Consider the following 72,089-nt stretch of genomic DNA (forward strand, 5'->3'; position numbering starts at 1 on the left):
AATACTTGTTGTTTCTTATCTTTTGGATATTAGCCATTCTGACAGGTTTGAGGTAATATCTCATTGTAGTTTTGAATTGCATTTCCTTCATGATTAGTGATAATGATCATCTTTTCATTTGTCTATTTGCCATTAATTTTCTTTGACAAAATGTCTATTCAGATACTCTGCACATTTTAATTGGATTATCTAGCATTGTATTTAATGGTCAAACACTGGAAGTGTTTCTAAAACAATTAGGGAAAAGACCATCATCTTGGAACTAACTAGTATTGTCTGAACCACTAAAATAAGTTTATTCTTTTACATGGGGGAAAATTACCATTATTTTCAGGTGATTGTTATGTAGAACATCCAAGAGAGGCTGAAAAAATTAATATATGCAGTATGAAAATTCAGTAAAATATTTGTTTAGTGGTTTGGAGTATGAATTATAACTACCAAAAAAGAATATTGCAAAGGCTTAAACCCCTAATGTGACTGTATTTTGATTTAGGATTTAAAGATGTAATTAGTGTTATATAAGGTCATAATAGTAGGGCTCTGATGATAGGATTAATGTCCTTATTAGTAGAGACACTAAAGAGCTTGGATATGCTCTATTTCTATTTCTCTCATGTGTACCAATAAGTGGTTATGGCAACACACAGTGGTATGATGACATCCAGGAAGCCACGAGTGGAGGTCTTAAAATGAGCCCTACTTTACTACCATCTTCATCTTGGACTTCCTAGTCTCCAGAACTTGTGAGAAATTAATTTCTGTCATTTTAGCCACCCATGCTATAGTACTGAATATGACATTCTAAGCTAATATATAGCCACCGGTTTTAGTATTAGTAGGATTCTCATATTGTAAGTACATGTTTGTGTGTTGTATGTTTCCTCACCCTTTATGTATGTTACATATATGACTTTATATCTCTGAAATAATTTATTACATATTTCCTAAATGCATAATGTGTATTGGAGTAATACTGATGAAACTATTGAATAAAATCAGATTTTAAATTATTGCAATTTGTAATTATAATTATATAAGTATTATGTTCAATTAAAATCTAAAAGGATAGAGTTCCCCATTTACATACACACATAATCGGATCTCATTCACAATAGCATCAAAAACATTAACAATACAGGAAGTACATAAAAATGAACAGAACCTGTAGGAATAATCTGTAACATTTACCTAAATATATGTCTGTTTCTCAGATTTGAAATAGAAAACTGCTTGGAAGTTAACTACTACATAAATATAATCTCAATCAATAGTGAAATAGTGTGTTTTTGTATCATGGAAAATGTTTGCATTAATGAATAAATATATTCTAATACCCAGAGAACTTCAGAAAGGAGGAAGCAATGAAGGTCATTGCCTTATCAGATTTTGAAAGTTTCTGTAATGCTAAGGAGAAATTAAAACATTATGGTGTTATCTTAGAAATGGAGCAGAAACTTCATAGACGTTGTTAGGTGTATAAAAAAAATTAGGTATCCAATGAAATTTATCATTGCAGCTCGACCATTTGTAATAATGATTACACCCTTTGAGGACCATTAAGAGAGAAGAATTCAGAGTCCTGTTCTTATTGAAATTAGGTTATCCTGCAGATGTGGACATTTGGAAATAATGCAGATTTCAGTTATTATAAAGGTTAATCATAAGGGGAAAAGAGGAGTAGTTAAACTGGAGCCCCAATTATGAGAGTATCTCAGAAAGATGACTTAATATTGAATCCACTGAATAAATTAGGGCTCCTTAAAGAAATAAGACATAAAATGAATATTTTCTGAGAGCTTAGAGAAAACTTAACCTTTGTATTAAAACACCACTAATTATGGGAATTGTCAGATGCAGCGGAAAGGAGTAAGTTCAATAATTAAACCATATCTCTCAAAAACCACCACAGAAATAAATTATTTGGTTTTTGTTAGGCTTTGGAATTTTTACTTTGTTGATTATTCATTGAGTATACTCTATATCTCCAGTCTTGGTTTGAAAAAATATTTTTCTGCAAGTTTATATTATCAGTGAGTGGCCCTGTACTTTTAGAAGTCTTGAAGTGTAGCTCACACAATTCAAACATGGGTCTTGTTTGCTGGATGACATTTTTCTAGTTACAGAGGAAGTGTGTTATGTCTGTGTTTGTCTAATGTCTTCATTAATGACTTTGAAAAGAATATAAATTTATGTTAATTAATTTTGAAATGACAGTAAAGGAGAAAATGTTGTGAACATTATGAGATTCCAAACAATAAGCTCTCCAGGAGAGGTTCGGGATGTATGCAGATAAGAAAGCCAGATTTAACCTATCATGTAGATGCAATCATGTAGGGAAAATGATCAAAAATAAGATATTTTAGTCTAGGGAGTGTACTAACTGGAAATCAGCCATGCTGTGAGCATTTGGCAGTAACCAGAATAGAATTAGGCTAAATAAAATTCTCAAGGAGGGAATGGAAAGAGTCACACTGAATTTCCAACTTTTCACTAAAAAAATTTTTTTTAATCTTTGAAGCGTTTTTGTAAGAATTGATGTAGGCCATGGTCAAAAGGTCACAGATTGTAGACATAGATCTGGGTGATGAGATAGCATTCCATATCTGTTACTGAAGTGGAGAAAAATCACTATAGCATGAATGAAATTTATTCATTAAGGAAAATCTGACCAGTACTTCCACATTTTAGAGAGTCCTTTGGAAAAGGGTAAATGATGAGCATAATTTGTGTTTTAGTGGGGGTTTCTAAAATAACTTTTGTTTTAGAACTGTAAGAAATGCTTTTTGAAGTTCAGAATTCTGGGATCTACCCCTGACCTAATCAGAGTGCTTCCATATGGATATCAGGAATATGCATTTTAAACGTGGTGGGTTCCCCCACCCCCCCACATGTAATAACTTTTGGGAGCCACGGTTTTACCAGCACTAAAATGTGACGAATAGATAGTACAAAATAGATGTACAAAATAGTAACTGTATTTTAATATGGAATGCCTTTTCTGATGACTTGGAATATAAAGGCCCAGAGTATCAGGGGCAGTCATCTCATGCATAGAAAGAGAGGCATAGCAATACTTGAGTTAATGTGGACAGCCTCACGAATTAGTTACTACACAATTCCATTGGGTATCATTCACATGAATTACAATGTAAATGGAACCCACAATTATTTGTACAGTAAAGACATTGAATAATTATATACAGATTTTCCCACTTACTTCTCTAGCTTGTTTGGATTCTGGAGAAGAGAATTTCATTCATTTATATCTTACTCTAAATTAAAACACTTATATTTACTTTGATCTACATTCACTAGAATTTACAAGTCTGATATTAAAATCCCTTGATCCTGGAATAGGGATGTCATTACAAGTATATACCCTATTAAAACATTATACAGTTACACCTTCATTCATATATCGTTCTCCTCAATTTTGGCGAATCAGTTTTATAACCTGTAGAGTTGAGGGCCATACCCTGGGGCAAGAAAGATGCAACTAAAGATATGTTGATCTCATGATGGCCACCCTGAAACTATCAGCCAGCTTTGTCCTTGTCATGAGTACAACTACGATCCTGTCACATTACGCGTATTTTAGTTTGTAAAGAAAAAAAAAAAAAAATCAGTGTTTTAGGATATAAGAAAAGTTGCAGACAGCTTGATGAGCCATAGATTACATTTAGAATATTTTCACTCAAATGCAATTTTTTTTGCACCTGCAAGCAGATTGTAACCTTGAGAAGAATCTTATGCACAAAATTAGAGGCCACAGTGGAAAATTTACTTCTGAGAGTAGGTCATCAAAAAAAGCATGCTGAGTCCAGATGCAGAGGAAATTAGAACCTTTGTTTGTTCTCTCTTTGAGGACAATTGTGCCCTCTGTGAAAATTACATAGCCCCTCCTTACAGTGTTTGAGGGGGAGAGAAACCCATTAACAAAACAAGTATGGGAGATATTGGAACACAAAATCAGGAGGAGAAGTTAGGAAAATAATTGAGTTTGAAAACTGCTGAGTCATTATGACTGATTGTATAACCCCAGGAAATAGAAGGAGAGACAAAATAAGTTACCTGAGTTAAGGGGGTCCATGGAACTGGGTGAAGTAGTTACTATCAGGTCATGGCATCTTCCACAGGTTTTCCTTCTCCTGGAAATCATCTTTACTTCACCCTACTGCCCCTTCTAGATTCCTCCTTATTTCCTTCCTTCCTTTCTTAACTAAACTTATCTTTATAATTTGACTTTCTATCCTCTCCATGCATCCCTCCTTAGCCCCAAACTTAAATATACTTAATATGAAGTTTCTTCTCACCATGGTAGTAAATCTATAAGCCTAACACTTATCAGTGCCATGTCAAAGCTGTATTTCCAGGTCCCAAATTCTTTCTTAGTCTATTTCTACTTTTCTGAATATCTGCTGGATTCTCCATCTAAAAGTAATAGCCACGACAAAAGCAAAAAGAGCAAAGGCATCACTTATAACAGGATAGATTATTTATTGAGCTCTCTGAGGCCCTGTTTCAAGTGCTTTACATGTACTAACTCATTTGATTCTCTGGAGACTATGAGGTAGGTGCTTCTATTAACCTCATTATAAAGATAATGCAACAAGTTTGAAGAGGATTCATAACTTCCTCCAAGGTCACATAACTGTGGACTAGGAGAAGATATTTGCAAATGACTTATCTGATAAAAGTTTCGTATCCAAATATATGAAGAACTTATCAAACCCAATATCTTAAAAAGTAATTCAGTTGAAAAATGGACAGATGGCATTAACAGACACTTGTTCAAGGAAGACCTATAGATGACCAACAGACACATGAAAAATTGTTCAACATCACTGGTTATCAGGGAAATGTAAATCAAATCTATAAGGAGATACCACCTGACATCTGTCAGAATGGCTAAAATCAACAACTTGAGATACAACAGGTGTTGATGAGGATGTGAAGAAAAGGGAACCCTCTTGTATCGTTGGTGGGAATGCAAAATGGTACAGCCACTCTGGATATCAGTATGGAATTTCCTCAAAAAGTTAAAAATAGTATACCCCATGATCCAGCAGTTGTACTACTAAGTATTTACACAAGGATTATAAAAATACTAATTTATAGGAAGAAATCTACTGCACTGTTTATAGCAGCATGATCTACAATAGCCAAATTATGGAAACCACACAAGTGTTTATTGACCAATGAACACATAAAGAAGACTTACTCACACATATGCATCACACACAGGAATATTACTCAGCCATAACAAAGAATGAAATCTTGCTATTTGCAAAGATGTGGATAGAGCTATAGGGTATTACGGCAAGTGAAATAAGTCAGAGTAAGACAAATACCATATGATTTTAGCCATATGTGGAATTTAAGAAACAAAAGAACAAAGGAAGCGGAAAAAAAGAGAGAGAGAGGCAAACCAAGAAACAGATGCTTGGGGCACCTGGGTGGCTCAGTGGGTTAAGCCTCTGCCTTCGGCTCAGGTCATGATCTCAGGGTCCTGGGATCGAGCCCCGCATGGGGCTCTCTGCTCAGCAGGGAGCCTGTTTCCTCCTCTCTCTCTGCCTGCCTCTCTGCCTACTTGTGATCTCTGTCAAATAAATAAATAAAATCTTAAAAAAAAAAAAAAAGAAAGAAACAGACTCTTACCTACAGAGAACAAACTGATGGTTACCAGATGGGTGTTGTGTGAGGGGGTTAGGTAATCATGATGGAGATTTAAAAAAACAAAACAAAACACACCTTTTTATGCTGAATGTGGATAGTTTGATATAGTAAATTATACATACATATTTCATAGTTTTTGAAGAGTAAAGATTTATTTTTTTAGTAGCATTTATTTATATTAATGCTTTCCTCCAGATAAATATGAATTCCATCTATTTATTTTTTTAAAAATGTTGGAGAGTTTATTTTTTTAAATGGGTTACTAGTGCTTGCTTTGACAGCACATATACTAAAATTGGAATGATACAGAGAAGATTAACATGGTCCCTGCACAAGGGTGACATGCAAATTTCTTAAGTGTTCTCTGTTAAAAAAATAATAAAAATAAATAAGTGTAACTAAATAGTAGAATTATCTTGAGTTTCACTTATTAGCTAGATATGTGTTATTTGGCAAATATGTCTTCACCTATGCTGTCCTTTAGTGACTTCCTCCCTCTTCATCGGATATGTAAACACTGTATTAACATGTATGAAGAAAAAGGCCCAAGCAGCTTTTTACAGATAAAAATTTATGTGATTGGATAGTGCTTCCGGTTTTAATATCTCAAGGCTGAACTAGATATAGATAGCTGGTTGAATGTTGGGATGGGGAGTAGATATGGATAAGCAAATGATAATATTAGTAATTTATGTGGGAAATATTATTTTAATCATCTATTTATTTTCTTTTCACCATGCTTGGAAACACATGTGTCTTTGGCATGGGGTGGATCAACCATCTTTGTAGCGGGATGACGTTTTTCATTTTTGTGCAGACTGGTGTTAGACTTCGACAACTTCTATTTTTTAATCTTCTGTACAGAACAAGGCATCATACAGTGGGGTGTACAGGGCTGCTATATTAAAAGATTGACTGAGTTTTACCCCCAAATACATCTGAATTCCAAATTAGGGGTAATTTACAGAATATCAGTAGTTTGAAAATTACCACAAATTCTGGCAGTAGTCCTTTTCTCTGGTAAAGGGAATTTATGTAATTTTGGTCAGTAGCTCAACACTATGTATTTTTGCTGAGCCAGGCTTTCTAACTTTGTATAATAATTGAGCCCTTTTTTGCCTTCCTTTTTTTTTTTTTTAAAGATTTTATTTATTTATTTGATTGAGATCACAGGTAGGCAGAGAGGCAGGCAGAGAGAGAAAGGGAAGCAGGCTCCCTGCTGAGCAGAGAGCCCCATGCGGGGCTCGATCCCAGGACCCTGAGATCATGACCTGAGCCGAAGGCAGAGGCCTCAACCCACTGGCCACCTGGGCACCCCTCTTGTCAAAAACTGACCTAGGTGCTTCAGAGCCAAGAGAATACGAAGACTGAGTTTGAGATAAAGAGGAACAATAGCTTTATTGCTTTTCTCAGCAAAGGAGTCTGTGGGAATCTATGTCTTTCAAGAACTGCAAGCCCAACTGAAGGGGTTGGGGAGTTTTCTGGAGAAATAGAGGATGCAGTTGGTTTTGATAGGAAACCTGTGCATATACTACTAGTTTCCTTTGTCTTGTGTTTTGTGTGGTACAGGTTTCCTGACACAAAAGGCTAACAATGGAGGAGCTGAAGTTTGAAGGAGAAGAAAAAGGTTATTTTAAAATCTAGCCTCACTGAAGCATTAGTGCAGCCATTTTGATTTTTGTTTGACTTAATTCTTGGAATTTTTTTCTCCTTTTTTCCTTTGCTAAGATCAGGGACGCAGGTCCCTGCCTCCTACAATCACCAGAACTAGGCTTCTGATTTGTCCTGCACTTGATTCTTTGCCCAGTATTTGAGTTCCTTTATAATTATGTTCTTAAATTTTCTTTATCATTATATATTCCCAGAGATTAGAATCCAGACTCGGAATTTAATTTCCCATGTCTTGACCCTTGAAAAGTGCTACCTGATTTCCCTGGCATTTCCTGTTTATGTGCCCAGACGCCATAGCTTTCACATATGACCATGAAGCTCAACAGCTTGCAGCTGCTGGGGATACCATTGTGAAGGTAGCCCTAATATACAGCGAGGCAGCCCTAAGTACATCTTTACTTATTTTGTGCTGATAGACTTATTTCCTTTTGTAACGGCCTTTTGTAACACTTTGTTCCGCCTGTGTCAAGGATATTTGCCCTGTATTTCTTACCAGGCCGTCTTGACCTCATATTTCTGCCTTCTTGGAACACTTATAAATGCCTGCTCTTTAAATACTACTGTCGTTGATTACAAATACAATTTTTTAAAAAACATCAAAACTGCACAGAAAGAATTTGTTAGAATGGCAAAATTCAAGGGTATGTGAATTAGCTAGTTGTCATAGTTCTGTTTTTTTCACTCTCCTCATTTGAGTGTATTTAGTTTATATATATAGCATTGGTTGCTTAAAAAGTTGTTTCCTTAAAACATTGGTGGCATAAAACTATTTTGCATTTATACTATCATACCAGTGAAACAAATCTACACTTATTCTTTGATAATTCAAATACGTATACATTATTGGGATTGTTTCTATAGAGGGTCCGAGAATATAGCCTGAGAAGTAACTAGACTCTTTGTACAATTTCACTTAGACTTTTTGACATAAGGGGGTGGACCACATCAATAGTTTATATTCTATTTGGACCGTGAATACGTTTTTCAGGCTTTGTATGGTCATTTTGAAAAATTATTTCAAAAGGATAACATGAAGAGGAATACTAAAAGTTGCCATGATAAAGCACATTATTTATGCATTATATACGTCAAATACTGTTGTATTGCAATTAACTGTTTTGTGAGAAATCTAGACATTTCCTAAAAGTGAGTAAATAACCTTTTGTTCACTTTCACAAAATAAAATTTCCAAAGTATAGAGGTTATTTGAAAAAAAAAAAAAAATTGGTTAGTTTGGTGATACAGGCACCCTGTGCTTCTGTGAATTCTAGGATGTTTATAGCAGTGTATTGTGAACTTCTTACAGTACCTTTTCATTTCATTATCAACTGTAAGTTCAAAATATACTTCAGGGTTCTAAACCCAAATCCCTTTTCCTCTCCATTAGTTTGAAAACTAGTTTTGTTTTCATTTTCATCAAATGTGGATATCAAGGGTTCCTGGGTGGCTCAGTTGTTAAGCATCTGCCTTTGGCTCAGGTCATGGTGCTGGTGTCCTGGGATCTGCCCTGCATCAGGCTTCCTGCTCCATGGGAAGCCTGTTCTCCCTCTCCCACACTGCTTGCTTGTGTTCCTTCTCTTGTTGTGTCTTTCTCTATCAACAAAATTTTAAAAATTTAAAAAATGAAAAGGAATATAGACATCATACAGGAGGGAAATAGGAGATGGTATTATTTTCCCACCTCATGCAAACTGCCTCGTTGTTGGAGCGTTTTTGGTTGTCTTGTGTTTTTACAAGCACTGCTGATCAATACTGGCTAAGAGCACAGATTCACAGCAATCACTGTGCTCCAAGGCATATAATTTGAACGTGTAATTCCCTAGCCTGCTTAATATAAATGATAACCAATACCATCATATCTTCATTTAAAGTTTATTAACTGCAGTGGAAATCTCAAATATCTAAGATCTCTCCAGCCTCTTTCCATCATTCCCTTAAGGTAGCTTTATTTATTAGCACATTCTAGTTAGCTTCCTTCATTGGAGTTTATGATGTTAAGCTATTGCAACCTAAAGCAAATTTGATAGTATTGAAAAGTTTAGCATGAAGCTCTTTTCTTTATTCCTTGGTAACATAACAAGCTAGATTTACCATTTTTCCACTTGAAGTAATTTTATTCAGGGTATACCCTTTTCATTTTAGTGATTGAAATTACCAAATAATGGAATATTTAGTGCCGAAAGCTAGGATTATCTATATTTTATCAAAAAGCCTTCAAAGGGGAGCACCTAAACCGGTGTCATATGCCCTAATGGAAATTTTCCTAGGTAGTTGGGTTAAGAAGTCTAGATTTCAATCTAGAATAGATTGTTCAAATTAGAGATTACAAATTTAAATGCCTTTAGGAACTGAGCAGGTAACCTAAATTTGTAATTAGTCTGAATGTGGCATTTTTTAAAGAAGATTTTATTTATTTATTTGACAGAGAGAGATCACAAGTAGGCAGAGAGGCAGGCAGAGAGAGAGGAAGGGAAGCAGGCTCCCTACTGAGCAGAGAGCCCGATGTGGGGCTCAATCCCAGCACCCTGGGATCATGACCTGAGCCAAAGGCAGAGGCTTTAACCCACTGAGCCACCCAGGCACCCCTGAATGTGCAATTTTTACTAATGTTAGATACGAACTGTGTGAACAGTATGAACTAGAGATTATATTCTACTTTTAGATAAATTCAAGTGAGCTTGTGACAGTGTTTTAAAGGAGTTTACATTATATCTGTACTCAAATGGTAGTTTGTTACACTATGGTAGTAAAAAACCAAACGAGTAGGATATTAAAGCGTCTTAAAGCCTTTGAGAAGTATTTCAGTCAATAAACTTGTTTAACTAAGATTTTTTCAAATGTGACAATGCAACCCTCCTTTCTCAGTATCACTGTTCCACCTCCTTTATATCCTCCTTTATGTATGTGCTTCTTAATGGTTTTATTTATTTATTTATTTGGGAGAGAGTGAATGCATGGGCACATATCAGTGAGGGGGAGAGGGGGAGAGGGAGAAGCAGACTCCCTGCTGGGCAGGTAGCCAGACACAGGACTTGATCCCAGGACTCTGGGATAATGACCAGAGCCCAAGGCAGCTCATTCAAACAAACAAACCCATGTACTCCCACACTGGTTTGTTGTTGTTGTTTTTTTTTTTTTTTTTGAAGATTGTATTAATTTATTTGAGAGGAAGTAAGTGATAGAGTATGACCTGGGAGTGGGGGACCTTGGGAGAGGGAGAAGCAGATTCTTCACTGAGCAGGGAGCCCGATGTGGGCTTTGATCCCAGGACTTTGGGATCCTGACCTTAGCCCAAGGCAGGCAGTTAACCTACTGAGGCTCCCAGGCATTCTGGAGGAAGAAAATTTTTTGTTTTCTTAAGAAAACTTTTTTGTATTTGAGACAAAGAAAGATTTTGAGGAGAAATTCTATGTTTGTATTTCTTTTGTACACCAATTATTTAAATTCTTTTAGAGCAGAACTGTGTCTGCTCTCACCAATTTTATGAGCTTAAGAAAAATACTGAGCTATTTACAGAGTGTCAGGATACCCTGAAATCAAAGATTAGAATTCAATTTAAAGTTCAGAATCTGCAAAGTTTCAATCTTTGTTAATAAATAAATTTCCATGATCATTTTCAGTATCATCTTCACTTAAATTTTATTCATTTGTTCTGGTTTTCTTCCATAGTTTTCCCTGTTAGCTAAATGAAAGTCTTGTTGCTTTGACATATACAAACATTAATAGACTGAAGGGATCAGGGTTGTTTCTTGTCCTTTTCAGAGTCATTGTTTTGTAAACTGTTGACGAAACTATAAGACCTCCAAGTCTAGTTACTTTCCTGGAGAGGAAAAACTAATTCGCCAATGAACTCCATATATGGAAGTGAGAGTTTATTTTTGAACTTCAGTGTTTTGTTTCCTTTTGCTTATGATTTTCCTAACAGGGATCTTGTTTCATTTGTGGAGATTTATCATAGGATGTGAAGATTGAGATGGGGCTTCTAGGCAAACTTTTCCAAAATGGGATTATTTGCATTCTATGAAATGTCAGACAAATTGATCTCTAATAACACACAGTGCAAGGTTTTCTTGAGTAGAATTAGATTCTATAGGGAAGAATAGAAAGCAGAAAGGGATTGATTCCTTCCTGCCTCTTTCTGCTTTTCATTACTTGGCTTTTTTCCCCCCTTGTAGCATCGACTTTGCAAGCAAGCTGATTAGAGCGTGCATTCTGAGTCAGCTACTTCCTCAGTATGACTGGGCAAAGTTATGCAACCTCAGTAGGCCTCAGTTTCCTCACAGTCATGTTGGGACAATAAAAGTGCTTATCTTGTAGGATTCTAATAACAATGCAATGGCATAATTCGTGTTAAAAGCTGGATGCAATGTTTGCAATCTTTCAAGATGAGGGGCTAACATTATTACTAAATATTACTGCCATTCCCTGGACTGATGAATATAAAATTAGATTTCAAACCCTACCCTAAATTTAGTTCACAATTACCTATGGGATTTTTCAGTTCTCTTTTTAAAGTTTCTACCTGGCATTTCTCTTCCTCACTTCACTTTTTAGCCGTCTTCCCTCATTGAGGCTCTTAAATCTTCCCTTCTGCCTGAGTAATTCAGTTCTTTCCAAAAGTACTTTTCCAATTAGCAAAATAAAGACATGATAGTCTCCTAATCTGCCTTTCTTAGAAAACAGTTTAGCCCATATTCAGCAATACTTCAATCATGTCCCTTGTGGGGATTTGTGTTTTTTATTTTTTATTTTTTTTAAAGATTTTTTATTAATTTACTTGACAGAGAGAGAGAGATCACAAATAGGCAGAGAGGGAGGGGGAAGCAGGCTTCCCGCTGAGCGGAGAGCCAGATGGGGACCTCGATTCCAGGACCCCGAGATCATTACCTGAGCCAAAGGCAGAAGCTTAACCCACTGAGCCACCCAGGGGCCCGGATTTATGTTTTTTAAATGAGCCTTCCATTCCCACCCCTGCCCACTCTCCTTCCTTCCAACCCTCCCTTACTAAAGAAGGAATTCTGCTGGTATGATAAATAGGATTACTCTAGTGGTAGAATTATTATTTACAACACGGAGATTTAGCTTTAGCATATGTATTCTTAAAATTTTTTTTTATTCGGGCACTTGGGTCGCTCAGTGGGTTAAGCCTCTGCCTTTGGCTCAGGTCATGATCTCAGGGTCCTGGGATCGAGTCCTGCATGGGGCTCTCTGCTCGGCGGGGAGCCTGCTTCCTCCTCTCTCTCTCTGCCTGCCTCTCTGCCTACTTGTTATCTCTCTCTGTCAAATAAACAAATAAATTCTTTAGAAAAAATTTTAAAAAAAAGATATTTTTTTTATTCATTTGAGAGAGAGACAGAGAGAGCACAAGCCGGGTAGAGAGGCTGAAGAAAACTCCCCTCTGAATTGGGAGCCTGACTCTGGGCTCTGGGCTTAATCCCAGGAGCTGAAGGCAGATGCTTAACCATCTGAGCCACCCAGGCACCCCTAACTTTAGCATATGTATTCCATATAATTGCATTGTTTGGTGGTGCCTTTAAGGTCTCAGATCACACACCAGAAGACCTATTACTTTTGGAGGAATGTGATGACCCAGGGTAGTTCATGGTCATAGAAGATGGTGACTTTTCACCACTTATGTATCTATTCTCTGAAGCTAAAGTCTAAGCAACAAAAGTTGCTCTACCAGTTATATTGGACTAGTATGATTTAATCTTTATGGCTTATTAGAAAAAGCCAGGCCTCGATTCACATCCTGGCTCAGACACTTACTGTCTGTGTGAACTTGGTCAGGTATCTCAACTTCGCTAACCTTCATTATCATTTTGAGGAATAAATATAATACAAATTTATCATCCCTGGCATATAATTAATAATAAATGTTTCTATAATTGCTTATATGTATGTGTGTATGTTAAAATATTCTTGGTTGAAGGAAATACCTAGAACCATGGTCCATAATAATATACAAATCACATCTGAGTATACGTGCCAGTAGAAATTATAAACTCTTAAGTGTTTAGATGGCTGCCATTACTAGCTATTAGTAAATTAAGTCAATGTGAACACGTTTAGAAATGCTTTCTTGACCAGTCTTTTTGTGTGGAATCACCATTGGCACTGAGACCACCTGGTATTGCTGTTGTGAAACTGCAGTGTTGTGGAGACTGCTTTGTAACAAGATCTTTTTAGTATTTCAACTTCTAAGTAATTTCTCTAATTCCTAAATTGTCCATAGATAATCCTGGATTCTTCTTTGTAACAAGCAAAATTGTTATCTTTACCAGAGAAAAATAAATCTCTTCGCTGCTTAAGAAGGAGATGGAAGGTAAAAAAAGAGTCACACCAAATAAGAGTTTCTTTTGTCATGAAAATGTAGCCACTGCACACTTTCCAAAACAATCATTTGACAGATTCAGAATGCTTGACAATTAAATGTTGATCCCCTCTTTTAGTGTTAGATCTTCAATAAAAAACATTCTGTCAAGATGATAAATGAATCTAATAAGAGCTATAAAAAACACACCCACACGCGCGCACACACACACACACACAAACACACACACCCCAAGACCTATCTACTGACTTTTCTCATGTGAAGAACACGTTGTATTTTGGATTAGCTGGTGTAGAATCATATCTTTTAATAGTCACTGAAAAGAAGGAAACTTCTCCTTTCAAGGCCATTGAAATGAACTATCTGTCAATTCTGGAGTTTGTTATTTTATTTTATTTATTTATTTATTTTTGTTTTTGTTTGTATTGTGTGTTGTTATTGTTTGTTTGTTTGTTTTTGAGTCCTCTTGTTTCCAGTATTACTTGCTGCTTTAAACTGTGTGTAGGTATTACATTTTTTTTTTTTTTTAAGATTTTCTTTGTTATTTGCCAAAGAGAGAACACAAGTAGGCAGTGGGAGAAGGAGACACAGGCTGTCTTCTGAGCAGGGAGTTCAATGCGGGGTTTGACTCCAGGACTCTGGATCATGACCCAATCCCAAGGCAGCCGCTTAGCCGACTGAGCCACCCAGGCACCCCTACACCTTGTTTTGAATGAATCAAGGTTCTCATTGCTCTTGTTCTTTAGAGCCATTGCTGGCTATCATTTACTACCAGATGTTGTACTGAGAGTACTTTAGCCTATCAACCTGTCTTGTTTTCTACAAGAAAAGAAAGAGAGCTGGGGAAAGAGAGTTCTTCCTGTATCATGCTGTCTTCACTTGGTCTTTAATACTCATACCCCCCTCACTTCAACTAGTTAAGGGCCATTATCAGATCTTACTTTAAGCATCATTTTCTCAAGGAAACTTTCTCTGTCACTCAGTATAGAAAGGGTTCCCTTAGTATACACTGTAGCTGTCCCCCTATTTTCCTTAATGTAGGTTATCAGAATATGTCATTATATTAAGTTGACCAATATTAAACTACTATTCATTTTGGTTAAAAACAGTGAAGTCTTGGTAGTTTCATATGGTTCAACCTAAAATCCTTATTTGTAGAGTTATTTATTTTTTCTCTCCCTCAGTGTACTGTAAGCTCCATAAAGTCAGAATTTACTCTGTTTACTTCTTTGCCCCTAGTATCTGGTAAAATGCCTGCCATGTATCAGTTGCTCCATATACATTTCTTAAATGAATGATGAATGAATGTGACATAAATACCAATTTCAGGTATCTCTATAAATTCTTGAAACAATTATTCAAGTGATGCCTGGGTGGCTCAGTTGGCTAAGCATCTGCCTTTGGCTCAAGTCATGATCCTAGTGTTCTGGGATCGATTCCCACATTGGGCTCCCTTCTCAGCTGGGAGTCTGCTTTTCCCTCCTGCTTTCATGCTCTCTCTCCCTCTCTTTCTGACAAATAAGTAAATAAAATCTTAAAAAAAAAAAAGACAAATAGTCAAAATACTCTAGACTAGAACAATAATACTGTGTGTGGATAGATTGTTATGCTTCTTCATAATCATGGGGACTTTCTTTCTTTTTTTTTTTTTTTTTTTTTTTTTTACCTTTTTTCTTTATGAGATGCTGTGTAGCTCAGTTGTTGAGCATTTGCCTTTGGCTCAGGTCACGATCCCAGGGTCCTTGGATTGAGTCCAACATTGGGCTCCCAGCTCTGTCGCAAGTCTGCTTCACCTCTCCCATTCCCCCTGTTTGTGTTCCCTCTCCTGCTGTGACTCTCTCTGTCAAATAAATAAATAAAATCTTTAAAAAAAAATATTTTTCTAAAGAATAAATATACAAAAATATATACTTTCCCATTCTTCCACACTCCTCCAGGCACTATTACTGTTGTATATTTCTGTGCTGGATGGATGTCTGTCATCTCCCTCAAAGACTGAGCAGGAATCTTGAACTTCTGACTACTACTTCCCTCATGAACATATGCTTTTAGATGAAACTTTCACTGAAACCAAATCTTTTTGCTTGCTGTTCCCCATGTCTATTTTGGATTTCTTTCCATCTGCATCCTTCCTCATGCCCCTGTTCTGTATCTACTGGTATTCCACCCATCTTTCAAAGGCCAATTCATATCCCTCCCTCTTCCTGCCCTCTTCCTGAGTCCTTTCAGGATCAGTGAAGGTGACGTTTTCCTTTTGAACTCCTAGAACACTTAATATTTGTGCCATACAGTTTTCTTATCACTTTGTTATACCCAGTTTGACAGCAATTTGGTTTTGTGTGGATCTGTTATTCTCTTTATACTTTGCCATATTTTTATCCCTCACTGGCAGTCATTTGGGAGAAACATGCCTGCCTTAAAGGAAGCGTATCAATACCTTTATGTTTAAAAAACTTAAAATATACTTGTTTTATTATACTAAGTATATAAAGTTTATGAGTTTTTTATGTTTAGCAAAAGGAAACATTTATTTGAAAAGTTGAGAAATACTTCGAAAGGGAAAATAAGAAACCACTTTTGGCGTGACATAAGTAGAAGGAGGCAAAACCATGCCTTCCTCTTCATCCCTCAGAATGTCAAGACATCACAATGACATATAGTGGAATCTTTCTTCATCATTTTTCTATCCCTTCCTTTCCTAAGAGCAGCAGTTTGGGCTGTTAGATATATATGAGGAAACAGTGTACTTTTGCTTGGAAGTTACGTTAGATGCAGAGGTTTTGTTTTTTAGTCCAACTTTGGCTGTAGAGCAAGATGAATGATGTTGGGAGTTAGCTAGTTTCTCTCTAAATTATTAGCCTGAATTGTTCAATTAGGTGACAAGATGTGAGACAGGACAGAAGTTCTGTCTTTCTAAAGAGACTCATTAGGGGGGGTACCTGGGTGGCTCAGTCGTTAAGTGTCTGCCTTCGGCTCAGGTCATGATCCTAGGGTCCTGGGATCGAGCCCCGCATAGGGCTCTCTGCTTTGCGGGAAGCTTGCTTTTCTCTCTCCCACTCCCCCTCCTTGTGTTCACTCTCTCGCTGTGTCTCTCTTTGTCAAATAAATAAATAAAATCTTAAAAAACAAAAAAAGAGACTCATGAGGCTGGAGCTGTAGGCTATCCTTTCTAGATGTGATTTTATCATAGACAATTGAAAGCATTGTGAGTGAATGCTAGAGAGCCACAAAGTTTTGTCTCTCCATGCACATTCTCAGGTGCTTCAGAATAATGGTAACGGCTTGTCCTTTTAACATATGAAACACAGTGCATTATACGTACTAATTTTTAAATAAATATTTCAATGAATAGCTGAAATTAGGTACTGAAAGTACCCTGGAATCATTAAGTTCAATTTCTTCATTTTATAGTTAATGAATTTGATTTATCATGTGAATGTTCTGTACCAGGTACTCTGTCCACTGAAGACTAATTATAAATAACACAGTAATTGTGTTTGGGGCATGTTGCAGAATGAGAAAATGGAAACTCAAAGTCACGAGCACATGCACATGCTCGGAGGGGCAGAGGGAAAGGGAGAGAGATAGTCTCAAGCCGACTCTCTGCTGAGCACGGAGCCCAACTCAAGGCTCAATCCCAGGACTGTGAGATCATGACCTGAGCCCAAACCAAGAGCTGGAGGCTTAACTGATTGAGCCACCCAGATGCCCCTTTTTATTTTTCTAATCAGGTTTCTCTTCATCATCTAAGCTTTTCCTCATTTTTAGATAAACTGCCTCTGGAGAGTACCCTCTTTTGATTATATCAGAATATTTTTATTTATAACTAACATTTTCCAGAATTATTGTAAATTTTAAAGATACAGAATATGTACGGAAGAAAATAAGTATCACCCATAATGGTATATAACCAGAAATAGCTACCTGACTTTTTGGCATGTTACTTTAGTTCTTGACGTGGAGTCATGACAGTTTAATTCTGTAAACTTTAATTCTGTGAATTGCTTTTTTTCCATCAATAATATTCTTTCTATCATGTTACTGCTATGTGCAAGACATTGTGCTTTAATGCATAGGCATTCTGCCTGAAAATTATTCTAGTGATAGATTTAGACACAGTCTATACTTAGATAGCTAACTTCAGATTCCCCTTATGGAAAATATATATATATATATATATATATATATATATATATATATATATAATTTTTTTTTTTTTTTTGGGTACAGAAATTCCTTGATAAACATCTTGGGAGTACAGTGTTGAATCTTGTGTGAGTGCAGTTTGGGACCAAATCTGGCATTTATTGATTACTAAACTCCTTTGTGTAAGAAAATGTAGCAGGAATGTATGGTAGAAGGTAGATTGCAGTAGAAATGACGTGATGTTAGGACAGGAGACAGTTGGGCAACATGGGAGGAATCGAGAGCCATGAGAATGATGTCTCCAGTGACATAATAGCGATGATAGGATAATTGACAGACTTTTAACAGCAAAAATCAGTAATAGCCAATGTTTATTTGTTTAGGTTGAGAAAATCATTTTCCCTTCTCAATCTTCCAATAATGACTGATATACCCATATAATTTTGTGCCTTCCAGTTACAAAGGAGGGACTTTGTGCAAATCTAAAGGAAAGGTTTTTCGTTTTGTTTTTATTTTGTTTGTTTTGTTTTGTTTTCTCTTTGATTTGGTTTCGTTTGGTATTTTCCTATACAAAGTCCACTGATGTTTTTCTGTAATCTGGGAATTGAATCAGGTGATTGGTCGAGGAGTTCCAAGAAGTGACCACAAGAAGTTCGGAGTAAAGATGATAACTGGGTAATGCATTTAAAAAAAAAAAAAACCATTTTAACTTGTTTAGATTAATGAGTAGCCATTTTACGAAATCTTTTCTTCTGGTAGAAATAAAGTAAAAATTCATCTTTGAACCCTGGAAGATTTGGGAAGCTGCCGTCAAGTTTACATCATATAAGATAATACATTGTATAATATTGGCATGATCAATATCTTTGTTGGTTCTAATGTGAATTGACATTTACATGTAAAGATTCTCCATAGGAACCCTCAATTAATCTTTGATTAGGAACTAGGGGTTTGGAAAATCATGACAGTATTAGACACATTTTTCCACTAAAACACCTCTTATCTTCCTTAGAACAACTTTGTCAATAATCTTCCTACAGAACTTAAAACATTTCTAAAAAGATGGCTAGATTCATCAATACAGTGTCAACTTTGTAGCTTTTTCTGCCTATTTCTGAAAGACACAGCTTTCTGCTTCTCTGGTGTGGTATTTTCCTGACACGTGTATGAATCATGACTATCTTTATTCGGGCCTCAGTGGTAGTGCATCCTGCATTCTAGTAACATAATGAAGACTTTTTAAAAAACTTGTCATTACAGACCAATAGGTGTATTGTAGGTCAAGACTTATTTCCATGTAACATGATTTTGTGTAGTAAAAGCTGGCTATAATATGGTTCATTTGCCAAGTGATACGTATTACTCCTTTATCCCTAAGCTAACATCATAAAGGAATTCTGCTATATTGGTTTGATTGATTTATTATGCTGATTAAATGTGCATGCCTTAATTGTTGTTCTGTCTTTTTCCTGTCCACTCCAATGAAGTGCAACTTCCTGAGTTCCTAGGAGATGTTGGTTGTTTGTAATGTTTTTCTAGCTTACAGATGATATTCCATATTCTGCTGTTGATTGCAGTTTTGGCAGGGATAGCCTATCTGGAGGCCTGGAATATAGAAGCAGAATATCTCTGGCCTGAGATTGAAATCAAGAATACAAAGAATAGGTATCAGGAAAACAAAACAGAACAAAACAAAACAAAAACAAAAATAATCAAAAACCCACATTGTAAGTATATTCCATACCAAAAGAAGCAGTTTGAAATTAGGTCCCAAATCTGAGTGGAGTTGTAACAATGGAGTCCTGAAGGGTAAAGTTACATAAGAAAAGAAGTAAGTGGAGTGGAAAAGCCTAGAGTGGTACGGAAGTTCTTTCCTTTGTTCTAAAGTGTATTGGCAAAGTCATGTTGAGTTTAATTCAAAGCAGTAGTTGTGAACCTCAGCACTGTTGTCATTTTGGACCAGATAATTCTTTGTCTTGTGATATTTCCTGTGAGCTGTTTGATGTTTATCAGCATATATGGCCACTAGGCACTGGATGCCAATAACAGCACAGTCGTGTGCCCCGCCCTACTGTGAGTTCCTGTGGTCCAGAAATTTCTCCAGTCATTAACACACGTCTCTTTGGGGAGTGAGGGGGACATTGCCCAGTTGAGAACCAGTGATTGAAGGTTTAACAGAAAGAAAATAGTCAAGAGGGTTACAATATGTACTATACTCAGTTGGTATTTACCAGATGGAGATAAACTCCTCATACTGTGTTACTGTCTTCTTCTGTATCTAGTATTTCCAAAGTTGTATCTCTTACAAAAATTAAGACTATTGATCATACTTTTACTGCCATCATAGTAGTTCAGGTGATTATAATTATGATAAATTTTATATGCTCCTTAGCTTTTGATATGTATTCAGCATCTGCCTTCAAATGAAGAATGGTATTATCAGGCAAAGAAATCCTTGGATGAATTTCTGACATTTAGGCATTCTCAGACATGTGTTGGAAAAGTTCTGAGATATAAAGGAAGTAGGTATTCAAATACATTTTTTGATGGATTTTCTGTTTATGTGGTGTCCCAGTTTAGCTGTCCAATATAACCTTTGTGCATGTGTGTGGGCGTGTTTGTGCATATGTGTTGATTTTCTGAGTTTTGTTAGAATTTATTTCTCTTTCCTCTTTCGGAGAATAAAAATGGAAAATAAAACAAGACAGCTGCCCCGAGTGACACTATTATCCTAGCGTTATTTTGGGCTTGAAGCTATCCAGTTCTTGAGGTTTCTTTTCTGTCTATAACTTTTCAACCATTTCATCCAAGGGAGCTGAAAATATTTTATAAAATGTTTTCCTTATTTGTTTGTTTGCTGGGTTTTTAGAATTCAAGCAATGATCCTAAACTGTCCTCTTCTATTATTTCTGCAATTACTAATTTTAATAGCTTCTCTTGGACAGCAGGGGATCATCCCTAGTGTTGTAAAGCGCCATTACCTTTCCTTACTCAAGAACAATTTTAGTGACAAAGATTTATTGGTCTAAACTACTTATAACCTTTTGTTCTGTTTGTTCTAAACATTAGCTGAGCTACATATTAGCTTTCTTATTTCAGAACACATAAGTTACTATTAGTCCCTTTTCCTTTGTTGACAGAACAATTAAAACTCATTTTTAACTCAACGGTGTTACTTTTCATAATGTTTTATTTCTTACATGGAGGAATTTGAAGAACTTGAATAAGACCAAATTTGTCCTGAAGTTTAAGATTTTGACTTCTGGATTAATTTGCCATCTTGAAATATCAAATTAAACTTCCCAAATCTGTAATTTTGGATGGTTGATATGAAATTTGATAGAAGCATTTAAAATTGCTCTAATATGCTAAAACTATCCCCAAACTACAAAACTGCCTTGTGCAGAGATAGAACCACTATGTAAAAGTCCAGTTAATGAAAAGGTACTCTTACAATCAGTTTAAATCAATTAAATAACACTTTGATATAGTTCTATTTATGTTTTCCTTTTTAAAATTTTGTTTAGGGGTGCCTGGGTGGCTTAGTTGGTTAAGCATCTGCCTTTGTCTCTGGTCATGATCCCAGGGCCCTGGGATGGAGTCCTGTGTCAGGCTCTCTGCTTAGCAGGGGTCTGCTTCTCCTTCTCCCTCTGTGCTCTCTCTCTTTCTCTCAAGTAAATAAAGTCTTTAAAAGAATAAAAGTAAAATTTTGTTCATTGTAAATATTTAAATACAGATATGTATGGATATGAAAAGTGAAAGGCTCTTATTTATTGCCTATTTTCTGCCCAATCCCACTCTCCTGAAATTCCAGCTGAGCACAGTTTGGGTTATAACTTTTAAAATTTTGTTATAGGTGTAGAGAAATAATGTATCATAAACTATTTTCATGATATATACACATCTACTCACCTATCTGCCCAAGACTCATGTAATTTTTTTAAAAACTTCTTGAATATTATTTTGTATGGGTGTTTAACAATTTTGTAACGTGTTCCTTAATGAGGAGACTTATTTTAACTGTTTTTTTAAATTTTGCAAATGATAGTTCAGTATATATCTCTGTTCTCTCAAAAGACTGAGCCAGAGATGCGTAATGAAAAGTAAACTTCCTAGGATATGCAGACATTGTTATAAAAGTATATTACGCTTACATTGTAAATGATGTGTTTTTTTAAAGATTTTTTTATTTATTTGACAGACAGAGATCACAAGTAGGCAGAGAAAGAGAGAGGAGGAAGCAGGCTCCCCGCTGAGCAGAGAGCCGGATGCGAGGCTGGATCCCAGGACCCTGGGATCATGACCTGAGTCGAAGGCAGAGGCTTTGACTGGCTGAGCCACTCAGGTGCCCCTGCAAATGATATTTTAAGCCAAATTTACCTGGACCATAAGTGAAAGGTACTTGCAGTCGAAATCTTGATATTAATGAGAGCTAAGTGACATGCTTTAAAACTTGAACGTGACCTATGATAAATATAAAAAGAAACCAAAGAATCTGGTCTACAGTTTACATGAGAAAATGGGTCATATATGGTTCACAACTCTAACTTTAATATATTAAGCTTATGGAAGAAAAGAAAAAGTAAAGAGGAAAGGGACCGTCAGAAGGAAGGGAAAGACAGAAGGAAAGAAAGAAGGTGGGAGGTAATGAAGGGAACTTGTGACTAACAACTATATAACAAGTGCTTCAGTTTATGGGCGCCTGGGTGTCTCAGTTGATTAAGTGTCTGCCTTTCACTCAGGTCATGATCTCAGGGTCGTGGGATGGGTGTCTCAGTTGATTAAGTGTCTGCCTTTCACTCAGGTCATGATCTCAGGGTCGTGGGATCGAGTCTTGCTCCTGCTCATAGTTAACCTGTTTCTCCCTCTCCTCCATGTTCTTGATCTCTGTTGCTATCTCTTTCTCAAATAAATAAATAAAATCTTTAAGGAAATAAATAAATAAAAGTGCTTCAGTTTAACATCACATCAGGTCTAAATACAAGATATATTTAGATATTTGGGAAAAGGGATGAAGTTTTAGGTGCATCCCTAATTTATGAATATGTGATTATATTTTTTATATCCTTCAGTGGTCCTGTAAAACATTAAACATGAAGCTACATCCATTTATTTTTGCATTTAGTTAATATTTATTCAATAGTCATTCTGTATGTACAATTCTCTGTTGTCAGATATATGTGTTCATTGCCTTTAAATTGTGTTTAATCCAGGCTTATATTGCAGATGCACATAACGTAATTGATTTTATAGGACAAAAAGTAGTAATGGGCCAAAGGAGAAAATGCATGAGCTTTTGAGTAAGATAGTTGTAAGTTCAAATACCGACTAGCCTTGTAATCTTGGCATGCTACATACTACTATAAATCTAGTTTTCCCATCTATAAATTGAGGAAATATTATCTACCTCACAGGGCTAGAAATGAAAAATAATAATTTAGTTTAATACTTAGTATATTGTTTCAAATACTGAAAACACATAATGATGATATGATTTATTATTTTTCAATAACAGTAAACATAAGATATGTCTCTAGACAGTATCTTATTTTTTATTTTTATTTTTTTTAAAGATTTTATTTATTTATATGACAGAGATCACAAGTAGGCAGAGAGGCAGGCAGAGAGAGAGGAGGAAGCAGGCTCCCTGCTGAGCAGAGAGCCCTATGCGGGGTTCGATCCCAGGACCCCGGGATCGTGACCTGCGCTGAAAACAGAGGCTTTAACCCACTGAGCCACCCAGGCACCCCACTAGACAGTATCTTATTAAGTGACAAATTAGGATTATAGATCAGTGGTCAGCAAAGTTTTTGTATAAGGGAATACATAGTAAATATTTTAGATTTTGTAGACCATTTATGATCTCTCTCACAAATTCATTATTCTTATTTACAACTCTTTAAAAATATATAAACTACTTTTAACTCATAACGTGTACAAAAATCGGCCTATAGCTGGGTTTAGTTAGAAACTTTGGTTTCCAATCCCTGTGATAGATGTTAAAGTTCTGTTTGATCTCAACAAGGACACTAGCTGGCATGTTAAGCCTCTTGTAGGTTGTGGTGCTTGATTTGGCTCATATAGAATGAATGGACCGTAACTATAATTTGGAATGGTAACTCTCATATTCTTAGAGAAACTGATAAAAATATTGCTTATAGTATCACTCTGAAAAATGTATGCAATAACTGGAAACAGAATTTAGAAACGGGCTTTTAAATGTTTGGCCACTCACAGAGTTTCCTGGACCTACAGATGTGGATGGCACATCTGTCTCCCCTTCTATGAAATTTCAACACAGTTATTTTTCTGTACAAACTAGCCTTTATTTTTTTTTAAGATTTTATTTATTAATTTGAGAGAGAGAACACAAGCAGGGGGAATGACAGAGGGTGAGAGAGAACCAGGCTCCCCACTGAGGATGGAACCATATTCGGGACTTAATCCCAGGACCCCAGGATTTTGACCTGAGTCAAAGGGGGATAATTAACCGACTAAGCCACCTAGGTGCCCACCAAGCCTTTTTTTTTTTTTATTTCATAAAAATATAAAATTCAGAATTCACGTATTTGAAAGAGTGACACAAATATAACAATAATTGATTTGTGCCATGTGATGTTCCAATGACTCACATTCACTACCTCATTTATTTCCTTCCTGCCATAAACTTGGGATGTACATATCATTATTACCATCCCCATTTTACAGATGAGGGAACCAAGGATGAAAGGATTCAGGCAAATTATCGTACGTCTTACACATAGTGTGTAGCAGAAGTGAAATTTAAATCCAGGTAGTTTGGCTCTTGCAACAAGACTCTGAACTTATCTTCTGGTGAGCTCTGATTCATTAGTGGTCTTAGGGCCCATGAAATGGAAACTCTATTTTATACAATTTAAAAATATATATTAACCTATTTCATAGAATATAAATTTTTCTATCAATGTATTTTAAAGGATACACTGAAAGAAGAAAATTTATATGCTGTCCACAAATTTCTATAATGTCTACATAACTAACTGATAAATACTGTGGGTAGAGGGTTATCATAACCTTTAAAAGTAGGTACTGATCTCATCCTCATTTCACAAATGAGGACACTGAGATTTGAAGAGGTGAAGCAACTAGTCTATGGTCACATATCTCATCAAATGGCAGACCCAGGATTTAATCTCAAACCTATGTGGTAGTAGAGCTTAAGCTTTAATCATCTTACTTACTGTCCCCACCAAATTAACCATCTGTTTTGGATAGTAAGGGATGTATATATGAAATTATGACTAATAACACCCAGTGGTATTTGTGAAATGAATGGTATTGACAAAAAGTATTGTTACCATTTTAGAGGAAGGCATGGGCATTTTGGGCTACAGTGGACAGAAGAAGTGACAAAGATGTTAATGTTTATAGTAGTCAATCCAAAATTACCAAAGCACAAATGGCAAGGTGGTAGTGGGATAGCATTGGCAAAAATAGTGGCCACATGGTAAGGGATTTAAGGCAATAGAAAATTGGAAAACATTACTTCTGCTGTAATTTGTTGTTATAGAAGCAATATACACTAATAGTAAATGTTAAAAAACAGAGAACCAAAGACTGAAGGAAAGTGGGAAGTGATATGTGAAATTTATCTTTAAAATATTAAATAATCATATTAAAAACATTTTACAAGAGATTAAATATGATACAGTTTTGCTACAATACTATCTTTTCAAAGCATAACAAACAATGAGAATTTTGAATGCTGTATTTTTTTTTTAAAGAGATGATTGCTTTGTGCATACTGTCAACATTTAATAATACGCCAGTGACTTAATTGTTTTAATGTTATGGTACAGGTTTTGATTATCAGACAATGTTTTTTTTTACATCTTGAAAACGTGGCTACATTTTAAACATAAACCTCCTTATTATCTGTGTCTGTCTCTGATTATATTTGGATTTTTTTAGCCTCATAAGTGGATTTAATTTAATAATGTTTCTAAAATATACCATTGTCATCTAACAAGAAGTAAGATACATGATCACATTCATTTCTCTGGTATTCTATTGGAAAATATGTGTGATTTCTTTTGCAATTGCCGATAAGGTGGGTATTTTTCTGTAGATTATTAGGTCATTATGAATCTCTGAGTAGATTGATGAAACTGTTAATTTACCTGTCAAGAGAGGCCACAGATGTATCTGAACGAGGTATTCTAATGGCATGGCACTAATGCAATTTCACAAACGACTTAATGGAGCACATAAAGCATATTTCCTCTATTAAATACACATAGCATAGAGTCATATCTTGCTTTACGGGCTGTGAAAAATATTTTTAATCAGCTAAAGGATGAAGAGACTCTTCAAGGTTATGCAGATTAAGTTATAAAAAGCCCTTAAACCCATAAACCTCAATGAGTGTTCAGGAAGGAAAATTTCAATCAGGGATGTTTGTTCAGATTGACAACATTTGTGAGTTTCTTAAGTTTCCAAGAGGATTTTAAAAAGAAAATTGATATGTGGTTGTCATTTTAAAAAAAATAGGGAAAATACAAAGGTATTCAAGGCTTATCTTCTTTAAAAATATCTACTGCTCTGTGATGCTAGATTGTTAACCACTCTTCTACTCCTGATCAGAACACACTTATAGCTATAGTTTTGTTTGATTTCAATTACCTGATCGACCCACGGATGTTCCTCACTGTCCTTCATACCATAGCCACCTCTTCCTTCTCCTTAGCAGCAGTAATTATCAAAACATCTTTAAGTACCAACTTGCTGCCCCATGAGATAAAGATCCTTCTATACTTCATTTATTTATTCATTGATTCGTTCACCTATTTGCTCAAGAAATCCATATATAACTTGTGTGATAGTCTCAGCACTCTAGTATGCCCTTAAGACATAATGGGGTTCCATATACTTCTATATGTCAATTAGACCTCAATAGCTTTTAATGTGTGTGACACTGCACGTATTATGAACTGGGCTGTGTATTAGATTGAGAGGGTAACAGGTAGGGGTTTCAGCCCCTTAATAAACAAATGAGTGGTAGCTGCTGTTCTACCTTACTAAGAGTATTATGCAAGGAGTGGGAAAATGGCATGGAAAGTTGACTTCAGGGAATTAGGCATGCCTGGAATTAATCACTAGCTTGAGGCAAATATCAAGGAGCCTTCGATCACCTTGGTAAGGGTCAAGTAGGTGGTTTCCCAGCCAGCAAAATCAGTCTCTATGACCTGTGTTTTAACTTCCAACTCTGATCTTTCCCCAGACAATCAATAATTATTGATATCATCATGAGACCTGTTAGAGTATTGAGGACCCTGAATCATTAAGGTCTTTAATCATCCAAGAATGATGAAAATTGTTTTCAATAAGTTACTCTTCCCTTATCAAGATGAGTGACGCCTTCAAGAAGAGTTGAATCCAAAAATGGTTTTTCTTTATATAAATAAAACATTCTGAGAACTCCATTAGGGTCCCACAAACTGAAAGTCGGTCCTGGCTGGATTACTTCTGAATTATGTGATTTTGTCCATATCATGTAACTTCCTGGACCTGCAGTTTCCATCTATAGAAAGAGGATGCTGGAGCGCCTGGGTGGCTCAGTGGGTTGGAGCCTCTGCCTTCAGCTCAGGTCATGATCCCAGGGCAAGCCCCACATCGGGCTCTCTCCTCCACAGAGAGCCTTCTTCCTCTTCTCTCTCTCTGCCTGCCTGTCTGCCTACTTGTGATCTCTGCCTGTCAAATAAATAAGTACAATCTTAAAAAAAAAAAAAAGAAAAAAGAAAAAGAAAGAGGATGCTGAATCTGTCACTGCTTAACATTTGGGGTTATGATAGTAGTTCCAGTGATATTGAATATATGAGTATTTTAGGGGCGCCTGGGTGGCTCAGTTGGCTAAATGTATGAGCATTTTCAAATTTGTTCAGCAATATACAAATGTAAGGAATTTTTACTTGAGAGTATCTTAGGCTCTGAAAAAGCCTGCCTTAGTACTTGAGCAGCAAGCTTATTAAGAGTCTCATCTGAAAGTTATTGCAATAGTGGAAAGTATTTTAAGAGTTTGTATAATGAAAGTGGAAATGAGAGATATTTTCATTTTATTATGAAGGAAATGGAATTGCCAATCGACAGGTGAGTTTAAGACTGACTCTTTTATTCTCAATAAATAAATTCTGTATTGACTCTTTATAATACCTATTTACAAAGCTGTTCTAGACTGCTGTGTCCCACTTGACAGAAAGTATTTTTTCTCATAGGTTGAGCTCAAGACCATTGCACTGTATCAGACTTGGAAGTGCATTCTCTACTCAGTGCATAAGGACAGATAGAAAGGCCAGATCCTTAGTCTATGATGTCCTAGTTAATGATCAGTTAATGATCAAGAGAAATAACGTTTTGCAGCATGGGAAGTTGAGCAGTATACCCAGAATGAAAATAAAAGAAAAAAAAAAAGCAAACCATCTTATTATATTTGATCAAAAGTTGTGGAGAAGTGTTCTGCAATGTAAATCTGAACGTGATTATGATCCCCTCTTTTGTCCCATCCAATTTTTAAGAAATAGTTTTCAAGAAAATATTTTTGCGCTAAAATTACATATGTGCTTTATGATGCACAGTTTAGTTTTCACAAATGCATAAAGACATGTAACCTTTGCCGATATCAACATACAGAATACTCCTTACACCCTATGAAGACTTCCTGTTGCCCCTTTGTAGTCAAACCCTACTTCCTTTCCTAACTCCTGTCAATCCATTCTCTGTAGTTCTGCCTTTCTAGTATGCTTTTTCTATTTATTTTCAATTAATTAATTAATTATTTTAAAAGATTTTTATTTATTTATTTGACAGAGAGCACAAGCCGGGGTGGTAGCAGACAGAGGGAGAAGGAGGAACAGACTGTTCCTCCCCTCCCAGCCTCCCCAGCAAGGAGTGGGGCTTTTTCCTGGGACCCTGGGATCCTGATCTGTGCCCAAGACAGATGCTTAACTGGCTGAGCCACCAAGGCACCCCAACTTTTCCATTTATGAGCAAATTATTCCTATTTATTGCTGACTAGTATTCCATTGTATGAATTTACTAGTTTGTTCATACATTCACTTGTTGATGAACATTTGTGTTGATTCCCATTTTGGGTGGTTATGAATAAAGCTGCTATAAACATTCTCATTGTGGTTTTTATGTGAACATAAGATTTCATTTATCTTGCCATGAATGCCTGAGAGTAGGATTGTTGGTTCAAATGAGAAGTATATATTTAATGTTATCAGAAAGTACCTAATTGTTTTCTAAAGTGCCTATACCATTTTCTCTTTTCATTTGCAATGCAAGAGTTTTCCAGTTGTTCTGGATCCTCTCCAGGATTTAGCATTTTCATTGTAATAGGTGTGCAGTGGAATCACATTGGGATCTTAATTAGTCTTTATTTCCCTAAGGATTAGGGAAATGAGCAACTTTTTGTGTGCTTATTTGCCATTCCCATATCTCCTTTGGTGAAATGTCCCTTCATGTGGTGGACCCATTTTTAAAATTAGATTTTGTTTTCTTATTCTTGTTTTTTTTTGACATTTATATATTGTGGATATAATCCTTTGTTAGATATATGATTTGAAAGAATGTTTTTTCTAGAATGTAGCTTGTCATTCATCCTAGTAATGGAGTTGTTTTGGAGCAAACATTTTTAATTTTGATGAAATCCAAATTATCATTACTTTAAATTGGTTGTGGTTTTGGTTTTATATCCTAGAATTCTTCCATATCTACGCCCAGAAAAAGTTTGCTCCTATGTTTTCTTCTATTTGTTTTATACTCTCTCATTTTACATTTGGGTGTATAATCCATAATGAGTTAATTTTTTGAATAAGATATAAGCAATAGATTGAGGTTTTAACTTCTTCATATGACTGTTTAATTGTTACAAATCCAATCTGTGTTGTTATGTGCATGCACATTGAGGATTATTATTTCTTTACAACGATGTGACCCTATTATCATTATGTAACAAATGTCCCTCCTTATTCCTGGTAATTTTCCTCATATATATGTTGGCTTTGTCTCATATCAATATAGTTGCTCCTACTTTCTTTGAATTTGTGTTTGCCAGGTGTTTTTTCTTTTTAGACTTTTATTTTTAACCTATGTTTATCTACTTATTTAACATAGGTGTCTTACAGAAAGCATATAGTTGGGTCTTAAACAAGGCATTTACTTTTTTTTTTTTTTTAATGCAGTCTGAAAACATCTGTCTTCATCATTTACATTTTACTTTAATAATTTTTCTTGGATTGGTTCTGTAATTTTTTTTCTTTCTGTTTGTCTTTTTTTTTTGTTTGTGGTTCGTATCTTGCCTTATTTTTTATTATTTGAATAGGTTTTATTTTTTATTTTTCTTTTTTTTAAGGATTTATTCATCCACTTTTGAGTGGGGGGATGGGCAGAGAGAGAGTTTTTCAAGCGGACACCATGCTGAGCTGGACACAGGACCAATCCCAAGGTCCATGAAATCATGACCTGAGTCTAAACCAAGATCAACTGCTCAACCAACTGACCCACGTAGGTACCCCTGAATAGCTTTTAGTATTTTGTTTTAATTAATCTATTAAATTTTTTTCCTATATGCAATCATTTTTGTAGAGGTTGCTCAAATTACAATATACATATCTGTAGTTTTACAGTCTATTTACCGTATAGGTAATAGTTTACCACTTCAAGTAAAATGTAGTAGCCTTACAAACATATAGAGTTCTTTATCTTTCCTCTTTTTATGTTATTATTTTTTTATCCTGTGACCAATCCACCAATCAAGCAGATTCTCTAATATGTATTCTCTGGATGTTTTTTGAGTATTTTTCATTATTTTTGATTTTTAACCTATTTGATTCTCATGTATCTGGGTATGGTTTTCTGTTGCTTTATCCTTTTTTAGTACGCTATACTTCTTTTTGTGTAAATTTCTTTTTCTTTCTTTCTTGCTTTCCTTCTTTCCTTTAAAGATCCCACTTATTCACTTGACAGAGAAAGAGACAGTGAGAGAGGGAACATAAGCAGGGGGATTGGGAGAGGGAGAAGCAGGCTTCTCCACAGAGCAGGGAGCCTGATGTGCGGCTTGATGGCAGGACCCTGGGATCATGACCTGAGCCAAAGGCATATGCTTAACGACTGAGCCACCCAGGCGCCTTGTAAATTTATTTCTTTCAGCAAATTTGAGAAGATCATAACTATTATTTTATAAAAATGTGTTTTATCTTCCAGTCTTTTTCTCCTGTCATTCTAGGATTCCCTTGACACAATGGCCTTTTCATATTGTCCCACATGTCCTTTGTGCTCTGTTCATTTTGTTAAAATTTGATTCTCTCTGTTATTCTGATCATATAATTTACCTTAATCTATGCTTGCATTCACCTACTATTTCCTCTGTCATCTCCATTAGGCTGTTGAACCCAACTCATTGAAATTTTTATTTTTGGATTCTGTGTTTTTCAATTTTTACTTCGTATTTGGATCTTTATTGTAATATATACCTTTCTTTGCTTAAAATTTTTAGTTGTATTGTGGGAGTTATGATTTTTATGTTAGGAGAGAATGGGTTCTATTAAGATCCATTGGAGGTAGTTGATATTGTTATTTTAGTATCTGATCAACATAGTTACATTCAGTTCTAACTTGCTTTCTGTGTGATGTTCTTTGAAGTGATGTGGTTCAGAGCCAACAGCCAAGAAGGAATTCTTTAGATGTTTTAGGTGCAAAAATGTGATTTTATTAACACACGAGTACAGGACCCTTGGGCAGAAAAGAGCTGCACTGGGGTTGTGTCCTGTACTGGTTATATACTTCAAGGTAGGAGGGGTTTAGGGAGAGTACAAGTCTCAAGCTATTTTTGGAAACAAGGTTTCCAAGTTCCTGAGTGTTCTCACTACTGTTAGGAAAAGGTCATTTATTATCGTTTAATGAAAACTCAGTCATGAGACACTTTTGAAGTATATTAGTGGGTGATAAGCTTTAGTGAAAACTCAGTCATGAAACACTTTTCGATGTATATTAGTGGGCAATAAGCCTGCAGGATGATTGCTAACATGTATCTTGGGCGGTAGAGATAATGGATGTTTCCAGCAGAATTTTTATACATTAAAGAACACTTACAGGATCCTGAGGTGGGGTTGGTAGTCAGGCTAAGATTGCCTTTTGCCCTTAGCCAGGCAGCTGAGGTTCCAGAGGAAGGCCACTCTACCTTTTTCAAGGACTTGTGAATGGGCTGTAGGCAGTAAGGAAATTTAATTTTTTCTTTTGCTTTTGTTACCCACATCATTTTTATAGTAGTTTCAACGTCAATTTATTTGTCCAAATGTTTACTATGCTGTTTGAGTTGAACATCACCTGTACCACTTAGCAGTTATTCTAGGAACTGACGGGTGGTTTATATCATGTCCTTTCCTGTCTTTCTTTATGTCTGTTCTTTGTATGCATAGACTGGAGTGAGCCTGCTATGTTTTTGTCCTACACATATTTAAGGTGTCAGAGAAGAAGACCTTCTGCCCTGTGGTCCTGATGTAGGAAAGATGTTAGCGTTCAAAGCCGACGGCCACGATAGAATTCTTGAGATGTCTTTGGTGCAAAAAGGTGGTTTTATTAAAGCACCTGGACAGGACCCATGGGCAGAAAGAGCTACACTGGTGTCATGAGGCCTGGCCCATTATATGCTTATAAGTTGGGGGTTAGCTATTGTTGGGAAAAGGTCATTTACTACCATCTAATAATACCGCAGTCATGAGACCCTTCAAATGTGTATCAGTGAGCCATATGCTTGGGGGATGATTACCAAGATGAATCTTGGGGAGTTTAGAGATAAAGGAAATGTTTAAAGGAATTTTTATATATTTAAATTAGACTTACAGGATGGTCGGGCTAGGATTGCCTTTTGCCCTTAGCAAAGTGTCAAGATCGAGGCAGTTGAGTCCCTACAGGAATGTCACTCTGCCTGTTTCAAGGACTTCTCATAGATGGGCTGTGTGTAGTACGGAAATTTAATAATTTCTCTCTGCCTTTGTTTCCCACATCAGTCCTTCTACATAGACTTAGACTGAAATTGTCATGAGACAGACTGACATCAGAACATCAATTATATGTGTATGTACTGCAAGTCTACACAGACATGGAGATTCCAAAGGCAATAATGCAACATGAAGCTCATGTGACCTAAGAAGGGATAGGGTCTGGGGCTACAAAGGGGAGGTAGCCATTAGGAGGAAGGTGAAAGGATAGGTTATGAAAAACAAGGTTGTTCTGTTATACAGATAAGTTTCTTAGATAAAGGGCTTTCCTTTCCAATCTAAATTTAGGCAGTTGAGGGGGAATTCCGAGAGCTTCTCCTGAATCTGCTAGGTTTTGATTACTTTAACCTCAAAATAGTCTTTATGCCAAAGTGGCCCATCTTAGGGAAACCCGTCCTGGGCCCTTGCAATTTCTTCCTCTGAATCTTTCCTCATGTCACACATTAAAAGCTGAGCTGGTATGTTGTTCCATCTTATTGAACCAGTCTTAGTCCTGATGTTAGGTAAGTTCAGTTCAACTCATTTCAGGAGGTGGTTATGTAGGTGTGTTTTCAGAGAGAGGCCTATGGTTCAAGAAATCAGGTATTAAACAAGAGGAATTTCCATGGAAACAAAGAAATGAAAAAAAAAAGGTTAATGATTAGGTCAAAATAGAAATCAATTTCTGATTTTTGAAAATGCCTGTGGAGATTTCTGGATTTGAAGATTGAAATGTTTTCAGAGAGCCAGAGAGCAGGCAGTGTCACTCTGATAGATTTTCCTAGTTTGTAGTTCGGATGTCTCTGGTGATCTCTCAATGGCCCCCCTAAGCAACAGGCATGAAGAGTGTCTCTCCATGAGCTGTTGTAGTGATTTCTCTGACGTTTACATCACATTATTCGTATTTATTTTACAGCACTTTCGGAAAAAGGGCAGTTTTAGTTCTCACATGAATCCAACTCAGAAAGGTAGGAGAAAAGTAAATAAACATTGTTTGGAGAGTGACAGGCACTAGTGGGAATCAGGATTTTGTCTAGTTTATCATAAAGTGTATTACAATCTAATATTCACTCAGGTGTGCTGTTCAAACAATTTTTGCTCTGTATAATCACCGTCATTTTTATCAAAGCTAGCCAAATGAACGTTTGTTTGCAAAACAAGTTTAGTCTTTACAGCTGGTTCTAATTCTTTACATAAGCACAGCAAGAATAGTGATTGGCCAAGTAGGTTCTTTTAAATCTGTTTTGCTGGAACTTCTTTTAAGGGATTTCTAGATTGAAATTTTGATAGCCTCTCCAGGCTGTAATCCAAATCAAAGTTCCCACCAAATTCTTGCCAGACTTTGCCTGTAGTACTTCTAGATTTGGGTGATTTTGGTTTTGGAACCTGCCAGTAGTATCCTTCTTTTCTCACTAGGTAAGGCTACTGTAAACTCTGTAAGCCAGGTTTGAGGGGAACATCTCAAACGGGCTCTATTGACTCCATAAAGTCTAACTTAGTTCCTTAAATCTGTTCATATCTGAGTCAATGCATATTTCAAAGATGACATTCCAGTTCAAGCCTGAATAATATAACCAGCAATTCCAATTGTATCCTGTTAGAAAGAAAACACATTCTTATTGATCTTATGTAAATAAATATATAGCCTTAAAAATATAATAATATTTACTGAGCGTTATAATTCTGGAGGGTTCATATAAATGTTCCAATTCTGTTTATAATGATATGATTTATCAAAATTGCAGTTGCTTCGGTACCTTAAGAGAAAAGATACCTTTATATCTGAAAAAAATAAGACATTTTCTTTTTTTAATGATTTTTTATTTATTTGAGAGAAATAGCACAAGCAGGGAGAGGGATAGGGATAGGGGGATGGGGGAGAAGGAGAGGGGGAAGCAGGCTCCCCGTTGAGCAGAGAGCCTGATGCAGGGCTCAGTCCCTGGACCCTGAGGTCATGACCCTGAGCTCAAGGGTGTCCCTTAACCAACTGAGGCATCCAGAACCCCTTAAAAAACAAAGCATTTTAAAAACCCAGCAATGTTCAAAGATGGTCATAAAAATATTATTTTCCTCAGTTCAGTCTCATGTTACTAACTTTTATTTCGCTTCAATCCAGTTTTTTTCTACTGGTTTTTGAAATTTTTACCTAATTAAGTTTGACAATCCTATGGTCACCAGAAATCTGTATTCAAGATTTCCTTCTATTAAAAAAAAAAAAAAATTTCATTCTGTGAGTCTCACTGAAGAGTAAACACATTTGCAATAGCATTAGTGCAAAACTGTAACTGTAAATGACAATAATTAAAAATGGCCATTGTTAACATTTTGGTTATAGTTCACTATGCTGAAATTGGCAAGGTAATTTGGTTATTTCTGTGACATATAATACCTTAAGATAATAACATACCAGGACATCAGATTTCTAGGTGTATTATACAATTTTAGAACCCTTAATTATAATCTATATAAATATGATCTAATGAGGTTTAGTATCATTTCTTTCTTCTTCTTTTTTTTTTTTTTTTTTAAGATTTTTTTCACACCTGGGTGGCTCAGTGGGTTAAGCATCTGCCTTTGGCTCAGGTCGTGATCCCAGGGTCTTGGGATTGAGCCCAGCATGGGGCTCCCTGCTCAGCGGGGAGTCTGCTTCCTCCCCAGAACCACTCACCCTGCTTGTGTTTCCTCTCATTATCTCTCTCTCTCTCTTTCAAATAAATACATAAAATCTTTTTTAGTTTTGGGGGGGCAAGGGTCAATGGAGGAGGAAAAGCAGGCTTCCTGCTGATCGGGGGAGTGCAATTGCTGGGTCCTAGGGTAGCTCTATTTTTAGCTTTTGAGTAACCTCCGTGCTCTCTGTCCTGTTTTCTAGAGTGGCTGTATCAGTTTGAATCCTCACCAATAGTGTAAGAGGGTTCCCCTTCCTCCACAGCCTCGCCAACACCTGTTGTTTCCTGAGTTGTTGGTTTTAGCCATTCTGACCTGTGTGAGGTGGTATCTCACTGTGGTTTTGATTTGTATTTCCCTGATAGTGATGTTCAGCATTTTTTCATGTGTCTGTTAGCTGTTTGTATGTCTTCTTTAGAAAGATATCTGTTCATGAGCAAAAATGAACTGTTGGGAGTTATTCAGGATAAAAAGCTTCTGCACAGCAAAGGAAACAATCCAACAAAACTAAAAGGCACCCTGTGGAATGAGAGAAGATATTCACAAATGACATATGTGAAGGAGGTCTGGTATCCAAACTCTATAAGGAACTTACCAAACTCAACACCCTGATGTGGTTTTGGAAGGTAGGTGGGGTTAGGTCTGGAGCCGATGGCCAAGAACGAATTCTTGAGATGTCTTTGGTGCAAAAAGGTGGTTTTATTAAAGCTTGGGGATAGGATCCGTGGACAGGAACAAGTGCTCTGGGGTTGTGACAGGTGGTTGATGGTATACTTGGGAACTGGGGAAGGTAAGGAAAAGGGAGGTTTTCAAAAGAAGTTTACTATGCTAAAGAGGACTAGAGGCCTTGCCATTGACTAGTTAAGGTAGTTTTTCCCTGTAGCAAGGCATTAACCTTAAGACGGTTGGGAGCTTCCTGGAGAAATGTCACACATGTCCCACCCAGGAGTGGGGGGTGGGTTGTGGTTGCATGGTGTCAGCTTGTGCTTTGTCTTCAGCTAGACTTCTGCTCCCTCATTAACTCAAATTCCAAAAAATCCAGTCAAGAAATGGGCAGATTTTGGTTACTTTTTATCTCTTTTTGAAAATAGGTTTTATATTTTTTATTTTTCAAAGATCATTTATTTATTTGTCAGAGAGAGAGAGATAGAGAGAGCACAAGCGGGGGAACAGTAGGTAAAAGGAGAAGCAGGTTCTGCTGCTGAGCAAGGAGTCCAATGCGGGGCTCTCTCCCAGGTCCCCGGGATCATGACCTGAGTCGAAGGTGGACACTTCACCGACTGAGCCACCCAGGCATCCTTAGTTTTTATCTTTTAGAGATTTGAAATGCTGAGTTCTTACAAGCACTTGCCCTCAAACCAAGTAAATAGAGCTCTTTCATAAATGAATTTTAGCAATACCATCTGGAGTAGAAAAAATTTCTCATACTTATAACAGAGATAAACACATATACACAGACAAGATGCATGACACACATTCATAGACAAGATGCAAACAATCTTCTAGCCCTAGTTCTTACTAGTATTTGTGGTAAAAACATTAAAACCCCCTTTCCAAATACTTTTCCTCCTTTTTTCTTATTTTTGAATAAACTTTTCTGTAGTTTCTCCCTCTTTTTTTTTTTTTAAACATTTTCTTTATTTATTTGAGGAGAGTGAGAGAGAGTACAAGCAGGGGGACAGCAGAGGGAGAGGGAGAGGGAGAAGCAGACTCCCTGCTGAACAGCGAGCCCTATGGAGGTTGAGTCTGCGACTCTGAATCATGACCTGAGCAGAAGCAGACATGTTGATGAAGTTTTAGATTATAAGTGAGGTTCGGTGGGTTAAAGTGTGGAGCTGTCGACCATGAAAGAATTCTTGAGACATTGTTGGTACAAAATGGTGGTTTATTAAGGCACTGGGACAAGACCTGTAGGCAGAAAGAGCTGCTGCACTGGGTTGTGAGGAGTGGCCCATTATATACTTGCAAGTTGGGAGAGGGGTCAGGGATAGCCTAAGTCTCTAAGGAATTTTGGAAGCAAGGTTTCCAGGGCCTTGAGGGGCTAGCTGTTGTTGGCAAAAGGTCTTTTATTACCATCTAATAAAACCTTAGTCATGAGATCCTTCAGATGTATAATGGTGGGCCCTATGCTTGGGGGATGATTGCCAGCATGTATCTTGGAGGATTTAGAAATGAAGTTTCCAAAGGAATTTGTATATGTTAAAGTAGGCTTTCAGGATCCTGGTTGGGGGTTGGGGGGAGGTCAGGCTAGGATTGCCTTTTGCCCGTAGCAGAGTATTAACATTGAGGCAGTTGAGTCCCTAGGGAAATGCCACTCTGCTTGTTTCAAGGACTTGTCAGTGGGTTCTAGGTAGTAAGGAGATTTAATAACTTTTCTTCTGTCTTTGGTTTCCCACATTAATTTAACCCACTGAGCCAGCCAAGCACCCCTCCCAATTTTTTAAAATATATTTTTAAAGATTTTATTTACTTATTTGAAAGAAAGAGAGAGAGAGAGAGAGAGAGAGAGAGAGAGTACAATCAGAGAGAGGTACAGAGGGAGAGGGAGAAGCCAGCTCCCTGCTCAGCAGGGAGCCCAACGCAGGGCTCTATCCCAAGACCCTGAGATCATGACCTGAGTGGAAGAGAAGTTCTTAAAGGACTGAGCCATGTAGGGGCCCCTAATTCTTGATGCTTGTAAGAATGGTTCTTATGTCTTAGAGAAGATGGGATGGGTAGAAAAATTACATCACAATGGCAGAGCAACTATGCACTTCTCCAAAGTACATGGTTGGTGCGTATCTGTCTTTCCTGAAAGGTGCTTGAGTCTGGACTCAACAGCCATTTTATATATATACATATATATATTTAAGATTTTATTTATTTATTTGACAGAGAGTGAGAGACCACAAGTAGCCAAAGAGGCAGGCAGAGAGAAGGGAAACTGACTCCCCACTGAGTAGAGAGCAGGATGCAGGGCTGGATCCCAGGACCCTGAGATCATGATCTGAGCCAAAGGCAGAGGCTTAACTCACTGAGCCATCCAGGTGTCCCAGCAGTTTATATTTTTAAAAAAGAATACCTTTTTTTCCTTTATATATATATTTTTTTTGTTTCAGGCAATTGTGATTTGTGTTTTCATTTTAAAGACATAAGATTCATAATTTCAAGGGAAAGAAAGAATGCAAAATGATTTTTTTCAAAGTTTCAAGATTGTTGTAATTTAAAATTCAACCACCCTTTCTCCTAAGTACAGGACAATTATGTTCCAATAACTTGATCGCTTGCACTATCAAGAAACAATTTCAGAGGCTGTTTTTGCCTGGTTTCTAGAGTTGCATTTCTGCTTTTGCAGAGACTTTCAAACGAAGAGTTGTTTTTAATTCCCCACAGAACCAGATTACAGCGTAAATATTAAGCAAGTAGCTGCCTTTTTAAGTAAATTAGCTTCTTTATATTATGGTGAACTTTAACTGAAATGGTATTTCAAAAGGTTTTTATCTGTATAAAGCATTTTAATAAAAGCCTTCCTATTCAGTCTTGGGTTCCATTAGTAGAATGGACTAGGAGAAATGTTGGTTTCCCTTTCCTCTGTATGGGGGAGGTAGTGAATAAGTTCTTAATCTTTTGAATTTCTGTCTATATTTTCTAAGGATTTTTTAAATGTGAAAGTGAAAGGGCCTTTTTAAGGATTTTGCTATTATCTGGGAGACATGAATTCTTTTCTATTAGGGGGTCAGAGGTACCCCTGCAAAAGACACTACAGGGGAATGCCTGACACTGGCCCAGCTTGATTATTAATCCCTAGAATGTAGGAGAATAGCAAGCTTTTGTTTCCATTTTCAGGTGCTTTGTTAACTGTATTCCGGTCTTTTAGCACTTACATTAGCAATATATACACTTTGAACTTAGAGATTAGACCTGAGTGCTCTTTGTAATGCTTCTAAGAAAGGTAAGTTATAATAGGCAGATGAGGCCAGATTTTAAGGGAAATTTACATTTTTGTTAATATTTGTTTCTATGTTTTAAGTCAAAGTTCTGTGATTTCATCTTGTCAACGATGTCTCTAGTGTAGCCATTATACTAACAAGACAATTGAAAGTTCTCTATAAAGAATATTTTTCTTTTCAATATAGCCAGTTTGAAGGATCCATCATCTGGCCAGTGATGAGGAGAATCTAATAGCAACTCAAATCAGGAAAACTTAATGGGTTACCCCAAAATGTAAGATGCACCCAAAGAGTACATAGGTGATACTTCCTTATGATCCAAAAATTTACTTCCCAAATTAGTCGAAGAAAGCATAGACCTTCATTTCACAAGTTGTAAGGATGGTGTCATGAAATCACTTTTTCAGACTCTGACAAAATTGTGAGCTGCTGTTCTGAAGAAAAGATTCACCACAGCTGTGTTTTCAGTTTCAAAGCCGAGAAAACACTTTATTGATCTTATAAAAATCTGATAGAAACAGAAAGAAGAAAAGGGAAATGTATACATAGCTGAGGGCAATATTAAGTGGTAAAGGAAAATGAGACAGAGTTCCATGAAATCAGGTCCTTACTTCATCCAGCCTCAGGAGCTGGGGAAGCCCCACGGAGACAGCCAGGCTGGGGTCCTCAGATTCCTGGGCAGAACATCTTCTCCTCAGCTGAGACTGTCATCTGATCATCACCATAAGGGCCCTATTTATAGGGCAAAGGATGGGCTCTGAAGTTAAACATTTGTTTGCCTATGTGTAGTTAGGAGCGAACTACATTTCCAAGTTATAATGTCTTTACATCTTCAAAGAGCGTGGGCCATCTGTGCTTTCCTCCCCTCCTGGAATCTATTCTGGGGGGCCAGCCCAGCCTGGAGAAGGAGGGAATGTAAGGCAAAATGTTCATGTACTGGCCTTCAGATTGGAAGAGCCAATTCTGACCTGGAGGTCAGCTCATGCCAACTAACCAGGCTTTTGAGGTCATCCGTACCCCTCGAGTCTCACATAGAACATTCTTTAGCCTGCCTATTTACCTGGAGGTTCAGGTGGTGGGTATGGGTCATGCAGAACAAATCCTAGAAACCTCTGTCCACACAATGCAGACACTTCCAGGCACAGACCTGCTGATTCTTTTATCCTGGGCAGGGGATTACTGGAATGGGATTTTACAGCAGTAACAGGCAACGAAGGTTAACAGGTTTCTATGGGCTAGAAACTTTTTATGACATCCCTTGACAGATGACATAGTTAGACAGAGAGAGATAGAGGGTCAAGAGTCAGATCCCTTGTCCATTTGGCCACCAAAGTGAATCCTGATAAGTGTGATGTGGTTCTGGAATACAGGTGATGTCCTGTGGGGTGAGCTGACGAACAAGAAAGCATTCTTGAGACATGTTTGGTGCAAAATGGTGGTTTTATTAAAACAGGGGGACAGGACTGGTGGCAGAAAGAGCTGTACTGGGCTTATGAGGAGCAACTGATTATATACTATTTGTTTGGGGGAGGTAAGTTAAAAAGGAGGTTTTCAAGAGAACTTTCATATCCTAAAGAGGACTTCAGAGATACCGGAGGCCTAGCCATTGTTAAGTTAGAATTGTTTTTCTCTCTGGCAACATTAAGATAGTTCGGATCTTTCTGGAATAATGTCACACATATCCTACCCAGGATGGGGGGGAGGTGGTGGGTTGCACTGTGTAGAGAATCTTTCTCATGGTAGAGACCAAAGAGAATCGTCTCGCTGATCATAAAGCCATGCACTTAGGTCATAGAACAGCATGAAGGAAAAGATGTATACACATTAACAGTCTTGGCTGACCTTTGGAAATCTTGGAGCCGCTGGCACCTAAGAGCCATATGCTGTGGAGTTCTTGATTATGTTAGTTTTTTGTGTGCATTGATGAGTGGAAATTTTCATGACCATGACAGATGACCTTGTGTCAATCTAACCATCACCTTGTCCAGCTTACCATATCATGGTCGTCTTTTAGATGTGGTTAGTGCTCTACCATATTGTAAGTTCTCCACCACTGCCTGTCATTTCGTGGCTTTGGCTTCTGAGAGGTTACTTAGCAATAGCTTTTACCTCTTGGGCACAAGAAAAGATACAGGGAAAAGAACACAAAGACCATATCTAAGATGAAGTGGATCAGTAACCTGAGTACTTCAACAAATTTAACCCAAGCTTTGCTAGGCCCCCGTGAGTAGTTTTACAGATAATTTTTTCCTGCTAATCTAAGTGTAGAAAGGGAGAAAAAAGGACTATCAACTTTCTTACTCCACTGGACTCTCTAGATAGAGACTCTGTTAAGGCTGACATGGTAAGAAATCTCACCTTTTGCTGACTGCCTGTTAGATACCCCAGAGATCTCTTAGGTTTAGCATTGTTTGGAATATGTGGTGTCCAGTAAATTAAAGTGTATAACTGATTATGCCAACTGTTAGGGAGGAAAAACTACTTCTGCCCTATCATTCTTATAGCTTGACTAAGAATCAAATTGTTATGAGACAGAATTATAGAAGAAGATAAAGTTTATTAGGCTTACCTATAGGAAATCCACAGGGACCTAGTATTTCTAAAGACAATGAGGCTACCTGAAGCTTATATGAACTAATGAGAGGGGTAGGGTCTAAGGATACAAAAGGGAGAAGGCCATTAGCAGGAAGGTGAAAGATGTTTTGAAAAACAAGGTTGTCCTATTATTCCGATGAGTCTCTTCGGTAAATGGGAGTCTCTGTTAATATCTGTCTTCCTGGCTGAGAGGACAGAGAGCTTTCCCTGCTTCTGATGGACTTTGATTACTTTTAACTAAAAAAAAAATCTGTATTACAAAGTGGCTCTCCTTTGGCCCCTACAGGGTGTCTCTTGTAAGGATTCTTACCATATTTTCCAGTGCCTGGGGGACCATTACCCTTGATTCCTCTGGCCAGAAAGACGGGGTTCTTTTCAGATTTTAGACCTTCTCATAAGATTTTAAGTGGTGGGACTGTTTCTACCACAGCAGGGCAACAAAAGGCTTAAGGATGTCCCCAAAGTCATGGTAAGATGGAAAAGAGAGATAAAATGTAGCAAAATAATGGGGATGAAAGCAGTAATGAAATACCATCACACACCTACTAGAATAAGTATAATCCAAAAAGTTGACAGTACCAACTGCTGGTGAGAATGCACAGCAAGAACTCTCATTATATCTTGTGGGAGTACAAAATGATAATAATGTATAAGACAGGTCGACAGTTTCTCTCAAACTGTACTTAGCCTTACTGTGTAATCCAGCAATCATGATCCTTGGCATTTTCCCAAATGAGTTGAAAGCTTATGTCTGTACAAAACTGCACATGAATGTTATAGCAGCCTTATTCATAATTGCCAAAATGTGGAAGCCACCAAAATGTCCTTCAGTAGGTGGGAGGATAAATAAACTGTGGTCCATCAGTACAATGTAATATTATTCAGTGACAAAAAAATGAGCAATCAAACAAAAGGTATGGAGGAACCTTAAATGCATATTGTTATGTGAATGAATCCAATTTGAAAAGATTACACACTGCTTGATTCCAATTGTAGGATTTTTCTGGAAAAGTCAAAAGCATCAAATCAGTAAAAGATAATGTTTGCTGGAGGATTGTAGGAGGGGTTGAAGGGTTAAAACACTAGATTTGCTTATGGGAGGGAAACTTTTCAATATGATGCTATAGTGGTGACTAAATGGCAGTTTGCATCCATCAAAACCCAGAGAACTTCACAGTAAAGAGCAAATCTTAGTGTACGGAAATTTAAAAATGATCCAGGAGCTTGGTTGATCTCAGGAAGCACTGAAGAATATGACAAAAGAATCTGAATATCACAAATGTATGAAACTAGTGAACAGAGTGGGGGAACAATGTGTTTACCTAGTAATTTTAAAAATGGTTGGAGAATAGAACTAAAGTCACACAGAGCTGTGTATAAGCATTGTACTCTAGTTGATTAAATTGTTTTCTGTGGCGTGTGGGTTTACCATTTTGAAACCACAATACATGTATATTGGAACGAAACAGTAAGTAAATTGATTGCAGATGGTAGAAGCCAGTTTTCTTAATGTTGCCGTGGAAGGTTACAGAGAAGTTAAGGGGGCTGGCCTGGATTAATTCATGTTTTAATGGTTTATAGTTGGAGACATTAGTTTGAACTCTTATTTTGCTTTAATATAGATATAAATGGATCTCTATATCTCTAGAGAGACATATTTATATACATTCTTTAGTATATAGACATGTATTTTTCTTTTCCTCTTTCAGTGGAGAAAGCAAAGAAGTAAGAATAATCAAGTACCATTGACGTTGCCTAGCATCAGATCTTGGTTTCTAATACCATTCTATAATAAAAGAAACCCATGATCCATTTAGAAAAGACTGATTGTAGTAGTGGGGCAGAATATAAATAAAATGAGCTTGGACCATCTGGTAACTCCTGAAAATAAGAAAGTTTTCCTCTCCCCGTAATTAAAGATCCAAAATGCAATGTTGGGTTATGTCAAAGGATATTGGGAGTTTTGTGAAAGAGCAGCTTGTGGTGAATGTTGAAAAAACTTTTAGTACAATACCTAAAATATCATTACATTATATCTTGAAAAATAAAATAAACATTTATGGATAAAACTGATATAAGTAAAGGATTGAGGAAAGAAAGAAATGAGCAAGAACAGAATAATGTCCCATGGAGAAAAATCCCAAATAATTTATTTAGATATTCTGTCCTCAAAGAGGTATAGTCTGTCCTTAAATAGGTGGAGAATAACTCTTCCTTTGTTAAGTTTGGGCTGTACTTAGTGACTGTTTTCTGATGAGTACTTTATGGAAAGGGAGAAAGCTGACAAAAAGGTCTCAAGCCGAGTGATGAATGTTAATATCAACAGTGATATCTATATGAAATGTAGTACCATGTGTGAGATCCTTGAAAAGAAATAGTCTTTGAGGAAAAAGCGAGGAAAGCTAAATAATATGGACTTTAATTTATAATAATGTACCAATATTCATTAATTATTATGGCGAGTGTTATGTAGTAATGTTGTTATGGAACCTGTACTGGATCCTGGGGGAAAAACCAAGCAGCTCTTGGAGACCTTGGTGGATTTGAGGTTTATTTAACACCAGTGGGCCCAGAGGAGAGTGATCCCCAAAGGTCTGAGACTGGAGCACAAGCAGGGAGGGGCATTTATACACTTTTACTTCAGCATACTTGGTACTTTTGGCACGTGCGGGGAGACGGGATAAGGAAGAAGACCCGGAAGGGCTTTGAGACAGGGACTGGAATTCCCTTGCTGGTTTGGTCGGCCATCTTACAGTACAGTTTTTCCCATATCAATGTAAGTTGTTAATAATTGTGTGGGTGTCAGTAGAAGGGTATTTATCTTTGGATGAATTCTGTTATCCAAATAGTTCTATAATAGCCAGTTTGTTTAAAAGGTTTTTTAGACACGAATGTGATTATTCCACATTCTTAACCTTTCTCTGGGCTGCCAAACACATCCTCTGACTATAAATAAGGAGTTACTCATGGACTTTTTTGTACATTTGTAACTATGGTACGTTTATATATTCCTTCAATTAAAATGCAGGATAAAAAGGGGGGGGAAATCTATGAAGCTTGCTGTTAATTAAGTTGTGACTATAGTCTCCAATCTGCCTCCTACTGTTTATTTTCTAGAACCCTTAGGTGGAGACTTTTGTATTTTGTTCAAAGTTCATAGGTGTAATCAGTGGGAGAGATAAGGTGTAGGTTATGACACCATCATTATCAGGATTGGCATTCCCAACACCCCTTTCATTTGATTGAAAAGAGAGCATATATATCTTTGGATGATCTATTTTTCTTTTTTTGAAAAATCTATATTGTAGTCAATTTATTTCCTAAGTGCTCATACCCCATTGAACGTTTACTTTAGCTTCAGAGCATCACCATGTGACTGCATAAATTTATGTGCTAACTCAAGAGTTTATCTGCCATTGATTACAGCTCTACATTTAAAGATAGAGAGCTGGATGGTATAAATGTTTATAAAATGCATCTGTTTATGTTGTATCCACCTACCTATCTTTCTGTTTGTCTAGCTTTACCTGAGAGATAACCTTACTAATGCATATTCACAAATAGGATCATATGTTGTATTTCTTTTAGCTTGGTTTTTCAACAATATATATTGAACATTTTATCATGTGCACACATCCAGATCAGTCTCATTCTTTTTAAAATGGTTGCATGTGTATTCAGGAGGTTAGATTTAACTTACAGCTAATGGGGAAGAATTTCAACATAGTTACGTTTGCAAGTTACATAGGTCATTTTGGCCTAATATAGAAGGGAAGAAGATGAGAGGCAGGGAAGCTAATAAATAAGTTAAAGCTGGGGTCCTCTAGGAAACCAGGATGAGGACCTGGAATAAAGTATTTGGGGAGAAGTGTTGGGATACATTTGAGATGTTTTTGAGAATTTAATAAAAAAATGTTATAAGGGTTGAGTAGGATTTGAGCTAGTGCTTAATTATATGCTATAGAAATGCTTTTAATGAACTCCTTTAGCTTTGGGGTGTTTTAAGTTCCTCAGGCTATGGGTTCAATATAGAATTTATGTTAGCATTTCAGTGTGGATTAACTTCAAATGTTCATGGCACAGGTATATTTAGATAGCATTTATTATCTCTTTTGTTTCATTCTATCAGTCTAGGGTTTGCTTTATGATTATGAGGAAATGAAAATTGGTTGAATAAATTGAGCTTGCTTATATGAAACACTATACCATGAGACTAGCCATGACTAAACATTTTGTTTACTTGATCACAGTGTATTCGTCTGTTCCAGCAGCCATAACAAAATAACATAGACTGGATTGTGTAAACAACAGAAATTTCTTTTCTTACACTTCTGAAGGCTAGAAGTCCCAGATGCTGTTTTTGTGGCTTATAGACACCTGCTTTTTTACTACGTTCTCACATGGCCTTTACTCTGTATACAACTAGAGAGAGATGGGAAGAGAGGGTGAGAGTGGGCAGAGCTCTTTCTCTTCTTAGAAGGCCACATCCCGGGATGCCGGGGTGGCTCAGTTGTTAAGCGTCTGCCTTCAGCTCAGGTCATGATCTCAGGGTCCTGGGATCGAGTCCCGCATTGGGCTCTCTGCTCCGCAGGGAGCCTGCTTCCTCCTCTCTCTCTCTCTCTCTCTCTCTCTCTCTCTCTGCTTGCCTCTCTGCCTACTTGTGATCTCTCTCTGTCAAATAAATAAATAAAATCTTAAAAAAAAAAAAAAAAGAAAGCCACAACCCTATCAGATAGGGTCCCTCTTTTATGACCTCCTTTATCTTTATTTACCTCCTGAAGTGTATCTCAAGAAAAATAAAGTTACATTGAGAATTATGACTTTAATTCATTAATTTTGAGGTGACACAGTTCAGATCTTTGCCATCATGATTAACTCTCATGAAAACCCTACAAAATATTATTAACTATATTTTATATGTGATGAAATTAAATCTGAAAGATGTTAAGTAAGTGGCCTAGGGTCACTGGTGTAATAAATGATATAACTGCTATTTGAGCCCCCATCTCTCAGAATCATTCCAGTACACCCGGGGTTAGAAAACTGTAGTCCATGAACCAAAACTGAGCCATCACCTGTTTTGTTGAAACATAGCCATGCTCCTTTCATTGTAAATTCCCTCACAGCCTATGGTTGATTTCATGCCACAATGGCAATTTTAGTAGGGGTGACAGAGTCCATATGGCCCATAAAACCTAATATTTATTACCTGGAACTTTGCAGATCAGGTGCTAGTCCCTGTCCTCCATCAAACTGCTATCAAACAAAGTTGAATTTTTGAAAATGTCCTCATGTGTTTATCAAATTACCACCTTTTTTAATCTGTCAGTTTGTGCTACCTTTTTTTTTTTTTTTTCCTGTTGGTCCTGTGTTTTGTTTAGAGATGATGGCTAGGTAAGGCTATTAATTGATTAATGGAAGACGCTAAACCTCTGGCTTTCATTGCTCTGCCAGGAAACTCAGGGGAATGAACCAGAAAACTTGGTTTGGGGACATGGACCCAGAGGTTGTGAAATTGGAGTGTGGAGAAGATAAGTTCTGGAGCACTGGATTAATTTCATGATGCAAAAATGTATTTCACTCATACAGGTAGAGAGATAACTCTCCTTCAAACCCAGTGTTTACTATAACAATTTTCACATTAAAGTGGCAGAAATAAAATTGAAAATTTAATATAGACTCAGCAAATGTAACCCTAGAGGAATAATGTCATGACTAATTTTGATAGAGAGGCCTACTTCTAAAAGACTTATTGTTGCACAATCAAGACTAAGTCAAATACTGTAGAGCCTTAGGGTTATGTTGCTTACTATTATGCAGCCCCAGATGTATTTTTGGTCAAGTCATGTCTCAGGAATCATAACAGCTCCATCCATTAGAAGCCAGTCATAACGTGATTAATATAATGTCTTTTCCTTTATATATACTTTTTCTTAATGGTATTTATCATGCTGATTATATATCTGTTCGTAGGATGGATGGCCCTGCAGAGAAGAGAATTACAGCTGATAATTAGTAGATCAGTGAAATACTAAGGAGCTTTTAAATAAACACACGAACTCTGAACACTAATATTCTAAGTTGTTCATCAGTCTCTACTTGTTTACCTGTGGTTGAAAGAAACTAATTATTTGTGCAGTTACCTGGTTTCGATTGTGGACATCCCTATTCATTATAAAATAGTTTCCATGTGTAGGTCCAAAATCTCTAGTGTCATACTTCCATCTATTAATCCTATAGGCAAAGTGGAACAAATCTGGTTTCCTTATCTATTAGCAGCCCATTATATTTGAAGGTACTCAAAATCCATTTGTTTTCTATACTCAGTCTCCTTGGTTCTGTCAACTGTTCTTTACATGTTATTGTTTTTGCCTCCCTTGCTATCTTGGCCATCCTCCTTTGCATATGCTCTTTGCCACTGTGGTCTTCATAAGGATCTAGTCCCGAGTAGCTCCGTTGTTTGTCCATGTCTCCTAGGGTAGAACAGGCCTATCTATTTTATTTTACTGATTATATTTATTGGATTTTATCCCAGGATCATATCAATGCTTAAATATTTATATTATACGTCTGCTTCATAGTAAATGTGCAGTCATTCCACGCAAACATGATTTTATTGACTTATGTGCCTTTAGGTATATGATTTCCCCAGTCTTTCTTGAATACTTTACTATTTAGACTCATGGGTAAGATTCTGCATAAGTATATGAATAATTCATCTTGTTGATACAGTTGGTTCCTCTCTTATTCACCCAATGTGCTCACTCTCTTTTGAATTCCCTCTCATTGGCAAAGTTGATAAGCCAAACTTCAAAATTTTCTTCCAAGGAATTAATGATTATTTTGAATGACCAGACTATAGAATGCCACTGATGTTCTAAGTTGACATTGCTTTGCCTATAACCAAGGTCGTATAAATGTCTCAGATACAAATCAGTTGAACTCTGCCAGTACTTAATCTGTGTTTTGCTCCTTGTTTTGCATTAAGGGTAGTGAGGTTGGCTTCATCAGATGTCCTGCTGTTGGCAAGTTGCTGTATACTTAACAATATTTTCCCTGATTTACCACTCACACAAACCTTACCTTTGGAAAAGGGAACTGATGATACTTTTTTATAGCTTGTTATTTATGAAAACATAGAATCCTAGAAATGTCTAGGATCCTCTCTGAAATAACAAGATTAATTAATATCTCACTCATCTTTCCCTTTATGAGAAATTAGGAAGCACAGATACATCTCATGTCTTCCAAAATCCTTCCTTAGTTTATTCAAACATCACTATTCTTATATTAAAACAATGCAGCCTGGTGTACAAGAGAAAGAGAGTGGCCTTGGAATCAGAATTGTGTTCAACTTCTGTCTCTCATAGTTGCTTCTTGGTATAAAATGTCAGCCTTACGATTTTCCTTTGTGAAATGTAAATAATGCTATTTGCTTGGCAAGTAGAGTTGTGAAAGTTAGCAATGCTGTATGTAACGTACCTAGTTCATACTAAGAATTTCTGTTATTACTGTTATTTCTTGGAACATATAACATAATTTGTTGTTATTATTCTTATTTCATTTCACCATAATTCTTTTAGGTCTGGTAGCATAATTTCGTTTAAGATTATAAATATTTTCTTAAAATTTTCTTGTGTTGCTGCAGTTTCCAATTTCTTCTTCGTGACCATTCGAACTTTTTAATTCTTGAATTATCCCCCTACCCCTTTGTCTTTGGATTCCTACCCCATAGTTGTTTCAAGTAGTCCAGGATTTGTCTGGGGATACTATGTCAGATGCTAAGGTTCTCAATCAGGGCTTCTCCTTGATGTTCTGTTGTGTGCTCACAACACTTTCTTTCCTCCCTCTTTTACCTTTTATCCTGCCTTATTCTAATAGTAAAACATATACTTTCCCCATGATTCCTCTTCCTTACTATCTCAGATTTTTATTTTTTGAGTCTTTTTCAACCCTTTCTAGGTTTTCGTAACATCCAAAATGAAGTTTTTGATCCTTGTTTTCTCACTCTTGCCTTGAGCTCTATAGTTCTACAACAGAGGCTGGTAGACTATTACAAAGGAAGACTTTTCTGAATTAGAGTTGTGTGTATATGAATGCTATTGTCTCCAGTGTTACCATGTGATTAGAATGTGTTGGGTATATCTTCCTGATAGATATGATTTGTCATTAAAATTGCTTTTCCTAATATCTATTTTTTTTTAAGATTTTATTTTTTGAGAGAGAGACACAGAGAGAGAGAGTGATAGAGAGAGAGCACACAAGCTGGGGGAGGGGTAGAGAGAGAGAGGGAGAAGCAGGGTCCCCCTGAGCAGGATTCCCAATGTCAGGCTTGATCCCAGAACCCTTGAATCATGATCTGAGCTGAAGGCAGATGCTTAACTGGCTGACCCACCCAGGCGCCCCAATATCTGTTTTTAATATGCACACGATGGGGCTAAAATGATGGTGTACAGTGTAATGAGTTGTGCTCAACAGTAGTAACATCAGGTTGGTTCATAATCAGAATGATCTTAAAATTTTCATGGCTTCTCGGTATAATAGAAACTGGTATCTGTAAATCAGACCATTGCCTAATTGGGAAATCCCTAGAATCATAGTGAGTAATGATTTCTGGAATATCCATGTTTCCTTCTTCCTAGTTATTATGGTAATGAGTACATTTTAGTCCTCAATTTCTCTCTAGGATTTGAAACTTTTCACTCTTCCTGCTTTCTTAAAAAGTTCAATTGGCTTCTATCTTTCACACTCCAGATTTTGTTACTTTTTTATGTATTCCTTTTCTCTCTTATCTGTCTTCCTCCACCTACCCTTCAAACATGCTAGTGTTATCTAAAATTCCATGTTCTACTTATTCCCCTCTAAATCTATCTACTCTCCTTGGGTCGTTCATTTATTCACATAGCTTCAACTACATGTCTACCACTTGTAAGTTGATGATTTCTAAATCTATATCTCCATTTCCGAAGTCTCATCAAAGCCTTAGATATGTATGTCTAACTCCCGACTGGATATTTCCACTTAGGTGTTTTCTCAACTTCTCAAGGTAAACATGAACGTAATAATACCACCTATTATCTTTCCCTCTGTTCCACATTTCTCATCGTAAGCTCTAACTCAATGAATAGCATCAGTATTGATCGACAAATTCATTAAGTAATCAATTTGAATTGTTCCTTTCCCTATGTCTCACTGTGGTGGATTATAAAAGGCTAATGTTTATTTGCGTTTCTTCCCATCGAGAGGTAGTCTCTTTCTCCACCCTTTGAATCTGAGCTGGCCTTGTGACTTTTTTTGTTGGAAATCATATTGTGTGATTTCTGAACCTTGGCCTCAGGCCTTGTAGTTTTACTCTAATTCTCTTTAAACCTGGTGTTATCGTGTGTGAACACCTAGGTTTGTGTGCTTGTTTTTGAAACCATGTGGACATCAGTCTAGGTTAGTTGTCATCAAGATGAAGTGTAACTACTTGAACCTTATATGCAAGACCCTGAATGATGTGCCTGCCCTGTGCCATGTTACTGCGTCAGTGCTATCAAGGTATGGTTAGAGTGTGTTCACATTTTTGATACGTTTTCGTTGAGCCCCTGTATTCCTAGTCTGAGTTTTCCCACCATCTTTTTTTTATCTCATAGCACCTCCTTTTTCTCTATCCTTGTACTTTAAGCTATATTGTCAATGTACCTGCTTATATTCCCAATAGTCCGTATGATATTATTTATTTATTTATAAATTTTTATTTATTTGACAGAGAGACAGAGAGACAGCGGGAGAGGGAATACAAGCAGGGGGGAGTGGGAGAGGTTGAGAAGGAAGCTTCCCAACGATCAGGGAGCCTGATACAGGGCTCGATCCCAGGACCCTGGTGTCCTGACCTGAGCCAAAGGGAGACGCTTAACAACTAAGCCACCCAGGTGCCCCCCATATGTTCTTTAAATGAAAGGAGTATGCCTTATTCATAACTGTATTTGCGGTATTTAACTAGTATAGAGTGATCAGGTGACAATTTGATTAGAAGCATTTATCTAACCAATGTTAGAATGACAAGGGGAGTCCAGAATTTCTAGGGCTTAACACTTACAATAAGTATATGTAAAGGATATTTATAAATCAGGGTATCCAAATGGATATGGCAATAGGAACTGGGGGAAACATTTTTAGTCATCTATTGAATACTGACAGTGTTTATGTATTTATAATATATGTACATTGTGATATATCTGATAATAGAATTTCAGAAAGTATACTGTGTTTCAGTCAGTTTTAGCAGTTGGTCTTGAACACACATGCACACACTCACACACATTCCTGTCTAGGAGAGTTCTAGATCCTAGAAAGTAAGGATAAACTTACTTAATTTTGAATTGTTGAATTTTTTGAACTATTCTGTTTTCATAGTGTATACAAATGACATTTAGACAAGTTGTTCATTTCCTTTGGTTGGAATATTTATGTAATATAGAGACATGATACACCTGAGGGAGCAGTTTGGGAGAATGTCTGATTAACTGAGGATCTGAATTCATTTAAATGCATATTTATATCAAAAAGATGCATGTGTTTATCTGTGTATGCACATATAAACATTTTCTATTTATTTATATGCTCACATGATCTCTATATATAGACCTATATTTATCGTGTACTGAATCAATGGAAAAATGCTGTATATTTACTTCTTTTAATATTTATCACCAGTGCAGTTTGCAAGTTTGAAAGATTTTATGGAAATTATATATATGAGATAATGCACTTGTAGAAATCTGCCATTTTGTAAATGGTCATGACACTCAAATTTATCCCTATCAATATGGAGGAAATATTTATCTTTTGATGTTGGTCTAGGATGGAATTGCAAGGAGTTTATGATTTCTATTCACTTATGATTTTAAGAATTTTATTATTTAGGTGTGTGTTTTACTTTTATAATCTGAAAGAAAAGGAAAAGAAAATATTTTCTTAGGGATTTTGTTTATTTACTTGACAGAGAGAGCGAGCTCAAGCAGGGTGAATGGCAGAGGGGGAGGGAGAAACAGGCTCCCCGCTGTGCAGGGAGCCCATTATGGGACCGGATCCCATGACCCAGGGATCATGACCTGAGCCAAAGGCAGATGCTTAACCCACTGAGCCACCCAGGCACCCCAAAGGGAAACCATTTAAAAAAAACCTTTGACAGGTGAATTGTGACCTCAGTAGAACTAATAAAGTGGCAAAACTTTAAATACTGTAATATCATGTGGATTGTGACAGCTTTGCTGAGCTTTCTTTCAGAAACAAGGAAGTTTGTTTGCATTTGACTTTTATATTAAATCAACACTATATGCAGATGTTACAATTTATGAAATTGTAGATTATAATGGGTGCAACAGTTTCAGACTTAACTATATGAGTAATCAGAATAATAGTTGAGTCCCTGATGATTCCACACATACAATTCTTTTTGAAATCCATAGATCTAAGTATAAATAATAAGTAAATGTGAAAATTGGAATCATATGTATCTACTATCTGAAGTCTTATTCTTCACAGTAGTTTTTGTTTTTCATAGTCCTCTTGCTTCTCTTTCAGTCATAGGCTTATGGTCTCTCATGGTCACCTTCACACTTCATTTTTGGGAAAATATCTTCTTCTTCTTGCCTTTTCCAAAGGGTAGCACTGTGTTTACCTTTTTTTTTTTTTTTGAACACTTCATTTATTATTTTTTAAATTTAAATTCAATTAACATATACTGTATTATTATTTTCAGATGTAGCATTCAGATATACATCATGCTTTGCTCACCTTTTAAGAGAAAAAATGATCGAATTTGATATAGTGAGATGTGTCATTCATCCAAACAGCATCCTTTGGAATATAAGTAATTGGATTTGTGGTCTAACTTGTGAAGCAATCTTTGAGTTAGACTGGATTATGTCACATATTGCATAGATTGGGGTGGGGAGCATCAAATTACTCCTCAAATCGCTCTCTTAATATTACTTATATCCCTGAAACCTGAGATGATCCCAAAGTAATATCATCTGTATTTTGTTCATTTGCAAAAAATGGGATTTGCTGTTCACACAAGGGGGAAAATGCTAATTTGGCTTATCAGAGTTATCCAAGGACTCTTTGTGCATAAAGTGTCATAAGAGGAGGAAATACATTTTGATGAGTTGGTGTAAATGAATCCTTAACGTGGGCCTTCCTTTTATTTAGAGACACAGGAAGGATTCTAAAAATTTCTGCTAAAACATCATAAGTTTAAGGATGATGTATCTATCCAAATCCATTTCATTTGGTCCAAAGCTGAAAAATTTTCAACTGAAACAAGGTCAGCCCTATGTAGTCGGAGATGCATTTTTTTTACATTAGCTAGTGAACAGATGAAGTCCATTGCCTTCTTATTTTGCAGAGGTTTAGTTTGTCCTGTTATTAAGTAGGTACAGTTTTCTACCTTATAATTTATTTAATTCATACACTTTGTTACCATTTGGTAAGGAAAATAAAACCCTGCATAGTGGTAAAATTGTGTCTGAGCGGTTATTTTATATTAATGTAGTATTTTGCAAAGCAGAGATGTAAAATAGTCAATGTATGTATTGGATTATCTGAAGATTTTTATTTATTGCACTGGTTCTTCTCATCATTAGTGGAAATAATCCATTGTTTGAGTGGTGTGAAATATTATTTTTCCTCTTCCATGACTTTGCTATTATTTTGACACTTCACAGCTTTGGAAGAGCATGTGGTCATGCATGTAAGTTATATATATTCCTTCTAAGTACATTAGTAGTCAAATGTGGTTTTAGTATTTGAGAATATGCCTCTCTGGAAAAAGAAAGAAGGATGTGTTTTTCTTTTGCTCAGTAGGAAACGTTAGTGACTGCCAGCCAAAGTTTTCTCCTTGCTGTGTTTTGAATTTTCAATTTCATTAAACAATTTGTAATCTTAGCCTTCAATCCAATCTGAATAAATGCTGGTCATCTCAGGTGGTGGAACTCACTGTTGGGCCCTCTCTTAATGAGAATTTATCTGGAGGGTAGTTGGCTGGAACTGAAGAAGTTTGGAAACTCTTTCTCTATTCTCAACGACTGGGTTTATCTCAGAGAAAAGAAATTAAGTCCTATTATTTGGGATTGGAATTTCATAAGAATTTACTTATGCACATTTTCTAGAGAGATAATCTTACTTTAAGGTATCCTGATAATGCTGAGGTCATGGGTGTCATACTTTAGGAAAGTATCAAGATAGGCAGAAAATGTCAACAAAGAACAAATTTTGTTTTGAAAAATTGTCTTATTCAAATAGGCTTTTTGAATTTGCTTTTCTAAAACATAGCTTTAAAAAGGACAATAGCTTTTTCTTACTTCAGTTACTGAAGGGTAATAAATGCTCCTGATTCAGGGTATAATTTATGATTTCATATAAGACACCCCAATACTACTTTTGGTTGGGCAGAATTAGAGTAAAATTACTAGGTAGCAATGATGCAGTATTACTTGTGTTGTGATATAAAGCAAACTTTTTAAAAAATCATATCATTGACACATAACATTATATTAGTTTGAGGTGTATTTCATGATTATTTGATCTTTGTATTATAAAATGATCACCATAATAGACTTTGTTAACGTTCATTACCATGCATTTCTACCAATTTATATTTCTTCTGATAAGCCTTTTTAAGATGAACTCCTTAGAAAGTTTTTAATATACGATATAATATTATAAACTATGGTGGCCATCCTGACATTACATCCCCATTACTTACTTTCTTACTGGACATTTCTACCAGATGACAAACTTCACCCATTCTACTCACCCCCATCTCCTATTCCCAGCCTGTGGCAATCACCAATTTATTCTCTGAATATATGATCTTAAATAAAAACCAAGTGTTTGTGATGGTGTTTAAGGTCACCACCAATAGATAAGAAGCAAGAAATTAGCATGCAACCAGAGCAATTCACTGTGTGTGTGTGTGTGTTATTTATTTACAATTAGATTTTCCAGCCAGCCATGTTTTCTCTTCTATGTTGAAGACTAAAGAAATAGCAGAAGTTAGATAAATGAACATGGGCTGGGAGGATGGGAATCAGTTCAGTTCATATGCAATTGCATATGCCAAGTCCCAAAGATGAGAAAGAACATGACACCTTTAACAACTGAAAGGAATTCATTACAACAGGAACATATAATTCACTGTCATGAGTAAAAGATTGGGGTTGGAGAGAGAAGAAGCAAGCAGGTCATAAAGAATCTGGTGAACCATTGTGTGATTTTCAGCTTTATTCTAAGGGTAGTGAGTAGTTGTTGAAGACTTGGGCAGAAAAAGGATATTAGATTCATGAGTTTTAAAGCCAATGTGACTATATTGTAGAGAATCAATTTGAGGGCTTAATGGAGGTGGCAAGATTATTTGGAGGGTGGCTATTGTAGTAATTAAGTTAAGAATTTAATAATGAATTAAGATAAAGAAAATTTGAGTAGTGAATTAAGTTACTCAGAGGTTACTGGGACATGAGGAATTAGTTCGTGGCCAAGGAAACTGAAACATTCTTAATAAGTGTGAAAATGAGAGGCCAATGATGACTTTTATCTAATATGTACAGTGCTATACAGTTTACTAATTACTTTAGAAAGTGTTGTCCTATGTAAAACCTTTTTTAATAGCTTCGTAAGTTATTGTATTATTATTATTTATCTTATGCAAATAATTGAATAGAAGTTTGCAGAGGTTCTATGAATGTTCAATGTCATACTGCCAAGAATTTTGCAAGGTCATTGATTTCACCTTCTTATATCTTAACAAATTAGTTTGACACAGTTTCATGGAGTTTGGGAAAATAAAAAACAAGAGATTCCTGGGTCAAAGACAAAGGATTTTAGTACTCATGGCTTTTTAGGCAACATGACTATATTCGTATCTGTTCTTGTTGCTCTTCAATTCTCATGTGAGTAATGTGAAATTGGCTCAAGTGGCTGCTACACATTTAGTAGGTATACTCCACAGCTGAGAAGACCTAAGCCTAGGAAGCCCCAATATTTTAACTTCCCCCCAACATTTGCACTGATGGATGATGATGTTATCTTTAGTATCCTGGACAGTAAACACATCTGCCCTATGTGTTGGAGGAAGACACCATCTCTACCTCCCAACGTTGTCAAAAACACTTGAGAAGATAGTCTAGAACATAGGCTTTCAGTGCTTCTGATCAGAAGCTGTGTAGAAATGTAAGAAATCCAAGGAGAATTATCTCCCAGCAATAATCTTTGCTCTTGGATGCCAAGTCCCATGGATGTTCCTTCCTCCTTGATTTCTGTAGGATTTATAATTTTATGAGCACATTCATAACATTGAATTATGTCAAAACCTTTATATAGAGATGAGTTCTCTCTGAGAATTGGAGATTCATGCTCATGAATATACAAATGTAGAATTGTGTAAGCTCCCACAGAAATATTCTCATATTTTTCTTTGCCCTAGCATCTGGGAGATTTCAATTATTGCTACTAGCTGGATTTAGAGGACTGAAAACTAAAGGAGCATGGCTGAATGTTTATTTATTAGACTTTCTTAATTGCTCATTCATGGTGTTTAGAACTGTAGGAGAACATCAGTGCTGCCAGAACCATTCAGTGTAAATGGAAATGATAGGAACTAGAAGGAGCAAAGGAAAGGCTTTAATAGTGGAATCTCAACCAATAATAAAGCTACACTGGATTATACATTGATGTGATATTACTTGGTATCAAATGCAGATGTTGTGTCATTTCTATACAGTATGGAAACCACCTTTCTAGTCTTGAGAATAGTGAAGGACTTATGTTACTTCTGAAAGTGCTTGGAAAACTCCAAACCTTAATAAGTTTGCAAAACCAAAAGTCACTGGTCACATTCTATATGCCATGTCCTTGTATTTAATTCTCATTGCAACCCTATGAGATCATTATTATTCTCATTAAAAGAGGAGGAATATGTGGGATACCTCACTGGCTCAGTCAGTTGTGCGTGCTTCTCTTGATCCGGTGGTTGTGAGTTCAAGCCCACGTTGAGTGTAGAGCCAACTTAGAAAAACAGAAATGAGAAGAAAAAGAGAAAGAATATGAATTTTGGTAAAACTAAATAAGTTGCTCAAAATTTCATAATTGTAAATTGACCAATCTTAGATTTGAGGTTCGGTATAATTCCCAGCACTTGTGATAATTCTATGTCACCATGCTACCTATTTATAAATTCTTAAAATTTTTTAGAATAAGTGGAATTACTATTTTCTTACAGTACTTGGATGCTCTTAATGAAATATGTTGACATCTCTAAGTTTATATATAATCCTGTTTGGAGAAACTTAAAAATATAATCAAAAACAAGAAAATAGCAGTGACTATAATAGGTTGGGGGTGGGAAGAAGGAAAATCAGCCGTGAATCTGTTTCGTAAGGAGTGGAAAGTCCTCTAGATTCCACCAATATGTATTTGTATTAGCTGATTGGATATAAGAGGATTTATAAATCCTATGTACTCATCTCTGCCTAATAAAATGTGTTCACAATTTATATAGTTGGATTGTCTAGACTACTCAATCAGATCAACTATCCAGAGATTGCTTCATTACTCAGAAACAGTTTATTACAGTAGTTAAGTCTTGTAGTGATAATTCCTACACTGTCTGTTAGAAATGGTCAGTTCACTTATAGAGTTCAGTGCAACTGATCATTTGGATCTTGTGGACTAATTAATACATCAGAGTAGTGGTTTAACAGGATTTGTCTCCATATTAAGAATGTGGAGTTCATTTCCTGTAGACACAGCTTCAATCTTCAGAGCCTAAAATATGAAGTATTGCTTTTGTTGTTTTTTTCAGTTCTTTGATACAGGTTGTGTAGGATTTTGAGATAATAAAATAAGGAGTGATAAGATATCTGTTTTCTGATGTTTGTTGGAGAGCTATGTTGATTCAGTATTGTCTTGCCTCCTATGGGGTTGCTTATGTGTCTGATATAGCTTGGACTCTGAGAAGTAATCTTAACAGATTCCTAAGAAAATGGAATCCTCTGCAATCGAATGCATTACTGTGAATGGAAAAATGTCACAAATAATCTGCTATGAATATCTGAGGAAAGGCTATATGGAATCAATTCCAATGGAAATGCTTAGTAATACACACTAGAAAATTATTTAAGAGAAGGGTGGAAAAATGCTTATTTGTTTATTAATTTGGATAAACATGTTTTCCATTAGTGCATTTAATGAGAATTCTCAAAATGGAATTGGTGGTAATAAATTTAAAAATAGATGAAAGAAAATACTTTAAGAAAGATAAAATTAACTTGTGAGACTCATGAATACAGTTTATGAATAGGAAACAAGGATGAAAATAAGAGAAAGTCTAATAAAATTATTAAGGAAAAAATGGAAATTATTCTTTTTATTTTTTAAAGTAAGTTTTACACCCAACATGGGTTTTGAACTCCTGATCCCCAGGTCGAGTTCCATGGTCTACTGACTGATGCAGCCAGATGCCCCTGCAATTGTCGTTTTTAATCCCCCCCCCCACAAACACATAAACACACACACTGCCCCAAAGTAACAAGTGATATCTGAATATAGATATTCCCAATACCTCCATACAATTGACCTATTTTGTGGAATTAACTGTATTGCTGGTAATGACATCTTGACTTTGGAGAAAATCACAATGTTTAATCCATAATAAGGTTTTTACAATATACTATTTTGGGCAGACTTGGGAAATGCCAGGATGATGGCAGAATTTATTTTTTGATCGGAATTAGGATTTGTAGAGGGAATTATTTGAGGGTGGGGATCTATTAGTCCTTCCTTCAATAGGAGAAGTTTAAAAAAAAAAAAAAGTTAAGGTTTTATTTCAAACAAATCCCACATTTTCCTCTTAGCTAATTTTATCCAATGAGCAGTTTTCACAAGGGAACAACTCTCCTTACCTGGCTGTTTAGACTTTCCTTCCTTCCCCATTTCTTCTCTCTCCTCTTTATCTTCGTCAGAAAAAAATTGTTAAGCCTCTACTATGTGTTGAGAGGTTTTGCTAACCTCTAGTAGTTTATTCATAAACAAGAGCATAATACATGCCATCTTGGTGCTTAAGTGTAATATAGAATACACGCAAGTAAATAGCTTCAAATACAGTGTTACAAATGCTGAAATAGAAGTACGGAGTACTATGTAAAGAGAGAGAAAGCATCTGAATTTCAGGGAATGCTTTCCAGAGGAAATTAACATGTAGATGAGATATGAAGGATAAGTAGTAATTAGCCAAGAGAACAATGGAGGAATGAATGTCATTTTGTAGAAGAAACAGAATGTGAAAGGTTTGGTGTTGAAAGCAAGCACAGAATCTTCAGGAAGTGAAAATTCAGTCCTGGATCAGAAAAATTAAAATTTTGGGGTTAATAATAGATAACACTTAGGAAAGAAGACTATAAAGGCATGCATAATACTGTAGACTGATTGAAATGAGAAACCATTGAGATTTTTAAATTTTTTTTAAACAATATTTTATTTATTTGAGAGAAAGATCACAAGAGATGAAGGGGCAGAGGAAGAGGGGTAGCATACTCCCTGCTGAGCAGGGAGCTGGACATGGAGCTTGATCTGAGGACCCTGAGATCTTGACCTGAGCTGAAGGCAGGTGCTTAACCGACCGAGCCACCCATGTACCCCAATTGAGTTGTTATAAGCAAGGAAGTGGCTGGATCGGATGTATGTGTATATGTATTTAGGTATTTCAGATGTATGTTTTAAAAGTTCACTGTTTCTACTGTGTGCAACATAGCAGTGCTAAATAGAGTGGAAGGACAAGAGAAAACATGCATGATCCACTGAGAAAGGTGTTAAAACAGTTACTGTGACACATAAATGAACGCATGACTCAGGTTGTATCAGCAAAGATGATTTCAGGACATTTTGGTATTACAGTTCCCAAGATTTGTTGATGCATCAGCTAGGGCAGAGGATTAAGAGTTTAGATGGTGATTTAGTAATGAATCTTGCTTTCTGTCTTGGATAATATGGTAGGTACCATTTTCTGAGTGGCAACACTGTAGGAGAATGATTACGGAGTTGAGGTGATGATAATTTAGTTTTTCCTTTGAGCCATACGTTTGGCATTATTTATAAGGCTATTGGATATATGTGTGTGGAATATAGAGGAAGATTTGAGATACAGATACAAATTTGTGAATCTTCTATATATTGGTGGTGATTAAAGCCATATGAATTGAGAACATACATGGAAAGTATGTGTGGAGTGTAAGAGCTTAGTACAGAATCCTGAGGAGTGAGCATTCATACTAAAGGAATGGCCTTAGTAAAATTATCCATCAAAAGAGACTGAATAGAGGAATAATCTGGAGAAAGTGGATTAATGGAAAGCAATGGAGAAGAATACCTAGGAAAGGAAGAGGGTTTCAACAGTACCAAGAGGTTCTAGGTTACGTATTACAAAAGGATCCATAAGAGTCAACAACAACGTTGTCTGTGATTTGGGCAAGAGTGGTTTCAGTAGAGTGAAGAATATGGAAAGCACATTGGAGTAGATTAGAAAGTTATTGGGATTTCAGGAAGTGTTTGATTGGATATCCGGGGAGGTTATATGCATACCAAGGGCCAATGCTGGTGGTGGTGGGTTTGTCTTAGAATTCTGCCTACCTTTGAAGAAATAGTTGCCTACATCAAAGTCACAAAAGTTTTCTTCCAAGGTTTTCTCTAGAAGTTTCATCTTTTTAATTTTATGTTCAAGTCTATGATCCACTTTGATTCATTTTTTATTCATGTTGTGAGTTTTTTTTTTAATTTTTATGCTTATGCATATTCAATTCTTCCAAGACTATTTCTTGAAGAAGCTATTCTTTCCGAAATTGCCTGCCTTTGTTGAAAATCTGTTGCCCATTTTTGTGTGAGTCTGTTTTGGTACATTCTATTACATTCCACTCATTTGTCCATCTTTATGCCAGTAAATACACTGTTTTGATTATTATAGCTTTATAATATTGATGTTTTGACTACTGTAGTTACTTTGCATTTGTATTTGATATGAATTTTAGATTCAACTTGCTAATTTCTGTATAAAAGCCTACAGAGGTTTGGATTGGAATTTTTAAAAAAGACTTTTTTTATTTATTTGTCAGAGAGAGGGAGAACAAGCAGGGGGAGCAGCAGGCAGTGGGAGAGGCAGGCTCCCCACTAAGGAAGGAGGCAAATGTGAGACGGGATGCTAGGACCCTGGGATCATGACTTGAACCGAAAGCAGATGTTTAGCCAACTGAAAGCCCCAGGCTTCCCTGGATTGGAAAATGTTTTAATGTCTATATGAATGTGGGGAGATATGACATCTTAACAAGATTGAATTTAATCATGAGAAGGATCTCTCTTCATTTAGTGAGTTTTTCTTTATTTCATCTCAACAGTGTTCTGTTGTCTTGAGTATATTGGTCTTACAAATCAGATTTATCCCAAAGTACTTCATATTTTTCATGCCTTTTAAGAGTTTTGTTTTTAGTTGAATTTTTTATTCTTTACTTGCAGGATAGATAAAAATAATTTTTATTTAAACTTTTTGAGATCATTGTATATAAACATGCAATTTTAAGTAATTATAGAGACAAATACCATGTATACTTAACCCAGTTTTCCTTCATGGTAACATGTTGAGAAACTATAATATGACATCACAACCATGATATTGACAGAGTTGCATTCAAAGTTTACAACATTTCCTTCTCTAAAAGGATCTAGCATGTTGCCCTTTTATATAACCTCTTTGATTCCCATGTTTTCTTCTCATCACCCCCTGTTCTTATTTCCTGGCAACCACTCATCTGTTACTTTTGATGTAATATTGTAATTGTGAATAATTGTATATAAATGTAAAAATACAGTAAGTAAACTTTTCGACATTCACTTCTTTCATCCATTATAATACTTTTCAGATTCACCCAAAAATGATAGAATTGTATCAAGAACGTATATATGTCAGATGTGTGTTATTATCACAATTTCTCTCTCCTATTTCTTTTTATGAGATCATAATATTAATAAGGATGGACAAACTAAAGAAGTAGTCTAATGACTAGTGGAAGGTGGTAGTGTGAGAACTAAAGAATATTATCTCAAGGGGCACCTGGCTGGCTTAGTGGGTAGAGCATATGACTCTTGATCTCTGGGTTGTGAGTTTGAGCCTCCTGTTGGGTGTAGAGATTACTTAACAAAATAAAAAATAAATAAATAAAGTTATCTCAGAATTTCCATTTATAGCTATTGTAGTTCCTATTTTCCACTGTATATATCAAATTGGTGTGTGTGTGTGTGTGTGTGTGTGTTATTGGAAGTTTATAATTTCTTCCATCTAAATGATAGTGGGATATTGGGAACTTCTTTGGACATTTGTGAAATTTTTCACAAATTAGAAATATGTACAAGTAGCAGGCTTTTCTTCAATTGGAGAAGTATAATTTCACACTTAAGCAAATCTTCTCTCTTCATTAAGTGTAGTACCAAGATAAGTGAAATAAAAATGTGATGCCATATAGGAAGACGTTCCTTAAATTTTCACAAAAGAGACAATTAAAAATGAATATTCTTCTGTGGGTTACTAGAATAATTGCTGTCTGAGGATGTTTATATTCAGGTTGATATTATCTCCCTGTTGCTGTGTTTTTAAGGAACATTTTGCCTTTGTATCTAAAGCATTAAAATACTTTCTAGTGACAGGAAAATGCTTCCTTAAGCCTCTTCTCCCACTGGATTTTTAGAAGGAGGTGCAATGTAGCTGGGCTCACACCCAGTATTTGGCACATTGCTTGTTATTCTGCAAGTTTTATTTAGTTCTTTCTGCTGAGCAAATATCAGAGCTGAATCTATTCTATTCTATTTTCATTCATAGTACCTGAATCTTTTGATAGGACTAGGTAGCTAGAATACTATTGGATGCAGGGATTGTGTGGATAAATGTATAAAAGCAAATATTTGTGCACATTTGTGCCTTCTGCTTAGTATTATTATTAAATGTTTCTGACTTATGTAGCCTTATTGGTTCTAAATTGTTAGTATCCTGCTGCTAGTGGAGAGGGAGTTAATTTAGGGAATAAGGTCAAACACACTCTAATATTAATAGTTATACCACAGTTACGGGCTTCATATTCATTTTGAGGAATTCTCATTATAACTTTTCAGGAGACTGTTAGGGAAGGTGGTTATGTCATGGCAATGGGTATAATACTGATAATTATTATCATTTATAATAATAATTATTAAATTTTATATTAATTCTTAAATTCCATATAACGAACCAGCAAATTATTCACATCAACCAGTGTACAAATAGTATACAAATATTTCCCTGATTTTGCTTTGAATATTAAAGGTGAGATGATAGAATAGAGATGAATAGATTGCATTAGTGAATTAATTTACAAATGAAAGAACTGAATAAAAAAGAATTCAATATTTCCATAAGAGCTACTATCTAAAAGATGACTTTGGTATGATGGAGTTGGAGTTAAGAAGGGAAGGTGAATTTATAGAAGGAAAAATGTCTGGATGTAAAAGGAAAGAATGAGTCAACCTTCCAGGTGTTTTAGACTAATTTAGATGGTACATGAAAGGAGGTGGCTATTTGCAATTTCGCACATCCTTCATCAATGAATCCAGTCCCTTTTTGGATGAAATTTTCACAGAAGCAGTTTTAAAAGTTATTCTAGGATACCAATTTTTCAAATAGTCCACACGCATCTTCATTCCTAGGGTATGTGAGTCTAAGGATTCATGTGTTTTTAGATAATCCTCACAGGAGATGTTCTTGATAATAATCTTAAGGCAAAATAATCCTTTTAGACACTAATTGCTCACTGTGTTTTCACTGATGTGAAATTTACCTATGCTAGGTATTTCGTATAAATATAATTATGTAACATGTGACATTGTATCTCTTTTCTTTCACTTAGGAAGATGTTTTTAAGGTCATCCACATTCTAGCATGTATCAGTACTTTGATCCATTTAATTTATGAATAATATTTCATTGTATGTATATATAACAATTTGTTTATCTCTTCATCTGTTGATGGATATTTGTGTTGTTTCTACCATTTGGCTATTATGAATAATGTTGCTATAAACATTATTGTATATCTTTTTAGTATTTGCTTTCCGTTCTTTTTATTATATACTTAGAAGTGGAATTTGATTATATACATAGAATGGTAATTCTAGGTTCAACTTTTTTTGAAACCACCTGTTTTCAATAGCTGTTTATTCCCACCTCCAATGTACAAAAGTTCCAATTTCTCTGATTGATATTGGAGTGAGAGAGGTTTTCATCTATATATAGTCACAGTTTAACCGAAGTGGGACTTATATCCTGTTCTTTTCAGTTGATGCCCGTTATTTATTGTATCATTTTGTTACTCTGACAATGCCTTTTTGGAAATGGAACAGTAAGTATTTTGATTTGTAGTTACTGAGAAAAGGCTCGTATGTGTATTAATAACGCAACAATAAGAGTGATTTGTCTAAAATTCTATGATTTGTCAGGGTCTCTTAACTTGCATTTTATTGTTGGTTAAATACCATAATGATTGGCTGTCTTATTACTGATGTCAAAGTGTCCTACAAGGTAATTCACATACCATAAAATGCACTCCTTTAAATTATAAAACTCAGCGGTTTTCATTACATTCAGAGTAATACAATTATCGATCCATCTAAGTTTAGAACATTTTCATCATTCCCCAATAGTAACTTTGTTCTCATTGATAGTCACTCCTCATTTCCCCTTCCCACCTAACCCCTGGCAATGATTAATCTACTTTCTATCTCTATGGACTTACCTATTCTGGTCATTTCACGTAAACGCAATTGTATACCGTATGTTCTTTATTACTTTTTTTCACTTTCATTTACCTCGTTTATTATGATGTTGAGCAATGGCCACGGCTATATCCTCCTTGGAGAAATGTCTGTTCACATCCTGAATTGTTTTTAATTTTTAATTGGTTTATCTTTTTATTTTTGAATTTTAAGTGTTCTTTATTTATTCTAGAAGCACATGCCTTAAGATATATGATCACAGAGTGTCTTCTGTCATTCTGTTTGGTTTCTTCTCTTTCTTTATGGTTTACTTTGAAACACAAAACTGTTTAATGTGGATAAAGTAATATTTACCTGTTTTCTTTTTTGTTACTTTGCTTTTGATGTCATACTTAAAAAGTCTTTGTCTAACACAAGGCCTGGTGATTTTCTCCTATTTTTTTATACTAAAAATTTTAAGTTTTTAGCTCTTTCATTTAAGTCCATGATCCATTTTGAGTTAATGCTTGTGTATGGTTTGAGGTAGGAGTTCAAATTTATTTTGCATGTACCAGGAATTGGAAGCTATCAGGTTGGTAAATTAGTATAGCAAACCAAACTGAACAGAACGATCAAGACTTTATTAATTTACTGTGATAGTATAAGTAAGAGGCCAGAGAGGAGATGCCCGCTCCTCACAGTATTTCATTTTGCCTCACAGAGGCACAGGACATGGTTAAATTTTTCAGCTACCATTGGCAGTGTGGTGTTGCCTAGCATGGTTGCTCAGCTCTCAATCAAAAGGCTTTTGCAGTTTTTTAGACCTGAGGGCTGGGGAGAGTGAGAGGAGGAAGTGCTTGGAGTAGAAAAGTACTGAATACTGGAGGGTAAAGCCCTTGATAAAGAAGTCTCCACTGAGGAACTTTGGGTAGGAATACAGATTGGCTTTGGAGCATGGCTTTGTTGTTGGCTAGGTGACTGAGTCCCTTCAGATCTTGAAATGTGTTGACTGCGCAACAAGTCTGGTGAGTGGAATGCAGCTTTCCTTTATGAGACCTGGCAAATAAGGACATACAGTAGTTGCTTATGGTGTGGGCTGAGAAATCATATATGACATTTTGGTTTGGAGACAGAGTTCTCTGCATGTGGATTTCCATTTCTCCCAGAAGTGTTTGTGAAAGGAACTGTTCCTACACCATTGAAGCGTCATGATATCCCTATTGAAAATCAACAAGGATTTAATGTGGGAATCTCAGTTCTATTCCATTAGACTAATTTTACTACACTGGTCTATCCTTATGTGATACTACACTGTCTTGATTTTTATAGCTGTGTAATATATATTGAAATCATGGGTTATGTGAGTCTTCTAACTTTGGTCGTCTTCATCAAGATTGTTTTTTCTATTCTGGGTCCCTTGCATTTCCACATGAATTTTAGGGTCAATTCTTAAGGCCCTTCTCCATCATAAAGAATTAGAAGATTTTGGGCGCCTGGGTGGCTCAGTGGGTTAAAGCCTCTGCCTTCGGCTCAGGTCATGATCCCGGGATCCTGGGATCGAGTCTCACATCGGGATCTCTGCTGAGCAGGGAGCCTGCTTCCTCCTCTCTCTCTGCCTGCCTCTCTGCCTACTTGTGATCTCTGTCTGTCAAATAAATAAATAAAAATCTTTAAAAAAATTTAAAAAAAAAGATTTTTTCGATAATTTATTGCATTATATATTTTTGAAAACTATCATTTCGATGCATCACATATGATAGCTTTGTTAATAGAACATGTGAGTACCTTGCTTTATTTTCTTCTTAAGGAGTATTTTTTTGTTTTTGTTTTAAATTTTAAGATTTTATTTATTTATTTGAGAGATTGAGAGAGTGAGCACACAGAAGGAGAGAGAGGGATAGGGAGAGCAGGGGGACTGAGGTGGGGCTTGATCCCAGGATCCTGAGAGCACAATCTGAGCCTAAGACAGATGCTCAACCAATTGAGCCACCCAGGCACCTGAGAGGAGTTTTTATTAAGGAATAATGGAAAAGAATCTGTGAGATTATCGCTTAATTGCAAGAATATGTATAGGCATTATCTCGTTACTTTTTTAGAGTTTTTTTTTGAACATGTATGTGATATAAAGGCATCTGAAGAAATATTAAAAAAATACAAGTTAATTAATAGAAACCAAAGAAACCTTGAGGGAAAATTGTTGATCAAATGTAATATTTTTTTTATTGAAAGGTAATAATAGTATTTAATGAAAAAGAACAACTTCTATTCACTTCATGATTGCTAATTTTAGTCTCACAATTCCCGAGAAGAAGAGAAGACCAATATTAATATTGAATTTCACACAGATGGAAACTGGAGTTCACAAATTTGAAGTTATTCGCCCCAGGTCATAATGTAAATCAGAGTGCCCCCAAACGCATTTTCTCCTCATCATAAGTTAATGCTGTTTCCTCTGAATCATTTGTCTTCTTTTGGATAGAAATTATTATTTTATGCAATACAAAAATATGCATTTGACTGTAGAAACAGAATTGCCTGAGATTCATTAATTCTATAGTAGTCATGATTTTAAGCACTTGATGCTACTCAGTCCCTTATCTGTATATACTTTGACTAGTCAGTAACTTTGCTTAACATTCAGCTGTGTAGATTTACATGAGTGTTTCAGTCAATTGGAGGGCAGAGTACCTGGTAAACAAAAGAAAATGACATTCATAATGCATAGTGGTGAATATGCCATTGGGGTTAATAACAAATGCTTTTTATTCAGAGACAGGAGTCTAAAAGCCAAGTATTAAATATATTGATAAATTAGTTTTAGTAGATATACCAAGCAATATGAGATTGGAGTCTCTTAGGAAAGCCAATCACTTATCTATTCAAGAATTTTCAGTGACTAGAACACTGCAATGTATGGAGTCCATGCTCAATGATATAAGTTGACTTAATTGAACAAATAAAGCATCCCACACAGGGACAACAACATGTATTGCACAAAGGTTAATATACATGTATATTGTGTTAAGGTTTGCATGTAGAAGAGGTTTAAAAAAACTTGGAAGTACTCTGATACTAGGTGATTTTTGACAACACATTCACTGATGTGGAAAAACTGTAGTCTTTCCATGACTTTTGGTTCTAGCACAGAAGAGCTGTTTATTTCTCAAATTCTTAGAGAGAGATGTCTGGATTAGACCACAGATATAAATCTCTCTCCTTACAAATAAGCTAAAAATCTCCTTTTCCTCCAGACCATTGTTTTTGTTCTTTCTTTTTTTTGTTATTTGCTCTCAAGTATTTCCCTTTTCCGACAATAGTTGTACCTTGTGCTTTGTGAAATGAATTTTAATAAACAATGAGCAATAAAGCTAAGCCAACATTTTAGATTGCTAGGGCTTGCTTTAGTGAAAACACAATAATGTCACAAAGATTTATATTCCAAATAACCTAGCCTCAGATAGAATGAAGCTAAGCTCCTTGGATGTCCCTTAAAGAATGTTCCATGTGACAGTCCTTACAAATGCCAGGGCAACGAGAACCCTAGAGCTGAAATCTTTCTTTTTAACCTCCCTGCAATGGAAGACCTAGGAGGAAGCTGGACAGATTGCTTGGTGGAAAGACAGATTCTTTTCTAGGAAAGAACGCAAGTAGATCCTCTTGTCTCTCAGTCACATCAAATAAATACAACGTAAGAACTTGAAGTAATATTTCTAATGTGATGTTCTTTATTTAGCTTTAGGATACCTTTCCCCTCAGGGAACCTTGAGAGCTGTTGATTATATCCATTTAATGAAACTGGGATGATGGTTTTAAGCACCTGTGTTGACTTATGTGCTTCTAAGCATAGATTACTTTCTAAAGGTTAAAAAAACAAATAAACAAACTTCCTTAAAATTTTGATCAGTTTGCTTTATTTTGGCAGCTATTAATGAGATGAGAAATATTAGAGAATAGAGACTGGGCTGGAAGGATCCTTTCTCATTAGTCACCTGTCAGCAGTAACTGCAAACAGAAGCATGTGAGACTGGTGTCTACAAGGAAGAGAGGTGAAATACGGAATTTTTTCTCCTTGAGAGTTTAGAATTATATATGCTGTTTTGATTTCTATCTCCTGTTATGGGATAATTTATACAGAGAAAGGGGGCTTTAGTCTTCTATATTGGCTTTAGCCTGCTATCTTACAAATATGTGCTAATGGTCAAACGGCAGTTAGTATGAGGATGTACTCATTGTGGCTTGGGTTAAATTCAACCCCAAGTTTCTTGGCCTTCCTGTTGCACTGTAGAATGTGTCATCTGTATATGAAAGAAAGTTTTTATCTTGAATGGGTAAAACCATTGCAGACAATATACCTATGTATTAATTTTATACTGGATAATACAGAGTGTCCAGTATAAGAGAGGTTTCAATCTGGCAATCTTTGTGTTTATTTTTACTTTCTGTTTATTTTGGCATGCACACACATTATTTTGGCATGTACGTACAAATACATTGCTTGAGCAAGAGGATTTCGACTTCCATACTGCTTCAAAGGAATGGAAATAGATTTCATGTAAAAATCCAAACTTATGGCTTCCTTTATATCAAGAGGATATTGACGCAGTGGTTTCTTGTTCGTGTTGGCAATAGTAAACTAGAGCTATGAATAAGTACCCCTCCTTCATCAGGAAGGGCAGGAACTCTAAAAATTGCCACAATGTCCACCCACTTCCATTTTTAACACCCAGTGCACATCATGTATTTAACCATTTTTGTCATTCTAAGCGACTGTGTTGGAGGGTCATAAACCCATCACTATGTGGATAAAAATCTCACCTGAATTGAGCAAATGATGGAAATTACACTAATATTTAAAGGAAAGCAGTTGTTCTCTTTAAGCAAATATTTTTTCAAATATCGGAACCAATCATTGAATCACAGCTTGAATGCATTATTGCTTCTAAGTCCTTAGAAGTTATCTTGCCAAATCCCTTTAATTTATGAATAGAAAGTCTGAGATTCTCAACAACTTGCCTAGGTTTTTATAGTTAATTTCTAAGACAACTGATATCAGAAACATTAGTTCATGGCTGTTTTTAACCATTCTGCTATTTCCAGTTAATACACAAACATGGTATTTTTCAAGTAGTACAGGATTCAATTTCAACTTTATTTCCATGACCCGACTTTCATTTTGTCTCTTCTCTGAAGTCTTTCATGACTGGTCCAACTTACCAGGGCTTACCCCAATTGTCCCTCCTTTAAACTATTCTGGTATGTATAACCTATACCACTCAATTGACTGTGTATTCAGTTTTTTTATTTTTTTAAGATTTTTATTTATTTATTTATTTATTTGACAGAGAGAGAGAGAGATCACAAGTAAGCAGAGAGGCAGGCAGAGAGAGAGGGGGGAAGCAGGTTCCCCGCTGAGCAGAAAGCCTGATGCAGGCCTCGATCCCAGGACCCTGGGATCATGATCTGAGCTGAAGGCAGAGGCCTTAACCCACTGAGCCAACTGGGCGCCCTTATGTATTCACTTATTACATGGTGCGATAACTTGGTTCCATTATGAGGTTTCGAGTTCCTCCAAGGCACAACAATATTGTATACTTTTCTCCACATTAGCATCTAATACTCGGCGGAACACTTATTAAATGCTTGATTCATAGTTGTTGGTTTGAATTGAATTGAATATCCATGGCTGCAGTACAAATCAGGAAATACTGTTTGCTTGAGTGTGCATAAAACATCCAAAACTGTCTCCAGAAGAGTACGGTCCATGCCTTTGCTGATATGCAGCTTTTGTCCTTTTATCCACTAGCCACTGCCCAACCCTGGTCTCTTAACTATCAAGACATATTCCTTTGGGTGGAAAGATGATCCAAGGGTCTTTGGCATATAACTTTACAGTGAAGAAACCTAGCAGACACTGTCTCAACTGTCTGTTTTTAATTTACAATTTCACAATACCTTTCCCATACCATTTCACAGCCTATATCACTTTCTGTCTTTTATTACAGCTTTCCAATTTTATTACAACTATTGGTGGCAATTTAGACCTTGTTCAATAAAAAGGGTTAATCAGGCAAGGAGAGTAGTAGATGAATACCCAAATCAGTGATAATAATGCTAGATTCAGAAGTTCAAGAGAGCCTGGAAAATAAGGTTTCAGCATTTATGAGGGTATCCAGTGAATCTATACATTATTTCCTATTTGTAGTTTGTCACCTCCAGCTCAGAATTTAAATTCTTTGCTTCTCTGAAGCTA

The sequence above is a fragment of the Martes martes genome (genome assembly GCF_963455335.1).
Source record: "Martes martes genome assembly, chromosome: X".
Lineage (NCBI taxonomy): Eukaryota > Metazoa > Chordata > Mammalia > Carnivora > Mustelidae > Martes > Martes martes.